General features: G+C 43.3%; 3 protein-coding genes across 7 annotated transcripts in view; 1 reads left to right on the forward strand and 2 right to left on the reverse strand.

The window, feature by feature from the left end:
* Positions 1 to 6,386, reverse strand: part of HEATR3 (HEAT repeat containing 3) — a 22,034-nt gene extending 15,648 nt beyond the window's left edge. Inside the window, exons 1-4 of the mRNA XM_066637684.1 lie at positions 6,200 to 6,386; positions 3,064 to 3,236; positions 2,190 to 2,277; positions 667 to 779 (exon numbers count right to left, since the gene is read on the reverse strand). Coding sequence (XP_066493781.1) covers positions 667 to 779; positions 2,190 to 2,277; positions 3,064 to 3,236; positions 6,200 to 6,319 — 494 coding nt within the window. The 5' untranslated portion in view covers positions 6,320 to 6,386. The remainder of the gene's footprint in view (positions 1 to 666; positions 780 to 2,189; positions 2,278 to 3,063; positions 3,237 to 6,199) is intronic.
* A 5,946-nt stretch (positions 6,387 to 12,332) lies between these two features.
* On the reverse strand, positions 12,333 to 21,162 carry CNEP1R1 (CTD nuclear envelope phosphatase 1 regulatory subunit 1). The gene is made up of 6 exons (XM_066637074.1): positions 20,803 to 21,162; positions 19,273 to 19,344; positions 18,163 to 18,236; positions 16,298 to 16,407; positions 15,625 to 15,679; positions 12,333 to 14,083 (listed from the first exon to the last, which is right to left on the reverse strand). Exons 1-6 carry the CDS (start codon positions 20,825 to 20,827, stop codon positions 14,042 to 14,044), a joined length of 378 nt encoding a protein of 125 aa, XP_066493171.1. The 5' UTR covers positions 20,828 to 21,162; the 3' UTR covers positions 12,333 to 14,041.
* Positions 21,050 to 40,520, forward strand: LOC136660072 (nuclear receptor coactivator 5-like). Of its 5 annotated transcripts, none has more exons than XM_066637071.1 (11): positions 21,050 to 21,204; positions 26,166 to 26,232; positions 29,529 to 29,561; positions 31,422 to 31,502; positions 31,890 to 31,972; positions 32,251 to 32,377; positions 36,378 to 36,577; positions 37,227 to 37,502; positions 38,471 to 38,686; positions 39,054 to 39,188; positions 40,225 to 40,520. In XM_066637071.1, exons 2-11 carry the CDS (start codon positions 26,174 to 26,176, stop codon positions 40,281 to 40,283), a joined length of 1,269 nt encoding a protein of 422 aa, XP_066493168.1. In that variant the 5' UTR covers positions 21,050 to 21,204; positions 26,166 to 26,173; the 3' UTR covers positions 40,284 to 40,520. The 5 variants fall into 5 exon arrangements, with proteins under 5 accessions (XP_066493168.1, XP_066493167.1, XP_066493169.1 ...); XM_066637070.1 differs by lacking the exon at positions 21,050 to 21,204 and adding an exon at positions 22,747 to 22,896; XM_066637072.1 differs by lacking the exon at positions 21,050 to 21,204 and adding an exon at positions 22,747 to 22,869.
* Positions 40,521 to 71,443: the final 30,923 nt, after the last annotated feature.

Here is a 71,443-nt window from a genome sequence, read left to right on the forward strand (position 1 = left end):
TGCGCTCTAAATCATGTTCTAATTATTGTGAAGAAGCAGTAGCAAGACTTGGGCTTGTGTGATCCCTTCTCTTCCTCCTTTGCACATGAAGGAGAAGTCCCACTTCTAGCTTTGAATAAACCACAGTTTCACATTGCATCAAAGTTCAGAACACGGTGGTTTATTCCAAATGTGGTGACAGTTAACAATCCAGGATATGAGCCAGAGTTTGATCCTGGTTTGTTTGAATAAACCACAGTTTCTCCAGTTCTAATGAAAGGAAAACAGTGGTTTACCCAAAACCAAATGTGGAAGCTTTCAATCTCCTTTCCTCACACACAGAGGACAAGTATATAAACCCAAGCTTCAGAACAGCTGATTCCTAAAGCTAAATCAGGGTTGATTTAGATCAGCTGATTCAATTATCTGAACTAACATCTGTCTTGAATTATTTCTCCTGAAATAAAAATTCTTTTTTCTCTCTCAGTGTAATGAAGAAATAAAAACCTGATAAGACAATATCAAATGCAAATACTCCTACTACAATTTTTTTGAACTGGATTTTAGAAGGTAAAAATTAGTTAAGGCTCTCCTTAAATGTAGGATGAGGATAACCCCTGTTTTGCCTTGACTGTATCTGGTGAAAGAGCAGGCCACTTCCTTTGTGATCAGACCGCTGGAACTTACCAGACATTCCACAGCAGGTTCACTGCCTCATTTGCAATGTCTTCAATGTAGTTCTTGTTTGTAACTTTCGTTTCCTTCAGGGAGCCATTGCTCTCATCAAGTCCTGCTCGACACTGTTTGAGCAAAACAGGCCAAAACACAAAAAAGCCCCAGAGTTAACAGCAGAAAACACTGAAGCTCTCCTAGCAAGTGCCCAGCTGTGATAAAGTTTACACACTGCCAAAAACAACAGTACTCAAGTTGTAAAGAATGCCCAAGGAACTGGGATCTCTTTCCTAGTCTCAGAAAGGATACCTGAATCAGGAACCAAAACATGTATCCATTTGGACTACAGAATCAGAAGCAATTTTATTTACAGGTGTTTGTTTGTTTTGCTTTCTAGCAATTTTTGAAAACAAAAACAAAAACATACAAGTTTTGCATTTGGCACTCACCAGCTCCCCTAGGGCGAGCAGTGATTGCTTCCCAGGTGAGCACCAAGAAACACTAAAATGTTCAGTCCTCCACATGCTGCTCTCTTCAGTGTGGAGGCTCCACAGCAGGTGCCATGGAGACAGAGCCTCCACATTGAAGACAGCTGCATGTGGAGGGCTGAACATTTTATAGTTTTCCCCTCTGCTTCTCCCTCAATATAATTAAAAGAGCCACTAGCCCCTTTGGATGCTAGCAAGAAAGGGAACTGGTGGCGGAGTCAGGAGGAAGAGAGATGGAGTAAAAGAAAACAGGAAGTACACATCTGCCTCTCCCCACAAGTAATTATTTGCACAGCTATGCTATGGCCCTTCTCCTTCATTTCCACTGATCTGCCTACAAAGCTTAGCAAACACCACATGCTTTGTAAGAAGAAGGTCCCAAGTTTAACTTCTAGGATCTCCAGGAAAGGACCTTAGATAGCAGAGAAGGGAAAGGCCTTTCTGCCTGAGGTCTGAAGAGCCATTACTAAATGGTCCATTAGTCTTGCTTAATATCAGATACCTGCATCTGGACTGAAGAGAGCAGTGAAGGTTATTAGGAACATTCTGTTCTCTATTAATTTTTTTTTTTTAATTTATGTTCCAAAAACAAATATAAACACGCATAACACATAACACAAAAAACATAACAGACTTCACTGCACAAAAAAAGGGGGTGCAGGAAATCATATATCATCATATATCACTAAAAATAAATCTTTACATATCTTAATCAGTTTCCTCTTCTAAATTTACCTCTTAATATCATTTTTCATTCATCATTCATCTATTATATCGTGTCATAGTATATACGTAATACAATCATCTAAATGCCCTATCATATATTTCTAAAACTTCATTTTCAGTCAAGCATAAAAAAATTTCCATTACTCAATTTGGTGTCGGTTTTCGTTGCTGATCCAAATTTTCTGAAAACCTGTCCATTTCTGCCACATGTTCTTTCTTAATTTCAATTAGAGGGAGTCAAACTCATCTTTAAAACTCAGAACCAGAAGCAAACAAGGACCATAGCAAGCAGAGCACAGAAGTCTACAAATACAGCATACATACCTCTTTCAAAAGAGCGACAAGGGGCGTCATGATGTCATTAGTGACCATGTCATCACAAACTTCAAATCCTCCACAAGCACTGAGATTTCTGCAGGAAAGTCAACAAATAAAAGTTAAATTAAATAACTTTTTTTTACTTTCTACAACAGCAGTGGCCAATACCCAGCAGGCCACATGCTACATTTTATGTACATGATATTGAGTGTGCCACTCCACATTATTTCGGCCCTCTCCGGACATGCTTGGATGGTTTTGCCAGCATACATGATCGGCCGAGCCTCCACTCTGCTATCTTTCCACTGCACCAGCCCTTGTCACTCCCTTTCTGGGCTTTAAGCTCACGGCCATGGAGCCCTACGTCAACTGGCATGGCAATAACAGGTGACTTTGTGCTACTCTGAAAGTGTCCATGTGCCACTAGTGGCAAATGTACTGTGGGTTGGCTAGCCCTGGTCTACAATAACATATAAAACAGCAGAACTGAAGAAAAATTGAATCTATAAATACCACAGGATTAGACAGAGTCAGGGAGCATGAGTGTATCAATGCCTCATGGCCATTTTGAAATAGATGGGTAGAAAAGAGAACTTCCATGCGCAGAGGCTCTATATCTCCAAATGCCAGATCTTGGGCCAAACAACAGAAGAAGACTGTGACCATCAAGCCTGCTGGTGCGCTTCCCAAATAAATCTGACTTACACCTTTTGAAAACATAACACTGAGCCATTTGGACCCTGGGTTTGCTCCAGCAAGACCACCCTAATGCATTCTAGGTCTAAAATCAGATATCTGTGATGCATGAATGCACCCCTGAAACCTCACAGCACCAATTACCTTTGTCTGACCTGCCCCTGCAACATTATTCATCACTCACCGGAGAGCGCCTGCTGCCGTCTCTCGAACCACGAGACTCTGATCAAGGAGCATGGGACCCAGACACCGAACAACATCTCTTTGCATCAAGGCTGGGATGGCTTGTTTCTGCTGCAAGAGCTTAGATAAGCTGGCGCATGCAAACTCTCTCACATCCGTGCTGGGGTGCTGCAGCTACAAAGAGGCACCAAGAGTTTTCAACCACTGAGCTCGAATCCTGAGACACTGTCATGTCAATACCTTCAAGATCAGCCAATTTCAACCACTGTGCTGTGACACACTGGTGTACCGTGAATGGTCTACCGTGCACCGTGGGAGTTTGGGGGAGGGTCATTTATTAGTAGGGCCATAGCGGGTTGTGAGCCCCCCACCAACTGATGGTAAGCATTGACAATTGTCAGCAGGGCCTGGGGGGGGGGGCAAAGGGAGTAATTTGTACCCAGGCCCAGGTTCAAAAAAGGGAGCCAAGGAGCCAAAGGAGGGGGCCCAGAAATTTCCTGGGATCTTACATATTCCTATCTTGTTGTCCACACAGAATGCTGGGGACACTACCGTGAGCATGCAGCTGCAGCTACTGGCAAGCCATATATGCTGAGCTGAGGAATGCATACATGACACTCCTTCACACAGTATCAAATCTGGGAGGAAACTGGCCTGCTATAGTAGCTCTGGCTTATGAATCTGTTTACCATGAAGGGGTGTACAGGAGCTCAGGGACAAAGCTGCAAGACTACAGCTGCTGCAGAAGCAACTTTTGGTACACACAGGGCACTTTCCATTCTAGTGTGAGCCTAAATATGATGTTGCTAATTTTCTGCATGATTTTCTGTATTTAAAAGATTTTAGAGAGACTTAGGAGTGTGTTTGCTTTTCCATATTACTGTATCTACCCATGCCACATGGGTGGGTAGACCTGAGGTCCAAAGGCTTTTCCAGTTGTCTCCACCCTTCCCCCACACTGTTTTGTCCTCTGCCCACATTCTGCTCACCCATCACCACCTTTCCCCATTCTGTTTCCCCCCTCCCCCTTTGCAAAAGGGCCCAAAAGAAACTTTGTACCCCCTGATGAAATGCCTCTCAGAGGCCCTGCTTGTCAGTATATAGTGAGATGAAAAAGATTGAAAATCACTTATCTGATTGCAGAGCCCTGAGGGCAGAGCCCTGTCTTCTCATCTTTTGTAAAATGTTGGATGATGCAATAACAACAACAACAGATAACAGAGGAACTCCCTCCTCAGATATAGTTGTCTGGCTCACCTTTAAACATTTGGGTTAAAACAGTTCTATCCTCCCAGGATTTCCCATAACAAACAGAATCAGTCTGGTTCTATCAAGAGCTTGCTTATCTCTGTTTGGGGTGCTCAGGTTTTTTTGTTTTTTTTAAGTGGCATTGTTTTTTGTTTGCTTGCTGGGATGTGTTCATCTTTATAAATGGAGCAGATAGCCACCACAAAGGCCCAAAGGTGATGGAAACCCCATGCAATCAATCTGTGCTCCTGAGCAGTGCAGAGTTCATTTTTCTTCCACTCTAAGTACACATCAGAACCAGGGAACAGGGATCTCCAAACTGCAGGCTGGGGGGTATATCCGGCCAACACAGGGTTTTATTCAGCCCTCAGTGACTTGTCTTTTTGGTCAGAGCATTTGCTCATGTTTGACATTCTTACTCATTATACATCATTTCTCAGTTTAAGCATGGCATTATTTCTTTGCAACTGTCACACTTCTCTATTGTTCTGAATCATATCACACTAATTACAAAAAAAGATCCAAGTAAAACTAATGCATTCATTTAAATTTCATATGTTGGCATCCTTCAGTCTCGGAAGACTATGGTATCACACTCTGAATGGTGGTTCTGGAACAGAGTGTCCTCTCCAGTGCGTGAAGTCTGGGTAATGTAGATATGGAGGATAGAAAGTCTGGGTAGATATGGAGGATAGACTGTTACCATGCAGCAAATGATCCCTCTCCATGTCGCTGAAATGGTCCAATGGAAAGGCAAAAGCCAATATGGTTGGTTCCAGCAGCGCTGCAGGAGTTGCCAGAGCATGACTGTATACAGCCACGAACTGCCTCAGGGACTCCAGCTCTGGATTTTGCCTCGAGGTTGACTCCTGAAGCCTTTTCCAGAACTGGATGTAGCCATAAGGCAGTGGAGGTTTGGGATCAGAGTTTTCCTTCTCTCAGATGAGCTGCCTTCCCAGACTAAGGAGTCCCATCTACCCGGTGGCTGTTTAGTCACAACAAGTATAGCCAAACGGAGGGCCTATTCTTGTCCCCAGCCCCCAGGGGAAATTTCATTCATTCATTTAGAAAACTAATTTTTTTTTGATCTGCAAAAATGTACAAAATATACAACATGGCAAAGATGGGATCCTCGTACTGAAAAGTTTAGAGACCCCTGTTCTAGAAATTAAGCCTGGGGGTGTGTGAGCCAAATTTCTCCTGCAAGAGGGTAGCTGAAGCTTTGCAAGCATGGAAAAAAAAGACAGGTCCAGACGGTAAACTAGGATTGCTGGCATTTTAACCAACCTGAGTAGCTGTGCTACCTTTTCGCAGATCCGCAGACAGACAAAGATCTACACCAGCCATTTTCAACCACTGTGCCATGGCACACTGGCATGCTGTGAATGGTCTCCAGGTGTGCCACGGGAATGTAGGACAGGGTTATTTATTAGTAGGGTCATTGGGGGATGTGAACCCCCCACCAGCGGCACAGTGTGCCTTGTCAACTATCCAAAAACAGATGCTGTGTCTTGAACATTTTAGTTCCTACCCAATGTGCCATGAGATGAAAAAGTTTTGAAATCACAGACCCTTCCAGAGCTATTTTTCTGCTACCTAACTTCTGTTAAAAGTACAGAGTACCCAACCAGGCTATTGCTCATTTTGGGTTCCTGGTCAGCTGGCCCCTCTGCCTGCACCCCCTGGTCAGCTGGCCTGCCTGCCTGCACCCCCTGATCAGTTGGCATCTCTGCCTGCACCCCCTCATCAGTTGGCATCTCTGCTTGCAACCTGACCAGTTGGCACCTCGGCCTGCACCCTCTCGCAAGCACGCGCTGGCCCTGCAGGGAAGCCCGGGCCGATCGCCGGGGAAGCTGCAGCCCGCAGGCTCCCTGGCCCTCTCGCCCTACCTTCTCCAGCAGCTCGGCGGCCGGGGAGCCTCCCTCGCCGGCGTCCGCGTCTTGCACGCTCGGGGTGCCTGCTGGAGAGAAGGGCGCGCGGCGGAACCGCCTGCTCTTGCTCTTGCCCATGTCCGGGCCGGCGCCTTCCAGCACGGGAGGAACCGGGCCCGCCCGCCTGCCTGCCTGCCTGGCCGACCTCCCCCCACGTGTGCGGCCGGAGCGCAAGCGCTGCAGCCCGGCTCAGAGCCCGCCCCGGATGGGGCGTTTGCGGAGAGGCTGGCCGAGCGCAGCGCCTGCAAGTGCCGAGGGGGAGCCTTACCGCTCCAGCGCTTGCTCGGGAGTAAAGCTACAATCCTACCTGTGCACACTTTCCTGGGAATAAGCCCCACTGAACCCAAGGACATGCCTGACTTCTGACCAGACCTGCAAAGGACTGTGCTGAAAGTCTCCCTGAGTTGTGAAGGACTTAGGCTGCCATCCTGTCCACGCTTACCTGAGAGTAAGCTCCATTGACTACAATGGGACTTACTTCTGACTAGACATCCCTAGGCTTGGGCTGTTAGGCTGCAATCCTATCCACACTCACCTGAAAGTAAGCCCCATTGAGAGTTCAGTCCCTGCAGGCTGGCTGGGAAAGCAGAGCCCAAGCCTATGCATGTCTACTCAGAAGTAAGTCCCATGATATTCAATGGGGCTTGCTCTCCGGTATATGTAGATAGGATTGCAGCCTCAACCCTACTGTGCTCAGTGGAGAAGCCTGGCAGCAGCCCAGTCTTAGGTGTTTACCTAAGACTTTACTCAAAAGTAAACCCCAACAGCTTCAGCAGGTCCCAAGAACACATGCACAGGTTTTCAAGCATATGTACACTCCTATATATGCTCCACTGAACTCAAGGTAGCTTAAAGTCACCAACAGATGGAGAAAACAAGACACACCCTGGTCTGCTCTTGCAACTCTTTTAACACAGTGGTTCTCAAACCTTTTAACACCAGGACCCACTTTTTAGAATGACTTTCAGGACCACAGGGATTGATATCATTAACCTGAAAGTGATGTCATGGCCAGAAGTGATATCATCAAGCCAGAAATTTTTTAACACCTCTCATATAACAAAATCAAATTAATTAGTACGTGAATTAAGTTTACAATAAGAACAAGTTAAAAAATTTACTTTAAAAAAGAACCGCCCTCCTAACTCTCCCAAGCAGTTGCTGATGTGTTTAAAAAAAAATTCCCAAACATCCCAAGGCTGCAGTCCTATCTGTTGTTGGCAACCTTCAGTCTCCAGAGACTCTGGTATCGCGCTCTGAAAGGTGGTTTTGAAACAGCGTCTAGTGTGGCTGAAAAGGCCAATTCGGGAGTGACAATCCCTTCCACAACGGGAGCAAGTGCAGTCAGTCCCTGGTCTGTCTCCTTTCCCAAATGCAGTTCCCAAATGCAGTCACATATATTAAAAATAAAATGCACATTGAAATGAATGGGGACCCACCTGCAATTGGATTGCAACCCACCTAGCGGTTCCCACCCATAGTTTGAGAAACACTGCTTTAACAGCCATGCAGAAAGCAGGCGGTGATGAGGAACTGCTGTGCAAGGCCAGCCCAAGCCCTCTTGGTGACTAAGGCAGTGTGCCAAATATTCCCATCTACTTCTAAAAGTGAGCTAAAATGTAGCATTCATCCATACTTCCTTTTTCTGTCCTGCAGTGGGAGGAGCAGGGGCTGGCAGAGGCCTGTCTCAGTTGGCCTCCTGGCTGGGCTGGTACTGGTCAGTTGAAAGGGCAGCTTTGAAAATGGGGTGGACCTACTCCTACAAGAGCATGCAAGGGATTTTGTAGCAGAAAGCAGCTCACTCCTATGCATGTCTGCTCAGAAGTAAGACTTGCTCAGCTCAGCTAGATTCTTCCACATAGGTGTGCCTAAGATTGCAGCTTGTATCAGTATGTATACCCAGGCTAATGCCAACATCACAATGGAGCTGTGGCATCTGGGCTACTCTTGCATGCTCTTTTGCCACCATGCGCCGATAAGCACCCCAATCATCTTTAGTCAGAAATAAACTCCACTGAGGTGGTTCCCAGACTTTTTTGACTGGTGGCTCCATTGACCTACTGGGCCATTGGCTGTGGCTTCCCGTTAGGGCATATTTAATGTAGAGGACAGCTGGTTTTTCACAAGGATTCTTTGGCTCCCCAGCTGGTTTCTGCAGCTCCCCAGGGAGCTCAGTTTGGAAACCACTGCCCATTGAAATCAAGCATGCATGAGATTTCAACCTCGATTTAAAAAGGAAGTGCCACAGAGTGTGCTGTTTCCTTGAGAACTTTTCACCCACTGTCTCAATATCTGTGGTCTTGTCATGAGTAAGTGCATGTTAGGCCTAGGTTGGCAGTAGAAGCCTGAATCAAACTAAGACAGTGTAACTGAAAAGTTGCTAGCAGTTCCTAGCTGCAAGAATGTGAGTAAATAAACAAAAGGATTGTTGTCTCTCCTTTGCTGGCCAGAAAGGACAGATAACAAGAATTACAACCCATTGGAATGTTTAGCACTTTAGTAGACAAAGATGCGCCTGATCAAGCGTGATCAAGTGCAGCTATGGATCTCCAGTTGGGAGGTGTAAGAACTAGGAGGGGTTAGCAACCAGGCCAACTTCAAGAAGGTTCTGTCCTCAAAAGTTTCTGTTTGGACAGTCTAAATAATTATGAAGTCACCTCAGTACTATTAGCATAAGAAGTTTAATAATGAGTGCCCAAGGGATGTGGTTTGTTCCTTCTTGGACAGAGTTTAGGTGCAACATCCTGCACGCGTGTGAGCTCCGTTGTCCATCATGGGCACCTGGCCTCATAGGTAGCCCTGGAGCTAAGAGATCTACAAGAGTAACTGACCCAGGTGAGAGATAGGGACCAACAGAGATAGCCAGCTAGCTTTATTATTTTATTGCTGATATGTGTCCTAGATGTTTATGCCTCTAGCATTTGCTGCCTTATTGTAGAGTGTGTAACCTTATGTACTTAATAAACTAAAATATCTTTTAGTAAGTTCTTTTCATTGTCTGTTGGTGACAAAGGTTCAGAGTCCTGCCTAGCCGTTCAGCAAGCTACCAAGTGCTCACTGAGGTCTAGTAACTTGAGGACTGAAGCTTTAATTGGAGAAAGAGCTCAGTGCCTGCAAGGGATAGAATTAAGCCTAGAGGGTCTCATTGTCCCTGGACTGAGGCACTGGCACATACAGGATGGTGGCAGTACTACTGAGCAGACGGGCCTTGAGGGCTTTAGGGTTCGAGAACCAAGAACTCTGAGCACCCCAAACCCCCCTAGGTTTATGACAGGTCTTTTGTTGGCATTAAGGGAAAAGCACACTGCACATACAAATGTGTCACCCATATTTCCCATATACCAGGAATACACCTTCTCTTACAGCCCCAGGTAGATATGTGAGGGAGATTGGCCTTCCTCATCATCTTATTTAAGAATGCAGGTCAGCCCAGGACTCACTCAACAGCTTGTTCTAAATACACAAGGAAGCCTGCATCTCCCAACTCAAATCCTGAATACATTGGGACTTGCTTCCCTATCAGCACATCTGGGATTGCTAAACCCAGCTCCCAGGCAAGATGGAGGAACTACATTAAGTCCAATGCACTTGACTAGCCAACTGCTGCCTAACCTCCATTGCAATATGGCTGAAATGCTAATTGCCCCATGCAAAGGCTAGTGAACTAAGCTCCTCCTGACACAATAATTACTATTTAACATTCAAGTCCAAAACCATCCAGTTTTAACTATCAAACAACCCAGACTTCTGTAGCCTTTAAGCACCTCTGTTTGTAAGCCTATTCAAAGATAATTATTTTCCATAAGTACTGGAGTTAGATTTTAATATTATGTCATTACCATTCAAAGGGTGCAATCCTAACCAACTTTCTAGCACTGACTTAGCTGCAATGCAGCCCCCAAGGTAAGGCAACAAACATGCCCTTAGCTTGAGGAAGCCCCCTTGACTACCTCCCCACTGAAGGATGCAGTGCACACCACATTGGCAAAGCTGTGTAGGTGCTGGAAAGTTGGTTAGGATTGCACCCAAAGTCTGTCAAATTTGTTCTTACGAAGAGGAATCAATAAACACTTTCAGTCCCCCAACTGTTGTCTTGAAATGTCCATATTGCAGTGGTAGTTTTAAGTTTTTCATGCTATAGAATTAAGAAGACTATGCTACATGTTCTCAAGAGTCTTAAGCTACAGTTCTCTGCATGTTTACTCAGAAGTAACTCTACTACCTTTCATGAGCTTGCTCCCAGAACCACATGCACATAACTGCAGGCATTTTCTCTACAGTATTTCTGTGATACATCAAAGACTGCTACCTCAAACACAAGCTATTCCCCCACACTAAAGAAGGACCAAAAGGAAAAATCTTTTATACCAGATCATCCAAGAGATTGGCTGCCGTCCATCTGAAAAAGGTTGGAATTGTCAAAAAAATAGCTTCATAATGAAGAAAACTTCTTTCAGCTTATCTTCCAGTTCAGATATATTGTCTGAAGTATTTTTCAATATACATATAGCTCTCTTGTTGTGGTCTGATGCTTCTAACTCTGTTGATCCTCTTACTTCAAAATGCAAGACGCTCGTCTTCAGAGACTAAAGGAAAATGTGGTCCCCCAAATTACGGAAGGGGATGGGTTTTCTTAGTGCTACGTAGAGTTGGGCATGTCGAGACTAGCCTCTAGTTGCGCATGGGCCAGTCTGTCGTCACTGAAGATCAGAATGAGGGCAGACAAAAGGACCAAATAATTTGTAAGACCATTAATGTAGTACTAATACATTACATGTTCACATTCAAGTTCTTAAGACGTCCCAAGTAATCAGCGATTTGTATATCCTATTGAAAGAATGAACAACTAGGACTCTTTAGTTCACAGTGATTGACCCAAGATTCAAAGTTAAACAAGAGGTTTCTGAAGGGCAGCTGTGATTTATACATGACATCATGCAAGTTCTTACCATTCAGGAAAGCTGGATGTCAGAGACTCCTAGAATAAAATATCTGTGGCATGAGTGTAAAAATGTAAAGCAGTGCAAATATAATGTAAACATTGACAAGGTATAGGACATATTTTGATCAGAAAAAGGAATACTACTTTGCAATTCTATAACATTTTCTGAGTGTGCAAGGTACTTCGTATGTATTATTGTGATGTAATCCTTACAGCAACTGGCAAAATAAGTATTAACTCCATATTGCAGATGGGAGACAGTGGTGTGTCTAAGGCCACCAAGTGACTCATTGGCTGAGGAGAAATCCAAAACCTGGAAATCTCAATTTGCTGCTTAGTCTCTTAGATGCTACACTACACCTGCTCCTAACAACACATGCTTTGAGGCATCAAGTAGTTTCCAACTAAATCTTACTCAGGATGCAAGTTTGATTTCAAAAGCAAGCTGGGGGGTTTTCCCAGCATATACATACTGTACTGTGCATTTAGTGCCCTTTAAACTGCTTTGAGAACAAGGTTACAATCTGATGCATACTTTCCTGATAAGTCCCACTGAATATAGTAGGACTTACTTCTAGGTAGACATGTATGGGATTGCACTGCACAGCACCCAATAATTGCAATTAAGGGTGCAATCCTAACCAACTTTCCAGCACTGGCATAGCTGTGTCAAGTGGGGCATGTGCTGCGTCCTGCAGTTGGAGGGGCTGTCACAGAGGCCTCCTGAAGGTAAGGCAATGTTTGTTCCCCTACCTTGGAGCTGCATTGCCCTTATGTCAGTCCTAGAAAATGGGTTAGGATTGCGCCCCAATTCATTTATTTACATGTCATGAGAAAATCTATTTGTCTTTACAATGTATTTAATTTAGATTCTATCCTGTTAAGGGGTCTGTTTGAAAGGTGCTCCTGAACACTGAATATCTGCTTCTTCGGACTGTTATAGCCACTGTTCTGGGTTTATCTAAAATTCTCCTGGAACCCACATTCTGCATGTGATTCCATTCATACACTGTGTGCACTGAATTTCAGGAGCCATACAGCACTGTGTATATGATTTTTTTTTTTAAGTTGATAACTGGAAAAGCTTTAGAGGTTCAGGAAGCTTATACTTATGTACTTAAAGTTTAAAAAAATACCAGCAAACAACTGTTATAAATAAGAGTATTTATTTTTATACACTTTCTCCTTTTCTATTTACAGCAGTTTAAAACCCAAGGTGGAACAGGAGATGCGTGGACAACTTGGAGTGCACAGGTGTTGATTGCTGTGACCAAGTAAACTAAACATTAACACATGTCTTGTTTTGGTTTCTCATACATTTGATAGGTAACCTTGCTTGTAGTGCAATCTTCCTATACCTTCAGTCGCTTTGTGTTCTTAACATTTTATATACTAAAAAAGCTTGAAACAGGTTCTTCTTTTTAAAACAAGGCACAAGGATTTAAAATTAAATTGCTCTTTGTTAAATGTTTCAAAAATCATACTGTGTATGTGTTAACAGCCATGTCTTCTGTTTTTAACACTTTTGTACATAATAAGGGTGGATTCAGATGGTTGCTTTGGCCTCTGAACAAAGGGATTGTTTTCCACAATGATTTCCATGGGGAACCACATCACTGAAGGATCTTGAATTTGACTAAATGGCCACTCTGTGTGTGGCAAGCCTGATCTTTAAGCCATGCCAAATATGGTCCCAGTGACCGAGTCCCTAAGAGTGTGGGAGAAAAGACACAGAGAGCCTTCTAATCCCAGTGCAGATTAATGTTATCTGATCACCTCACCATGGTTAGGAAACTAGGTGCACTCTATAGGGTTATATGCGCGCACTCTCTCTTTCTCTCTATGTGTGTGTTTTGGAGTTTACTACGATTAGTGCTATAGCCAGTCTGGTGATTCAGCTAATCACAGTTAGCACCAAACCATGGTTTGCAACCACAAGCCGCAGGTAAATTTGCAGCTAACTATGCCATAGGAAATTCCACATTGCTAACCGTGATCAGACAAATCAGGTAAAAGTAACATCACTTCTGCCTTGTGCCCTAGTAGGACTTATAATTGTGTGAATCCACTCTAAGCTTTAATAAATTTGTGGCACTCTCTTTTTATCAAGTAATTTGAATCTGAAATTAAGCAATACTTACTCTCATGGCAAAACTATCACAGTGTAAATTTCAGATTCAACACATTAGTCTTATATGCTAGAAGATTAAGCATAACTTTACAAGTTGGGAAAAAATATTTTAAAACACCCTAATCACACTCAATTTACTGAATACCAAGCTACAGATAATGCAGGAAGCTGAAGAACTGCATCTTATGGGATAAAAGTTAAACTAACACATGCAAAAAAAAATAATACAAAGAACAATTTGCCACAGAGATAGGGTGCAAATTTGGGAAAAAGAAAAAAGACAGTTACAATGAATAAATAATTGTATTGGTAAAAAGTTGTGTGAATGGCAAACTGAAGTGATTCTTCAAATACTGGTTCCTAATAACAAATCCACGCCACACATATCCCTTTTCTCCTCTCAACATTGGCACTGGTTTTCTATTTACGTTGGTTTACGTGATAACAACAAGTGAGTCTCATTTTCTGCATGGAAGAATCGCCTGGGCAGTGGTGGCTGCTGAAGATTAAATCCCCAAGTGGGAAATTAATACTGTTTAAGAAGAAACTGAAAGCACGAGGAAAAAAATCAAGGAGATCCTGAAGTATACCAGATGCTGCACACGGTCCATTGTCAACTGTTATGACATTTTGTACATGACTGGACACCACACTGGCCTCACTGCCTTGGAGAAAAGTCTTTTTTTCATTTTCAAGACAGCGGGTAGAGTTGAAGGAAAGGAAGAGGTTATTGGACGTGGAGCCGGGGTTTCAATATTAGCTTGCCAGTCTGGGGAGGAAAGAAAAGAATATTATTTTGCATCAGCTTCTGTAATTCTATCTGTATTGTTTCAGATTGCTCCACTACCTGGCAAGCAGGACCCTGACACTAGGCTTATCCACAGTGGGTTTGTTCAGTGGTTCCCAAGCTCCTGTCCCTTTAAGGGCAGGCTGGGACCCAACAGATAACCGATAGGCAATGGCACCCATCACTTTTGGGTTCTCCCTGTCACCACCACATAGTTGGATGAACCAGGTAAATAAGAAGCCCTGTTAAAACCCGTTTCCTTCCTCCCTGTAGTCATCAGTGGTGGGGGGAACCTGGAAGTGACTCTGCCAGTTCTCCACCTCCCTTAAGGGGAAAGTATTTTTCAAACACGGTACTGAAGGGTCATGACTCCTAGGTTTGGAACCTCTGGGTTAGATCAAGTTCTGTGCATGCAAGGGTTGCTTTTGACTGAGTAGAAGAGGGCTGTGTGAAAAAGTGACCCCAAACACAGAGGTCATCCATTCTATGCACATGGTTGCACAAGGGTTAAAAAAAACAAAACCCTTTTCTCCTGCTCATTGTGGATCCAAGCCATTGCTTATAAGACTGATTGGTCACCAATCCTACTCACTCTTATATAGGAACTACAACCCTAGTTTCATAGTCCCAGGGTGACAAACCTAGAATTAAATGTAAGATAAGAATTTAGCCAAAATTGGGGCCCACCAGTTTAGGCTTTACTCTCAGACTGCAACTGACACCAGATCTGCTCTTTAGTGCTGTTCCATTCCTTTTTCATTTTATAAGACCTTTTATTTCATGTGATGGCAACAAGGCCATTCAGGAACTTCTGCTTCTGACATTGCACTAATGAAGCTACATCTTCTAGAGAGATGGTACAGGGCACAATTGGTATAGGGCACAAATATGGTACAGGGCACAAATATATTTACATCTTCTTTCAATTGACACTTTCATTTCCTGTCCAGAATGAATAATCCCAAATCCTGCCCATACTGATGGAAGGAATAAGCCAGGAGCATTCAGCCAGGAGAACAACGGAAAATAATGGGAGCCTTTTACACATGGCTTGGTACATATTCCATAGTTTGTTGGATCAGGAAAACACAGTAATATTGAAAGCTCCTAATACAAAACTTCCTGGTTAATCAAATCAGTTTGTCATGATGTTCAAAACCAGCAGACTATGATTATGTTCTCCCTACAACTAAGATCGTAACTAAGATCAATTCATGGTTTGGAATCCTGGTTTGTAGGGAATACGCAAACTACAGTTCACAACAAGCTGGTTCAATGAACCAGGAAGTATGAAGCCAGAAGAACAGAAAGGGGAATACATAGGTACATTCCTGATCTAACACGTCATGATTTTGTTCGAGTGGGACTGCGATCTTTAAACATTGTCATTGGAACTTGGAAGGTCAAAAAAAAGGAAGTATACAATAAGAGTTAAAATCAAAGTAGCTCTTCTGTCACATGGTATAGTTCTGTTCTTTCTCCTAGACCTCACACATGCGGTCAGTGAAATCAGAATCACTTACATCATCACAAGACATGTTGTATTCTGCCAAGACCGTTCGACATCGAGCCGCTATACTGTGAGAAATACGTCAAGGAAACATAACAGGCTCTAAGCCTAGGCTAAGTAAGTCTTAATCTATAAACACAATGAAAACTGCACTAGGCACTTACATAGATCTTATTCAGATTTCCCACACCCTCATATATATTCCCACCCAACTACCAGATGTTCTAGGCTCATAGCAAACAACCACTTTTACAGGAGGAGTGTCACAAGGAAGGAGGGGCTGAATGGTGGTGGTTTAGGAGGCACCATCATTCTTAAAGTGCACCATCAGTACGGCCTACTACCATATCCCTTTCTGACTAATTCCACCCTTCCAGTTATATGCTGGAAACAATTACAAGAGAGAGCTGCTTTCTAGAGAGGATGCAGTCATCAGCTCTGTGGTAGGGAGCATCACCTTGGAGAGAGATGGAGACAATATTACTTCGATAATATCATGCACAAGTATACAGAAGCTTGGAGCCATGCTCCCTTTTCATGTTCCTTCTGTGTTTTGATTCACTTTTCTCAAAGACAGCAATAATTAAAAGCTCTTGTACACAAAGAATGACCAGTTACATAACTGACAGTTACTATTTGGTGTCCATGCTGCATTTTTAATAAGGAAACACTGTGAAAAAGGATACATTGAAGGTGCCACCACTCTTTTATGGATTCCAGCAAAAAATAAACCTATCAGGGTAACACAGCTAATTGTGAAGAATGGATGATTCCACAGAGATGTGAAGAAAGATACCTAAGAGAAAAACAAACACCTTTTTAAAGACACAAACACACCACAGTTCATAGCAACAACCTTGACATTAAAATACTTCTACCTTTTTTTTAAAGGACCACAAAGCTCAGCTGCAATGGACAATGAAAAATCAGCACTACCAGCCCTCAATGTTCAGAAGTCTGCTTCATCCAAGTTGAAATTATTTGGATAAAAATTATCATAGCATAGAGTGGAGATGAGAAAGATGCAGCTTGATACATTCGGAACTTTTGACTGTTAAATTATGAAGAGTCAACCTAGTGACAACTCTGGTCAGACCATTCATTCCAGTAGTTACCCTGACTGGCAGAAGCTCCCCAGGGCTTCAGACTGAAGTACTTTCCAACCTTGGCGATGCCAGAGATTGAACCTGGTACCTTCTGTATGCAAAACATGTACATGACTGAGTTCCAATATTTCTTCTTTCCCAGGCTATGAAAAATGTGAGAAGTTCTAAATTTTATTCCAGATTTTGCTTTATTTATCACACTTGCAAACCAAACAGCATATCCAAATTTATTTCTATAGATACTTGTAAAACAGTTGGAATTCTGCATCCATAAATCTTGAATTCTGCCTAATTTGCAGTGTTTGGTTTTGTCAACAATTCTGAATTTTTTTCCCCATTGCAAATGAAAAGCTATTAGAGAGGCTAGAAGACAAAGAAAGACACAGAGCTGTGGGATAAAACTGTATACTATGGGGCGGACTAAGGGGAAGAGAAAGCATGCTGGTTTGGTGCACATTTTAAATTGTATTCATGATCCAAGAAACCACAGTTTTCATTTAAACTGGGCCATTATCTAGAGTCAGTTAGAGGAAACACAATAATTTCCTAGAAGCTTACATTACCCAACTGAATTCTGTGTGTAAATCTATACCAGGGGTCTCCAAATCCCGGCCCAGGGGCCAGATGTGGCCCGTGGAGGGCCTCTATCCGGCCCGCGGCCAGCCTCTGATCCCCTGAGAGCCTCTGGCCCAGTTGACCAAACACAACCAGAGTTGTGCTTGTGGGGTGGGGGAATGGGGGTCCATTTAAGTGTGTGCGCTTTATTTCTTGGGCTGTGTTGGTGCTTGGAGAAATCCTGGACATTTGAGCCCATTTATTAATTCATTTCAGTCATTCATCTAAGTTCCATCTCTAATGTGGGCAGGAGGTCTGGTCTAGAGGGTAGAGTCTCCGTTTGCCCAAAGATAAAATCAGAAGGTCGCCAGTTCAATGACACCGGCAGCTCCCTGGACAGCTGAGAATCGCAAGACCTTGAAGCAGCTGACAAAAGCCAAGCTGAATGATTCCACCTGCTCTTGGTATGAGCAAGAAGCGTCTTGGCTGCCCTCCATGTGAGAGATGGCTTGTCAGCCTGCGTGGGAGAACTGGAGGCCAGAACTGAGACCAAACCAGGAAGATCCATTCTGAAATGTTGTTGGTTCTTGAAAGAGAGAACCTCTATGATTGTAAAAATCCCCTTGAAGGATTTAGAAATGCCTGCCTATGTAAACCGCGTTGAATAAAGTCAGAGGACTAATCCGATGACCAGAAAGGAGGTATATACATCATCATCATAATATGTATTTATTCAAATTTTATATTTAATTTTTTTTCCGGCCTGCAACATCATGCCTGATATTTGATGTGGCCCTTCGGCAGAAATATTTGGAGACCCCTGATCTATACTATAAAGTCAATAGGAATATAACACAGTATATAAAACATTTCAATACATTATTACCCACCTTCTGTGTTTCTGGATCTATTAGCCAGTTCCAAGCACCAGTTGCTGTGCAGACTGACACCACTATAAGAATTACTGATGGAAAACAAAAATGTTAGAAGGAACATATCTATGCAACGCAACAATGCAAAATGAGAAGATCTGAGTTACTCACACAATGTAATAACGTACAAAATTAGGTACATTAAATCCTACTGAACCAAATAAGGTAGCAATATATCAAGTCATGCATCACATACAATACCCACTGGTGCCAGAGAGAACTGGAGAATCCTCAGTAGACTGTTTTATCCCATTTTCTGTAGCTACAGGACAGACAGTTGCCTTGCTTTGTTTTACTGAATTTACTAATTATTTAAAAGGTGTTGCAAATTTCCAAGCCCGAGTACTACTTTTTCATAGTATGGGGATTCAGAATGGAAATCACTTATCTTTTGTATCCAGATATAACTATGTTTCTCAAGAATCAACACAGCTATACAAATTAATGGATAGGCAGATTGAACAGTTATACTCATCTATATACTGTGCCTACTTGAGAAGATAACCAAACAATTCTATGCACCTAGCTGAAAAAGTGGCTGTTGTTTTCAAGACAATATAGATTCAAAACCCTACAGCAATCAGGGTGGTCTTGAAGAAAGCACAGCCTCTCAGCCTAACCTATTTTATCAGATTGTTAGAACACTAAAATAAAAAAATGCTACAATCACATTATTAAAAGATATACCCATTTCAGAACCCATAGAACAATACAGTCTTCTAGTCCTCTTTGGCAAGGATGGCAATGAGACTCGGTTTTATCCCCATATTTGACTTTCCTATTCAACCATATACTAGTATGCTGTGTAGTATGCATACAACAAAAGCCTTGCATAAATTAACCCATTTTTGCTCAGTCCACAGGTGTACACATTTTGTCCCTGTTGCATATATGCGATGTTGGCAGAAATAGTTTAAAGCAACAATATTATTTCATTGTTTTGCTATAATTATTCATAATATGGTATACCTCCCAAATACCTGAATACACACACAAACAAAACCAGAATCCTATATAGTCATAATTAATAGGCAAATCTCTGTTTTTCTTAGACAGCCTCTAACTTACTTCTCCAACGTCCTGTAGCTGGTTGCAAGCAGGCTATATATTCAGTAAGCCTTCTTTCAAAAGCTTTGAGATCTGAAACAGAGAGGCAGTAAAATAATTAAGTTTCACCCATTTTAGATACACTGAACTTCATTTGCAAGAAAACAAGTGCAAATGCCCAACAAAAAATTTCAAGATTACTGCCCTGTGGCTTGTCTCACGTCCCCCGCCATCACATACCGGAAACTTCAAAACTATGAAATGTTAAAAGTGTACTAGGGTGGCAGGAGGACGGGAGGAAAGATCTGACTAGAAATAACAGAGCCTTTCAATTAGGAATACAGTAGCTCATCTCTGTTCCTGCAATCAATCCTTGAAGATGATGATGACAAAAAAAAAGCAGTGGCACAGGCAGAGGTGTCATTAGGGTTTGCTTCACCTCATGATGAACCCCCTCCCGTACTAGACCATACAGAATAAATTACAATATCATATGCACAGCCTAAATGCAGTGGCATCACTAGGGTTGGTGTCCACTTTTTATTACATAAGGCAGTTGTGTTTTCTTTTTCTGGTTAATTAGCCATAGCGTTTGATAGAATACAGATAAATCAACACGGTTTCTTTCATTACATTCTGCATGGAATTACTTTCCCAATGATATATAGCATGATGGTACTATTCATAAATACAAGTTTTCCAATATGTTTTCCCTTAAGGGAGAACTTTCCAGGGCTCTCAGGCTGGGGCATTGCCACCACTGAGTTAATCAACTGATTGTGAGTAGATGCAGGACAGACACCAGGAATGTGATGCAACAAACAGTGGTAGGAGGGTCAGCTCAGTGGGCAGAGCTCCAAAGCATGCTTTTCCATGTTCGAAAAAGCCCTCCTGTCCTCTCTGCGCATCTTACTGGTTTTTGTCACATTGCATCTGGCCTTCCAACCCAGAAGTAACTGGTGATGTCATTGTCAGTTATTTCCAGTGGTACTTTGAATAGGTGGACCATGTGAAGTGATTTGGCGGAGGACAAATGTCCATTTGAGTGGCTGCCCCCTGGTTCTGATGTTGTGTGGGAGGGAAAAGAAACCCCCCTCTCCACTCTATCTATCACCATATCCTGTGGCAAGGAGTTCCGCAGACACTCAATGTTAGTGGATGTCCCCTGGTTCTGGTGCTGGGTGAGAGTGAAAAGAATACCTCCCTCTCCACTCTCATCTATCACCATATCCTGTGGCAACGAGTTCCACAAACAATGTTAAGGGATTTCCCCTGGTTCTGGTGCTGGGTGGGAGGGAAAAGAATACCTCCCTCTCCGCTCTCATCTATCACCATATCCTGTGGCAAGAAGTTCCACAGACACTCCAGCAGAGTGGCTGGTTCTGGTGTTTTGGGGGAGGGAAGAAAACAGCCTCCCCTCCACCCCCTGCCTGCTGCAGATGCTGGCCCAGAACTGGCCCTGGGCAACCGCAGCTGCTGTCACCACCTCTGCTATGGGGAAGAAATCCCTATGAGGGAAGAAATGGGGCGCCACCAGCCCCTTCGCCCTACCTTCCGCCTGCTCCAGCGAGTTCATTGCGAGGAGGGAGGGGGGAGCGAAGACTCAACAGCCGCCCACCTCTCCCGCGCCGTGGACCCAGAGCCGCATAGCCCAGCCGACGGCTTTCCTCTTCCTCTTTGCTCGCGGCGCAGCTCCTGAGCGCCTTCACGGCCCCCGAACCATCGTCTTTTCCCATTGGGCCGGTGCCTCCGCTACTGAACAAGGCCCGCCTCCATTGGCCGGATCCTGAAAAGCGCAAGAAGCCCAGCAGAGAGGTGGAGAGAGACGGGCAAGGGGACGTGCGCATGCGTGAGGGCAGGAGCACCTTGGCTATAATCTATTGCACGGGTTGCCGGGAGAGGGTCTGTGCTCCTGGACCCCCCTCCACCTGGTTTTGCTCCTGGTAGTTCTTTGTAAGAAAAGCTGGCAGCATTCTATAGAAATTATTATATAATTTAGAAATTAGTATTAATTCAGACATAATAATTAAAATATTAATTGATTAAAATAATTAAAATATTGATTAATAATTAATTTAGAAATAATAATAATTACTATTAACAGTATTTATATACCGCTTTTCAATGAAGTTCACAAAGAGTTTTACAGAGGGAATATATATATACACACATACACACATATATATTGCATATATATGTATGTGTGTGTGTATATATAGCAAGCATGTGTATATGTGTATAAGCATGTGTAAGCATGTAAGTATAAGCATATGTGTAAATACAGCAAGCATGTTTAAATACTGTATAGGTAGATCAATGTTTGAGGGTCTTCTTTCTGGTTATTATTTATTATTATTATATATAGTGCAAGTATGTGTAAATATAGGGAGATAAATGTCTGAAGGCCCAATCCTATCCAACTTTCCAGCACTGGTGCAGCCGCAATGCGGCCCTGAGGTAAGGGAACAAAGGTAAGGCCTCTGTGACTGCCTCCCCACCAAAGGATGCAGTTCACACCCCAGTGGAACAGCTACACCAGCCCTGGAAAATTGGATAGGATTGAGCCCTTACGGTCTTTTTCTGATTATTATAATTTATTATTTATTATTATTTATGAAGAAAGAAAATATTACTTCTTTCTAGATCTTTTTTAAAACTCTGGTAAACCTAGGAGGGTCCCAATAGAGCAGCAATTTTCAATATTTTTCGTGTCACGACACACTGACAAGATGCTAAAATTGCCAAGGCACACCATCAGTCTTTTGACAATAGAAAAGGCACCCCATGCTGCTTGTGGGGGGATCACATCCCCTAACAGCCCTTCTAATACAGGACCCTCCTCCAAATCCCTGAGACACACCTGTGGACCCTCTGTGGCTCACCATCATTTTTTTGGCAATTACCAAGGCACACTGTGCTGTTGATGGGGGTCTCAAATCCCCCAATGGCCCTACTAAGATATGACTCTCCTCCAAATTCCCAGGGCACACCTGCGGACCACCCGTGGCACACCAGTGTGATGGAGTGTCGTTTAAGAAAGTGGGTCCCGGTGCTGAGGAGTTTGGGAACCAGCGCTTTAGCTGAAGTTGGAATCGGTGGATGCTGCCATGCGCAGGGAAGTGTGTACCCTTTTGAGGGATGCTCTGGAGTGATGCAAGGCAGCTTTGGAGTGATGCAGCCAGGCCAGGCCAGTAAGGGGGAGGGCGATGCTCCCAGGCCCTCAGTGGGCGCTTCCTACCCTGGGCGATGTGCCAGGCCTCAGTTTCCCTTGTGCTTTGGTTGCCACTGTGTCTGTGGGGGGAGCCGGTTGCTAGGGAGGAGGAGAGGACCAATGTTGGCAGGCGGTAACCATGGCAACCAGGTGGGCCCAGGGAGGCCTGGGCTCAGTGGAGGGAGGAGGGGCGCTGTGAGGGGAGGCCGCCCGCTCGCCCCGGCGGCGAGCGGGAGGGAGGCAGGCAGGCAGGGCGGCAGACGGAAGGGGAGGAGTCGGGGATGGGCGAGAGCGTGTTGTCTCCATTTCGAGCGGCTGCCTCCGCCGTCAGCCTCGCAGGAGGAACGTCCCTCTCGCTCGGGCACCGCTGCGGGCGCAGGAAGGAGGCCGAGGCGGTAGCTGGCACTGTGTGAGAGCGGGACCAAGGGGGTGGGGTGAGTGCTATGGGGTGTCCCTAGGAGCATTTGAGGAGGGGGGCTGAGAAATGGGGTCGGGGGGTGAAGGGTGTGTGTGTGTGTGTGGGGAATGTTATAGGGTGTCTAGGAGCAGTGTTGGGAGGTGGCTGAGAAATGGGGTGGGGATGAGGGGTCAGGGGGACCAAGGGTGGGTTTGTGTGGGGGATTGTTATAGGGTGTCTCTGGAAGCATTTGGGGAGGGGGCAGAGAAATGGGGTTGGGGGATGGTGTGTGGGAAGTGCTATAGGGGGTCTCTGGGGTCAGTTGGGGAGGGGACTGAGAAAGGGGGTAAGGATGAGGGGTTGGCGACCAAGAGAGTTTCTGCAGGGGAGTGTTACAGGGTGTCTAGGAGCATTTGGAGAGGGGGGCTGAGAAATGAGGTTGGGGGACAAAGGGTGTGTGTGGGGGGGGAAGAGTGTTATAGGATGTCTAGGAAGCAGTGGGGTTGGGGTAAGGGGTCAGGGGGGATGAAGGGAGTGTGGGGGGGAGTGTTAGAGGGTGTCTTGGGGAACACTTGGGGAGGGGGCTGAGAAATGGGGTTGTGATGAGGGGCCAGGAAAACAGCCATTGTCTTTCTCCCCCCCCCCCCATTTATTTAGTATCCTCTTCAGGAGCATCCCTGATCCAGTCTAAATGTTATGCGAAGCAAGTGGCTAAATTGCAGGGGCAAAAGCTCTTCCAAAGGTGCAGAAGAGCTACCAAAATAAGTAGTTTGGGGCACCTCCCTTGTGAGAAAAGGCTACAGTGTTTGGGGCTTCTCAGTCTAGAAAAGAGGTGCCTGAGTGGGGACATGATTGAGACAAATGATGCAGGGGGTGGATAGAGGGATCCCCTTTTCTTTGACATACAACACCAGGGGACATCCACTAAAATTGAGTGTTGTGAGAGTTAGAGCAGACAGAATAAAATATTTATTTACCCAGCATGTAATTAGTCTGTGGAACTACTTGCCACAGGATGTGGTGATGGGATAAGAACAGCCCCACTGGATCAGGCCATAGGCTCATCTAGTCCAGCTTCCTGTAGCTCACAGCAGCCCACCAAATGCCCCCAGGGAGCACACCAGATAACAAGAGATCTGCATCCTGGTGTCCTCCCTTGCATCTGGCATTGTGACACAGCCCATTTCTAAAATTAGGAGGTTGCACATACACATCATGGCTTGTAACCCATAATGCATTTTTCCTCCAGAAACTTGTCCAATCCCCTTTTAAAGGCATCCAGGCCAGATGCGTCACCATATCCTGCAGCAAGGAGTTCCACAGACCGACCACACGCTGAGTAAAGAAATATTTTATTTTGTCTGTCCTAACCCTCCCAACACTCAATTTGAGTGGATGTCCCTTGGTTCTGGTATTACGTGAGAGTGTAAAGAGCATCTCTCTATCCACTTTATCCTTCCTGTGCATAATTTTGTATGTCTCAATCATGTCCTCCCTCAGTTGCCTCTTTTCTAGGCTGAAGAGGCCCAAACGCTGTAGCCTTTCCTCATAAGGAGGGTTCCCCAGCCCGGTAATCATCTTAGTTGCTCTCTTTTGCACCTTTTCCATTTCCACTATGTCCTTTTTGAGATGTGGCGACCAGAACTGGACACAATACTCCAGGTGTGGCCTTACCATCGATTTGTACAACGGCATTATAATATTAGCCGTTTTGTTCTCAATACCTTTTCTGATGATCCCAAGCTTAGAATTGGCCTTCTTCACTGCCACCGCACATTGGGTCGACACTTTCATCGACCTGACCACCACCACCCCAAGATCTTTCTCCTGATCTGTCACAGACAGCTCAGAACCCATTAGCCTATATGTGAAGTTTTGATTTTTTTGCCCCAATGTGCATGACTTAACACTTACTTACATTGAAACGCATCTGCCATTTTGCTGCCCATTCTACCAGTTTGGAGAGATCCTTCTGGAGCTCCTCACAATCACTTCTGGTCTTCACCACTCGGAAAAGTTTGGTGTCATCTGCAAACTTAGCCACCTCACTGCTCACACCTGTCTCCAGGTCATTTATGAAGAGGTTGAAAAGCACCGGTTCCAGGACAGATCCTTGGGGCACACAGCTTTTCACCTCTCTCCAGAGAGAGACTAGATACCTTAAAAACGGGATTGGACAAATTTCTGAAGGAAAACTCCACATGTTACAAGCCATGATGGGTATGTGTAACCTCCTGATTTTAAGCTACCTTAGAATGCCCCATGTATGGAGGGACCAGGATGGAGGTCTCTTGTTGTCTTGTGTGCTCCCAATGAACTATCTCTTCACATTTGTCTTGTATGTGTTTTTTTACGCAACATTTATAATGATGATCTTTCAGCAGTCTGTAATTATATATTGTACTTCCTAGGTAGAAAGCCCCATGAGAGTAATATGTGTGTGTTTTACCTCTGTTGTGATGGAAATTCTGAGGTGTCAAACTCTATTCAGCTGTTTTCAGCTAGTGTGCTGTGAATGATCTTCAGGTGTGCTATGGGAGTTTGGGAGAGGGTCTTTTATTAGTAGGGCCACTGGGGGATGTAATCTGCCCTCCAGAAGTGTGATGTGCCTTGTCAGTAGTAAAAAAAAAAAATGATGTGCCTTGACAATTTTAACATGCTTTCCATGTGCCATGAGATGAGAAAAGTTTAAAATTGCTTTTCTGTTGGGTGTATATTTTGTAAAACCTTAGGGATGGATGGGACCCCAGAATTGAACGTTCTCCCTATTGCTAATTACTTAAGGTAGGATCTGGCCCGTATCTCTGGAATATCCTGCATAATCTGTTTCTTGATGGGCTTTGGGGAGAGAGGAAGCTAGTTGGCTCCAGAAATCAAGGAAAACTTCATACTATTGGGGAATATAGCAATAAATTGGCCTTCAACCAATCTGATCTGTGAGAAAATGCCATCTTCATATTGGGAATTAAGAACATCAGGAGGAGTGTTCTTCAAAGCAAATTGTAATCGAGAGCAAGTGATGTACTGGTTCATAATGGGAAAAGGAATAAGGGAGGTAAAAAGTAGTGATCTACTTGATTTTTGGTAAGAAAAGTCACATTGCAGAGATTAAATTGCCTTTGTTTCAATAACATGATGATTGTCTGAAGAAAAATCAAGTATTATAATGGGCGGTTAACTATCTCAATATTGTGAGGATAGTCATGTGAAGGTCTATGAAGTCTGTGAAATAACTTTATGGAGGTCCCTTTTTTTGACATTTATTTTCTTTGGCATATAATTAATACCTTTTATTTTTCCATTTAGAAATTAAAATGTCTTCGTGGGTCAAAGTAAGCGCAGTTCAAGCACAAACACCTGTTGCAGAAAAGAGGTAAAAATGAAACTGTATTATTCATGTTTGTGTAATTTAGAGGACAAGGTCTAGTTGGAATTTTCATAATCCTTGAAGCTGATAGTACATTGTTTTCCAAATACTTCCATTTTAAAGAGTTAATGAAATGCTATTTAATTTTTTATTCCCAGCATAAAGGGTCATTTCATTTTACAAATAATGGATAGTAGGATTAATGGTTGAAGTTCACATTTAGTAATATGGGGGATAATTCCATTGACGTCATTGAGAATTGTAAATGTCAATGCAAGTATAAACATTTTAGAAGTTGCAGACTATATTTAATGTGCATACCATACTGCTTTTTGCCTCTTGTCTGTGTCTTTAATATCTCATTTGTTTATACAAAAAGTGGTATCCATTAAATCAAGAAATGTCAGAAGCATATTAGTAGCAAAAAACCCTCATTTTCATAAATGTACGTATGCAAGAGCAGTGGGCGCACATTTGAACTGGGAAGTGCTTGTATTAAACATTTAAACACTGCGTTACTCAGTTGAACCAAGGACCTCTCAAATGTTGTTTTCTGTTATCAACTGCGTGCAGGCAGATACCTATTCAGATTTTAAGATCAGGGTGTACGTATTGGGCACTTTGTTTAATATGCAGACAGTTCACTGCTACTATGGGTGACTTGATGTTTGAAATCATGGAAGCTTCTGAAATGTTTGGTAACCCAGTGAAAATGGTTGAAAAGTTTACGACCTGGTTTCACTAGCTGTTGCTGACTCTTTTTCCTATATACATTAATAACACAGGCCTGCAAAACCGAGGGTCAGAAAGACTTTTTTTAAAAATTTCTGGTGGGTTTTATATGAATTCCAAAAGTGGCATCTGTTCTTCCCTATCGCATCTAGTTTCGGAGACACAGCATAGCCTTGTTAATGAATGGTTCAAGCAGCTTCTTCACGGCAAAGCCATGCTGTAAGTTTCCTCATGAGAAAATTCCTTGGACCATTCACTAATGAGGCTATGCCATACCTTCAAAACTAGATGTGTTAGGGAAAACCTATGCCGTTTTTGAATCAGCACCCCAAATATTCCCAGGAGTAGGTCTAACTTAAGACAGCAAAACATTTATTGGCCTATGTATCAAACATTGCCTTGCAAGCTGCCTCCTGGGACCAAACTGAATGTTTGGAATGTGTGTTTTAAGCATATGGTTGGATGCTTTCCTATAAAGTGAAGCTAGGTCTAATTTTCATACTAAAAGAAGCTTTTGCTAGAAAGGAGCAAAACCTGTTGTCGTACTCACCTTACCTTTCCCTGCTTGGCTACTTTAAGCAGGTGTCCTCCTTCCTGGTTCATTTCCAGGATCAATATCGGGCTGAAAAAGGACTTTTTAAAAGAAGTGGAGCATGGGCCAAGGTTTCATTCCTCTTCCTTGTGAACTCCTTTTGGTATAAACATTCCTTCCACTTCTATTTTATGGGTAAACAAAGCAAACACATGTTTTATGAATCATATGGTTGCCCTGAATGTGTAGTTTGTCCTTTCAGTGCAGGATGTCTGTCTTAATTAGCGAAGTCCTGTTTTCAGTAGCACGGCAGCATAGATGTTCTATGAAAGTGCAGTTTTTGCTATATGATCAACTGTCATGGATGGACCGTTTTGCCATTTAGATGGTGTACAGCAGGACAATAAATGATCAGAGTGTTTGGTTCTCCATCCATTCTGCCTCCTTGCACTGAGCAGCAGAATGAACTAGTGGGCTTGCAATACCAGCAAGGAAAGCTTTTAAAAATGATGCCTCCTCTCTGTTGAGATAGATGAAACTAGTTCTTGGAGATCAAGAATAGCATTTAAAATATTGGATTTACTGAAGAAAAGTAATAGTAACAACCTTTTGTCCTTCTCTAAAAGTTAATAGCTTTCTCAGCTAGCAACTGTTAAGTTACAGTCCAGTCCTGAGCTTCCTGGTGCCTGCTGAGCAACGGCACCAGAGTGGCTACCACTGAATCCAACAGGCGCCAGAAAGCCACTGGGAAAGCCAGCAAAAGCTCCAAGCCCTGCAATGCTTCTCAAGTCTGTGCCGGCTGTTTTGCAGAGCTTCACCGGTCCCACCCTGGTTCCGTACTGTGTCTGCTGTTCAAAGTTAAAATATCTTTCTACTTCTTTATCAGTAGAACTGAATGAGCTTTTTATTTGTTCTTGAGAATAACTACAGCAAGTGATGCAAGACCAAATAGCTGTCATCCTTATGTTGTCTCTAGAACGTGGCAGATTTTTCCAGGCTGTACATCTGTGAAATGGTTTTTCAGTGGGCTTATCTGCCCATACCTGTATCAGCTTCAGATGCAGCAGCTTAAGCAAACATGTGGAGAGTTATTGGATTGACTAGTAATGAAACTCATCTCGAATGGGATAAAATAATGAGGTAGCATTATTTAGTCTTTTCCTCTGCCTATGATTTGTCTCCTATGCCTTGAAACTGCTGCATTGTACTTTGAGGGTATCTAGTAGTAATTCACTGATTTGATTGTATGCTGCTAATGTCATAATCATCTTTCTTTCCAGTCTCTTCTTTTCTTTATGCAGCATAACCTGCTAATGAAAGTTCCTTGTTTAAGCAGTTGAAAGCAGTCTGAGTTTCTGCAACAGTTTCTCATTTTATGTTCAGTTCATCTGCTACTTCCAGAAGAATAGGATTGATAGGCATTATCCTTTCTATTCCATATCACAAGAAACATTTTTGAAGTTGTTTGCTTCTAAATGGGATTCTGAAGTGTCATGTTCTTAAAGAATGTCAGTTTTTCCTACTAAATGCTCCAATTGTAAAGAAAATGTTGCTGAACATTTCTTTAATAAAGAGATAATCACTGAGCATCTCTTAGCTGTTAAAGTAGAACTTTTTTGCAAAATTTTTCTATACCAGCATTATCTAATATAGCAAGAAATACATTGTTTTCAGGCTACCAGAGTGTTTATGTGTATTTGAGTGAAATATACTTGATGTACCAGTACGTTTGTCTACAGTAATGTCATCACTCAAAAATTTAAAAATAGCCTAGTAGGTGAATCTGTACACACTTGTATGTGTATAGGACTCTGAAAGGCAAAGCCAGGTTTCTGTTTCATGGTCATTTTCCTGTGTGTATAATACAGTTTTCTGTGGTTAGACTGAAATAATATCATGTTGCCTTATACCATTGTGCTTCTATAGTCTATATATTGGGAAAAATCTGTGCCTTTCACTATGAAGTTGATGTAATGATTGCTTCTTGCAGTATATCATCTGCATAAATAACGCACACTCTTTTCATTTTTGGGTCCAGGCATAGACCCGGATGGATTCCACGACTTTTGGAGTAAGTAATTGATAATGGCCATGTTCGTTAAATAACTTTTAAGACTTCAGTCTCATAAGTGAGAGTGTCTCACTTTAGTCATTAAACAAAAGACAAAAACCACTTTATTTCATCTGTTTTTCTGGATTGTTACTGAGAAAAGTGCAAAAGAGAGCGACTAAGATGATTTCGGGGCTGGGGCACCTTCCTTATGAGGAAAGGCTACGGCGTTTGGGCCTCTTCAGCCTAGAAAAGAGGCGACTGAGGGGGGACATGATTGAGACATACAAAATTATGCAGGGGATGGACAGAGTGGATAGGGAGATGCTCTTTACACTCTCACATAATACCAGAACCAGGGGACATCCACTAAAATTGAGTGTTGGGTGGGTTAGGACAGACAAAAGAAAATATTTCTTTACTCAGCGTGTGGTCGGTCTGTGGAACTCCTTGCCACAGGATGTGGTGCTGGCGTCTAGCCTGGACACCTTTAAAAGGGGATTGGACAAGTTTCTGGAGGAAAAATGCATTATGGGGTACAAGCCATGATGTGTATGCGCAACCTCCTGTTTTTAGAAATGGGTTAAGTCAGAATGCCAGATGCAAGGGAGGGCACCAGGATGTGGTCTCTTGTTATCTGGTGTGCTCCCTGGGGCATTTGGTGGGCTGCTGTGAGCTACAGGAAGCTGGACTAGATGAGCCTATGGCCTGATCCAGTGGGGCTGTTCTTATGTAAAAAGCTACTTTGAGCATCAGTGTAAGTTATGCTAATAAGCCCTCTTTTTGAAAACAACTCTTTTCTAATTCTGTACACTTTTCACTCAGATGGGTTTAATGAATTATCTTGATGAATCCACTTGGTGTGTCCATGTTCTAGAACTGTCATCTGTCCCATCGCCAAAAACCATGCCAAGCAAAATAATTCTATGGGAACAGATATAAACTTATGTTAAAAGTGCTTTTTGCCCCAAGGTAGATAGAGAACGTCAATTAACCTCTTCTCTGATTCTCAAGTTTTGTGTTATCTTAAAGTCAGGTGTTTAGTCTAGTAATTCTCTTGTAAGCCATCGTTTCTCTCAAGGAGTACCATATTTCTTACTGGAATGTACATATTTAAATAGACCACTTAGCCCAAAGTAAGAATACATCAATTCCAAAGCTTTGTGTGAGATAATAGTTTGCCCAAGTTCTTCAGCCTTAGTTCAGTGTCATACAGCATCTAGTACAGTGTGACTCAGGTTTTCACTGCAGACATTTGACATAACTGGAACTAAGAAACACCTAATTATATAAGGTCCTGGTAGATAAACACTTGGTTTATAATATATCACCTTGTACAATAGTCTTATGGCCAGTTAAATTTTTTTAATGATGACTCTAGTAAGACTTCTTAAATTATTTTCCAAATACGTTAAAAGTTTTAAAAACCATTCAAAAAGCTCATAGTACTTAATGCAGTGCTATGCACAAATCACTTTTGATCTATACTGAATGCTGTGTGTGAAAGAATGTCAACAGCAGGCACCTCTTGAAAGACTTTCAGTCTGGGAGAAAGTTGACCTTTGAAGTTTTCTGTCTCAGATGCTGCTGCTGCTGCTGGGTACCTTCCATTGTGTGCGGTGCACGTTCTCTTTTTAAGAACTTGATGGAACTGGGTGAGGGAGGAAGAGAAAGGAGGTGTCCTCGGTGCTTGTGTGTGTTGGTATCCTCCATCAGTATTTCTGTGATGAAAGTTTCTCTCTTGAGTCCTGTTCTGCACTACCTGAAATGGCATTCAGAACTCTCTGGGAAGAATTTGGTGGCGCCATGATGTGTTTAAAGAGTTTTGCTGCAATGAAACAGGATGTCCTAATAATCACACTCTTATTTGTCTCCATTTAGCATACATCCATACAGATCCTATCCGAAGAACACATACTCTCCTCCAGATGGTTATGCAACAGAATATGAAGATGTTAACAGGTTAGAATGTAATAACTACTGAAAAAGAAATTGAATAAAACAGGAAATGGTAGCAGTCCAAGCATTACAAATCACCTGCCCCATATAACATGAAACTTAACAATATACCATACAATATGATTTATGCCTTTATTATATAGCTTCACGGTAATAGACAGGGGGCGGAGAGGGGGGAGAGAGCGAGCGCGCGCGAGTGAGCACAAGAGCAGTGCTGGACCCGCCCAGTGCACTGGCACATTATTCACGGATAATGAGAACAGAGTTGCAGATAACAAGAGGTATATGGAAATTTTGCCCCTTGCAGATAAGCATGTATTAATAGCGATTCATCTTAATGTCATTAAAGGCAGGAGAATCTGCCATTGCTTTTGTATTTTATATGTTCAGCTTTGAAGAACTCTTTGGACAGCAGTATCGCCCATCAACAGGGAATGAAGATAATTATGAGAGATATCACTATTCTCAAAAAGGTAAGAGATTGTTTCTGTTATGATAAAAAAGCAGTTCCATGAAGCAGGTAATGGTTCTAGCCTTGTATGGTTTCAGTAACTGAATCTTACCACCTGGCCTGTAAGTTGGTTTTCAAGCAAGATAACATGTACTGCCCTCGTGGGCCTTGGACAACTTATTTGTATTCCTTTGCTTACAGTAAATCTAACTTTTATTTGTAAAGAGAGGCAGGACTGCATTTAAGTTGCACCAATGCTTTGGCAGATGCACAAACTTTTTTGTTTGGGTATCTCTTTAGATGATGACTACACCAAGGATGTTCATCGGGATAAGATGTACTTGCAATTTTACCAGCAGATAGAGAAGGCATATGATAGAGACAGACCTTCAGACTGTGTCATTGTGTCCATCAGCAAAGATCAAGCGTAAGTCTATTTCTAAAAATTCTTGCTGAGCTTTGAAACTAACATTTTAATAATCTCATAATTATTTACCTAATCAATATGTAAATGTATCAAATACTCTTGAGTTTCTTGTGATTTTTATGTGATGCAGACCTATGGCGGCTGTGTGTCTAAGGCATAAAATTGGGTCCTTAACTATGGTTCTGCCTCAAGTAGTGGGGAAGGTGGCTTGAAAGGCCAAGGTGACGGATTCCAAGTACTTTTCTCCCAGCTGAGCCCTTGAGGAAGGGGCTCAGCATTGGAGGGTCAGCACCTGCAATTCCACTTTAAATCTCTTTCCCATCCCCTGATCTTCATGTGAATGAGACAGGCCTGCATTTAAAGTCATGATTCTAGTGCTGCCACTATAGTTTTTACCTTAACTCCTACCATCATCAACAGGATTAAATCATTTACTTCTTGTAGGTCATTCTTTATAATGTCCTCTTTTTTTTTTTAAAGGAGTCCTGAAAAATCTAGTCATGTTGACTTAGATTCTTAGATTGGTTAATTTACCAGTTAGGCAATTATATATTAAAAAAAAAAATGTCACCCTCACATGCACCTCCTTTCCTCCTTCCCCTAAGTGAATCTCCCCACACACAGGAATCTGTGAAATATACACAGTTCTCTCTCTCCTTTTTGCTTATCATAAATGCCTAATTTCAGAGGTTAAAATTCTAAGTATACTTACAATTTCCTTATGGAGACGGAGGCATTCCTGACAGATGGAAATGTCTCTCATTGCTTTCTATAGGCAGGTCAAACTGAAAGGAGGGTAGAGCTCCCTGTGCGCGGAACCAGGACCCAGATCATTCCTACTTCGCGCACAGGCTGGTCACCCTGCTGGAGCTGTCCTGCACAGCGCTTCTTTCCCTCTTGTGCCTTTTCTCCCCCCCCCCTCCTGGGGCTTGTCAGCAGGGGTGGTGGGAAGCTCCCTGGAGCAGGCAGGCACATTCCTCCTGTGCCGCGTTTGCAGCCTGCCTCTGTGCCTTGCCGCTCCAAGGTCCCTGGAGTGTAGCAGCCATGCACCCACTCCCAGGGAAGCAGCAGCAGCTTGGATTTTGGTGCACCTGGTCCACGCCTCTAAGAGGGGGGTGACAGGGAGGGGGGAGCAGCTGCCCTCTCCCCCAGTTCTGCCCAGCGCTGTGTCTGGGTTCAGACCAGGCAGACCCACTCTTGCAAACTTTGGCGCCCAGGTCTGCACTATGCACCCCAGCTTCAGGCGCCTCCACGGAGGCGCAGGCTCCATTTTCAGCTGCTTGCTGGTGCCTGCTCTCGCCTTTCCCGCCTAAACAGTTCTAAACATTTCCTTCATAAGGTCATTCTTCTCCTTTAATTACACAAGCTCCACTGCTTGGGTGTCTAATGCAGTGTTTATGATTTTTTAAAACATCTGCTGACATGGTAATACCATTTTAAAGTGCAAGGTTTGAATGATGGGACAAGTTGCATGTAACTGCCAAATGAAATGAGTTAAGGGAGTGGCATCTAGCTTTACTGGACCATGAGGATTGATAAACTTGGTGACCTGGGAGCTTAACAAGATTACTTCCACCGTTTTGCCCTCATTGAATCGTCGGTTTGTATTTTGTTTCAAGATGATCTTGAGTGCCAGGAACTCCAGTGAAAGTATCGTCATTGTTTGATATTTTGGCATATAGTGCCACTACTTAAATAGTCTTTATTTCTTCATGCTCTTAAAACAAAATATTTGCAGTCTCTCCTACACAAAGCACATGCCCTCTCATGCACAGTTTTACATAAGCAATCCTTTTCCAACCTCTCCTAGTACAAAGATGCTCATCAATTTAAGGCAGACGTGATGCTCTCATCTTTGTTAATGAAAGTTTGGGAGTTCTTTCAATTCAGCCTTCTTCCCTTGCCATTCCCCTCTGACTCTTCCATCTGTTGTGGTCTTACCTTAACCACAGCTTCTTAATTTGCATTCCCAGATCATCCCCCTGAAGTCTATCAATTCTCAACATACAGTTTAATACCTTATGAAGCACGTGCAGTCCTGATTAAAGTGCCATAATTTGCTGTAGTTTTCACTAAATGAGTTATCAACGTCGCTTGGTAGTTGATTCACCGAAGACTGTGCTTAAACCGCATCAAACTTAGCTTGTGTTCCTTTTTACTTAAGATTCCTTGGTTGTTACAACACTAAAATAATAATGGGTCTGTATTAGATATCTTAGTACACTATTTCTACATTGATAACTTCTTCCAGCTTCCCATCCAGTAGCATGTGGAAGTGCTGGATCCATTTCTACCTTTCATCTATGTGCTTTTGTCACTTAGCAACCCATCTCAGAAAGCCATTGAGAGCTGGATAAGCTGAAGGTATCAATCATTTGGGCTCTTTCTAGGGGGGTTCCCAGTGTCTTAAGAGATGTGGCTACTTGGCCGCCTTTCATTGTATGACTACCTGGAGATTTAAAACCTGGGATAGTCATTCTTAAAAAGTTTCTTTTCTATCATTACAGTTGAATCAGCATTTTACTAATGTCAGTCTCACAGAGTGATTTGATAATGCATGTCTGTAAAGCATCCTTATATGTATACCTATATTTCCAAGTAGATGTTTCAAGTTGCACTTAATGAATACAGGGTTTTAACATTTCAATGTAAAGTGGGTGGTTATATACATAGAGGCAATTAATACACATTTTTTTAATCATAGAAGGCCCAATCAGTCTTTACTCAAGCTTGTTGTGAAGGGCAGAGTATTTATAGCAAATCACAATATAGCCCCTGTTTGAGTGGCTTAACTTGTTCACTTTCTCCCACAAAACCATAGCCTTTAGAATTTATTTCATGTCCACAGTTAACGTGGAATTATCTGGAATTACATTGACATGGGTACATAACATAAGTCTGGTTTTGATTTGTCAAGTGCCCCTCAAAGGTGAAGATTATATGCAATACCATAATCTAGTAACCATTTTTTAAATTACCTGGAAATGTAATTCATTCTTCCTTACTTCCTTTGTTCTTGCTATTCTTTGCTTTAAAAATGTGTTTAAAATCCTAGAACAAAAAGCAAATTTGTGTTGGTTACTCTTCTCAGCCATGGTACTAAACAAATTTCCAAGCATGCTTCCAAAAAGCCCCACTATTTCTTGTTATGAGCATGCAAAGATTCACTCTAAACTATTATTTGAGAAATTCCGTAATTAGAGAAGCTTGGCAGTTGCTCACCAGTAGCAACAAAGACATCTTAGGCACAGTCTGTCAGAGAAGTTCTTTACCAGTTGCCCTTTTGAGATAAGAGCAGCTCAAGAACTGGTCTGTGCTCTTGTGCAACATAACCACATTCCAACATTGGGGCTTGTGCAGAATTTCCTGTTCAGTCATACTCATTTATCCTAACTTGAAATTCCAAAGAGCTTCACTTTGTGGAACTTTCAGGCACGCAAGGGTTTGGTTTTCAGTTTAGTATGGTGGACAGATCTGTGCTTCCAATCAGGGAAGCACAAGCAAAAGGGGATAATATTCCCTAACTAAGAATTGATAAGCACATATGTACAAGTGAAGATTAAAAATTGCAATTAAAACTATTTTCATATAATTCTCAATTGTAGCTTTTCATTAACTCTTACATGTTGCCCTGTTGAGGAAATCTTTGCTCTGATGGAAGCTTGTGTATGCACAAGTGACTGATCAGTGCTTAGTAGGGCAATTCTTATGCATGTCTACCTGGAAGTAAATCCACTGAGTTCAGTGAGGCTTTCTCTAAAATAAGTGTGTGTGTGGGATTACAGTCTGTCTGCAGTTCTCCAAACTGGAACCAGTCATTCTTGTCAATTCACTTGAAATGACTGTATACCAAAGACACATTAACATACTTCTGTTACTTCCATGTAACATAACTGACCTTGCACTCAAGTCTCCTCAACACACAAGGGCAGGAACTAGAACACTGGCACCTATTTTCTTTATTTGTAAAATAACCTGCTTCTTTTTTTCTTCCTTCAAGGGAATATTCAACAGCCATAGGCCATCGGTTGCAAGATCATGGCCTTGTGGTGGAAATGATTTACCTTACATCTGAATCAGGTCTCACGCGTGCCCTCCAAGAAGTTAAAAATGATGGTTCCCCATTTTGCATTCTTGTTGAACCATCCAATGTAGCACTTTCCTCTTGCACCGTAATCATGCTTCATCAGTCTATCAAAAGTAAGTTTAGTTTCATTCAGAAACTGTCCCCACTTAAAAATGCTACCTCCAGTCTTTTCTCTGAACACACAAACATTAAAACATCATAAGTTGGGGGTAATACTCCTGACTGGAAACTAAAATGTCTTGAAAATACATTAATAAATGTGCTGAAGAACTGATTAAAAAACCCACAAACTATGTATTTATTAAAACAGTCATACAATTATACTCCTCTTCTGCACTAAGCAACATATGTCATCTTTTTTTTTTTTTGTACTTGAGACTGTTTTCCTCTTATCTGGGGAAAAATGTGTCTTAAGCAAACGATTAAGTGTCTCGATAGATTAAAACAAAATTGCATCTTTCACCACCAACTTAATACTGTTCCCCCACTCTTCAGGAATGGTTTATAAAATCGTTCCAAGCACAGAATGAATCTGTTTTACATTAGCGCACTCTTTTCAAGAGCTTAAAAGTGAACACTGCATTTAACACTCATCACGTTTGTAATGAATCACAAACATATAACATTGAGTTTAAAAGCTGAAACATATGAATGTTGAAACTGAAGTTGGCTTTTAACTCCAGAATTGAAGAGTGTCAAAGCACCCCTTTTTTGTCTTGTCTTGATGTGTTTTGAAAAGCAAGGTGTCTCTCTTCTCCGTAGTACACCGTAATATGCCCATGGAAGATGCATTGGCTCTGATAGCTAAAGCGTTTCAGAACATTTTTGGTGAGCGCGGACAACAGGAACGCACAGAGATTGCACACAAAGCAGCTGATCTGGCGGATGACTACCTAGAACGGGAGCTCTATGAGAGTTACCATGTGCCTCTAGGCATTAAACACCTCCTCTTTCTGTTAAGTGAGGGAAAACATTTGTATCTGGAAGAATTGAACTCAATAAGTGACTACCTGAAGACCAGGAGAAATAAGCTTGAAGGTATTCCTGACTTTCCCCTCCTGTTATCCCTATAAATTCCATTTTTCCAAAACTAGCCCTTGGTTGCATTCTACATAAAAATTGCATTAATAAAAAAAGAACATGAAGTTTAAACCCCTTTCCATAAAAACCTCACTTCATATGACTGCAGACGTTTCCTAAAAACTTACACTTTGCCTTTGTAAGCAAAGGATTCTGATATATATCATTCTATAATATAGCTCCCATAGGTGATATCAGGCAGCTTTCAGTTGGGGGTATGGCAAGGTTTAAAATGGACTCACCGACCAGTTGCGCGCACACACTTGTATATACCCTGCATTTTGTTCTTACACCCTGTTTATCAACTAGTCCTTCACAGCATGTTCTTATGGATATATAAGAGGAATTTAAGTCCCATTTGCACGGCATCAGGGGAAAATACAGCCTGCCCTTGTGTTGGATAGATTTCACATGTTGCTGAGTTGCTACTGGTGGGTGGACAGAAGGGAGGAAACAGTAAAGCTTCCCAGGCAGTAGTGGTTCCAGGAAGAAGGCAGCCCTTACACGCAGACCACTGGTTGAACCTGCTTCCAGTGGTCCTGAAGGGCAGCCGTGCCCCTTGTTCACTGCCCAAGTCCTGATAACAATTGCATTTCACATGGCAAAACCCATTCCATGCATGTTTAAAGTCAGAATACATGAAACCTTAACATTCGGGAAAACAATGTCAGATCAACAATGCCACTTGATCCTCTGATTCTATGAACAACAAAAAAATGAAATTTAGACAATACTTTAAAACATCAATAAATCCTACAACATCCAGAAATCTAACTCTAATCCTCTTTGAAAGATAAGTATTTGCCTAATTTAAAGAATAGGTGGTTAGTCCCATAGTGAGTGGCAAATGGCAGCCTTTGCTGTTGATATTGGGTGCTCTATGAAGAATCTGCCTTGCTTGCTAACTCTTCATTCTCCTGAACCAGGCTTTGTTGCAGAGACAGAAGATTTAGCTGCTGAGGTTGAAAACTCCATGTATCCAGCAATGGTCAGGCCAAGTACTAGCGCTCTCCCCCAGACTCTCAGCAAACCCCCACCTCTTCTTCCAACCCCTGGCCGAAATCCTGGGTTGGGCCAGTCAACTTCTGCTAAAACTGCTTTGTTGGGTGAGAGGCCATTGGGAGGTCTCCTTCCAACTCCAGGTTGGTAAACCTTATTAATTTTCTTAACTTTCTCATTGAATTGTTTAAGACTTGGGACGAAGCAGAGGAAGAAACGCAAAATGTGGAGGTGGACAATGGTTAACACTGAGGCAAAGAGCTGGCTGGAGACAAGAGCCCCAGGGTAATTAGTGAATACCTGAATCATCCTGAATGGATTCATGCAAATGAATCCACTTGGTCTGTTAGAGCCGTTAAATAGCCAATGCATGTATGTCCATTTTATATGTAGCATTAATCACTGTTACCTAACAGCTGTTTTGCTGTTCCTGAATAGCTCCAGATGCTTGTCAGTGGGGAGCTTGAGTTAATGCAAATAGTTGTGTCCTTTTCCCCCCCACTATAACAGGAATACCTGGTCCAAAAGGGAAACCCCCACCTCTTCTAACCAAGTCTCCTAAAAGACCGATTCACCTAGTTCCTCCTCCACACCTGACTGCCAAGAGACCACTGCTTGGTAGACCTGGCCTGCTGCCAACACCAGGTAAGGGTTGGGTTAATTTGGTGCTGGGCAGAAATGGAGATGACTCTTGGCCTAGGAGTCATGAGATAATCCAGCTCGGAAAGCCTGGATTGCTGTGGTCACTTCAATGTTCTTATAGTTGTGTGCAGTTTCCTGGTCTGGCATGAGATTGTTTAGACTTCCATGGCTCTCGCTTCCATGGACATTCTGGACCTTGGTGATGAGCTAAGCTGGGAGCCAGTGTCATTTGCATACTGGGATTGCTGTCCTGCACTAATAGCAGTTCATGCTTCATATAGAGTACTTTAGGAGATAATTGAACTTTACAGTGCTGTGGATGTGGGCCAGGGCTGTGTGTAACCTGTATCTGCCTGTAGCCCTTATGACTGCTAGGAGCTCAGAAAGTTATCTGAGCAGTATCTGCTACAGTTCCAAAGTGGTAGGGTGGGAGAATGGTAGCCTGGAAATCCTCCCCCCCCCCCACCTTATTTCCTGTAGTCTCATCACAAACTTTCCAAAATCCTTTCAAAGAATGATTTTTGGAATAAATCATGCAAATTAAAACCACATTGGCAAGTATCCTTACTGTAATTGGAGCCATGGCATTTGCATCTCTTCTTGGGCATGGAATGAAGTGCACAGCTCTGCTTGTGGCACAGCTCCCTCAAACTCATGATCTAAAGCCTTCCTAGTGTGGGCTGTACATGTGCAAGGAGGTCTAACAGTTCCTTCTATTTCAGTCTTCAAATACAAGCTGGTAAAAATGCGAGACTGTCTGACCGCACAAGGCGTTGTGGGGAAAGGTGGGGGTTGGGGAGAGTGGAAGCTATATGGGGAAAGGCAGATGCATGTACCAAGTGGCAGCTATAGGTTTCTGGCTTCTGCTGTTCTGAAGTAAAGGAGTGGTTTTTGTCATTTAGCATCTTGGTCCAGTCAAGACGCTGTCTCTTTCCTGCATTGCCTCCTAAGCACTGCTGCTTCCCACTCTTGGGATCCTCTTTTTTTCAAATGGGAAATGCCACCATTCATACATCACCTCTTGTTTTTCTGTTCACAGCTGCTCAAGGAAGATCAGTCCAGCATCACTGGGTACCCAAGCCAAAGTTCCTGGCTTGACTTGGACACCTGGCTTACTAATGAAACAGTGATCCTAATGGTGGCAGCCCTCTTCCAAGATAGCACAGCTGGACACATTTGTGTTAGTGCATTGGACAAACTTATTAAACATGTATTTTATGTTGTACACATTCCTGAGAACTTTTTTCTTTTTTTTACTTAAGTGGAAGAGTGAAAATAAATGTTTGTGGAAAGGTCAGTATTGTCAGTTCCCAATACTGTTTTAAATCAGTACCAACCCCAATAAATGATTTATTTACACAGGTTGTCATTGGTTTCTTTCCAGTTTCAGTTCTACTCAAATATGGTAGTTGTCTGTCTGAGATGGTTTGTTCTTGATGGAGACTGCATCCCAGCTAGATGCAAACTCTTCTTGGGATTATCTTGCTATCCTTTTCTCTGCCAAAGTGCAGCACCCAGTAGTCACTACTGTCTGTAGGTCATGAGGTTGGCAGAAATTAATGTCACAGTAGCATCCAAGTTATGGAACCAGTTGCCATATGCACTTGAGATTTAGACACAAGTTCGTTACTTGTTCGTCTGAGTGGTACAAGCAGGTTCATACATTGAGAACTTCTCTAGTGTTTTGGGAATGTAATTTAATTTATCTTGCTATGTTTGCTAACATGTCAATCATTTCCAAGTTTTCATTTTGAAGCAGTGGTTAAAACTTTGCTAGGCACGGAGAGACTACTTCTGTAGGCTGGTATCTCTTACCCTCAGCCCTTGTATCCATCTTCAGTTCCCTTCTCTCCGATTCTCAAACATTCCTACCCAGAATATAATTGTACACTTTATATAAAGCCACTTTGGGCACGTGTCCTGGCTGGAAAACAGGCTATAAATCATTGTTAAAATCATCAAGGTCTAATGGTCAAAAGCATGACAAAGATGCAACACTGCTTCCTGCTTTATTATGGGGACATCATAACAACTCAACAACTTGCCTAATAAAATAGAAACAATATTAATAAAGCAGCAGTTTAAAAATAAAAGAAGCAACAGTGGCTTGGTGACTAAAATCTGCGGAACAATGACACAGGCCTACCAAAAAACCTTTTTAGTTGCCAAGGATGTTTGAACAAACTTATTACTAAATTAAAAAATGATGTCAGTTTTGCCTAATTGGCTCTAATTTTGAGGGTATGGTATAGCCACCGTATATGTCATTTCAAGCAGCTTCCTTGTACAAAAGCAGACACCATGGCTTCTTGAGGAAACTCCCTGAATATAAGGAAGCTCCTTATATGCTTGAATCTCAGCATAGAAGGTGGCTATCTCGGTCTAGTAATTGAAGTGTAGCTGATGTGGTCAGGGGCAGTCTTTCAGGTACCTCATCCAAAGCCATTAGTGTTTAAAAAGCACAGCTGTCAGTATGACCCATCAATACATTTAGTAACATGATTTATCAGCACCCTAAATTTGTTAATCTGGCCAACAAGGTTGAGTGTGACTCTATCCTGAACAGGTCAAATACCAGATCCCAGACCTGCTGAAAGAAACCATTTGGTAAGAGCACCTCATTCTGAACCTGTGGCAAACTTCAGACTGAATTGAAGCGGCCTTCACCATCCCAGCAGCAGAACTCATTGTCTTTCTCCGCACATGAAGAATGTTCAATTTAACAATCTCAATTTAAGGAAACGTAATTATCTTTTTCATAGCTGCCTCTGTATATTTAGTACAGCTTTGTCAAACTGCACAAACATTCATTAGCTAGCTTTGTTACTTCACCAAGGAGCGTAGGTCATGCAAATAAATTGCCCTAACAATCTGAATGAAGGCACTCTTGTATTGTGTACTCTCTATTTAAGGGAAACTTGTCCGTCACCAGAAGGGGGCATTGCTTGACTGAAAAAGATCTCTTCATTTTGTTGGATTTGTCAAAGTAGTAGGAGTTGAGTGGGGAAATAACACAAGACATAATACAAGTGGGAAAGATAGCACAAGGGCGACCATCACATGAATAAATATGTGATATCACGCTTAAGGCAACAAGGCAGACAGGATGTATTGATTACAATGCCTGTCTTGAGATGATAAATCATATTTGTTTCTTCAGTTTACAATGGTTATAGACTGCCTGTCAACAGCAAACTGTTATCAAAGTGTTTTGCAACTATTTTTACAATGCAATTAAAAACCATACTACACAGAAAAACCATACAATTCAGCACTGGAAAATTTTAAAACTATATGACACAAAATCTCCGCCAATCTCCAAACACCTAATCAAAAGGCTTATGGGGGAGGGGGAAGAGGAGTAGAGGCCTGGCTTTTCTCCATGTGAACATATAGTAGCAATGGTACTTTATGTAAAACGTATACTTAAAAATAACAATTGTTGGAAATGCTGCCAGCCTAAAGCAGGTATATGATGGGTATGCCCCATGGTTACATTTTTTCAAACCATAAAATGCCTCTAAACAATGAGACTTATGCTAGGTTAAAAGAGGACGGGGAGTTTATTGATTTTAAAAATTTATATCCCCCCTTTCTTATGGTGAAGCAAATGCCCACTCCTTTTAGCCACTCCTTTCTACCACTGTCACTGCTGAAAAGCAGCCTACATGAAAATTGGGCACCCCCATATCTTGAAATATGATCAAGATTTGCATATTTTCTCTTCTGTCATTTGCAGTTAATGAGTTTTTTTGTGAGAACAAAGTGCTGATTTCTGGCCATCAGCTGCTTAATGATGTCACTTTCTGCTTAATGACATCACATCCAGCCCTCAGCAGGTGCCCTGAATTAGTAGAATTCAAATAACAGTTTTATTATTTGGTTGCAATAATTCAGGTGCCCTGAATGCTAACTTTGGCCCTCTGTATTAAACAAGTTTGACACCCCTGCTCTAGAGAACTGATGCTAATTGGATGCCCTTCAGGGAGAAAGGCGGATTACAAATCAAATAAATAAATCTGATATTTGAATTCTGCAAAAAATTATAATTTGATATTTGCTAATCATTTGATTATCAAATTTTATAATTTGATATAATTATAGTATATACAATTTTATTATGATTTGATATTTGAATTATGCAAAAAAAAACCTTTCTGTAGTTTAAACACAATCTTCATCATCATTTTTTTTTAAATTTTCACTATTTTTATTTTAAAGGGAGCAGGAAGTAACATATATGAGTTTCCCCACAGAAAACATTTCACAACAGTGGGGCCACCACGAAAAGGGCCCATGCCAGAAGCTCAAGACAAAGCTATATTCCTCTCCCACAAGTACTCACTTCAACTGGTTATTCAAGCACACACTATTGCTGAACCCATAGATAAGAAAGCTGTTATTTCTGTCTGCGTTTTCTGGGGAAAAGTGAGTTGGGGGGAGCCTTGGACTGCTGACTTTCAGTATTCATGCCCGTGCTACTCATCTGTAGCCACCTGTAGGCTTTTCATGACATAGTATTGCTCTGATGGGAGCTTCTAAAGGGGAAAAAATGCAGCCACCAGGGAAAGCATTGAAACTGGGGATTTTTGTCCAAACACCATAGGTAAGCCAGGCAGACCACCCCCATGTATGTATTTGTATGTACATGCTTAGAATAGTTGAGATTTTTAAACCCATTTTGGGATAGCTTTAAAGAAATGTAGTGGAGGTGTCATGGGAGAGACGCATATTTTGATTCCGTTCAGATGGCTGCCAGTAAAATAAAACCCTCATTACGCTGGATATCAGCCTCCAGTTGTTCCCAGCCTTTCAGGAGCTGCACACCAGACTGCTTTGGGCAGGGCCTTTTTGCAGTTTCGCAGCACATCTGCGTCTTGAAACCTTTCGCAAGTTTGCCCCCTATCATATTGCTTTATTTCCCCAAGGTCTTGGATTGGCTGCACAAATCCATCCCCCTGTGCAAAGGAAGAGGGCGGCTTGGGGATGCTTTGGTGTGCATCGTGAGGCCATAAAAGGGATAAAACAGGCTATTCATAATAACACAGCTTTGAAGGAACAAAATTAAGCCTTAATAAAAAAAAAAAAAACACCTCTATGTCCAATCTTAAGAGGTGAGAGAATGAAAAGTGGATTATAGAATAAAAATGCATGGACTTTCTTTCTTTCTTTCTTGGTTTGCTTTTTTTCCTTTTTTTAATGAAGGGCTGTATCAAAAAATAAACTGGGGAATTTCATTTTGTTTTTTGTGTTTGATTATTCAGATATGAAAGCTGCAATAGTGCTTTATAAGGAACCCATTTAATAAACAGCAATAGAAGTAAACTGGGAAGAAAATAAATTCATAAAATTGCAACCAGTTTGTCATTCAAAAAAATTGCATAACAAAAAAATTGTTTCAGATTTAAAATAAACTGTCAGGATTTAAATATATATTTAATATAGAGGGGAGCTCTACATATTTGTTGGGAAACTGGATGCCTTATGCATGTTGAGCTGGTGCTCTATATACTCTGCATCATACTAGTTCATAGTAAGGATGCTTATGTACACCAGAAATATATACCCAAAAGTTTGATTGATTGATTGATTGATTGATTGATTGATTGATTGATTGACCAGATCAACTAAAATGTATTTCTGTCACATTTCATATCAAGTCTTTCCCAAGGACAGATAGCAATGATGATGATGATGATGATGATTCAGTACTTCTATTCTGCCTTTCTCACCAGCTCTCACAATGAGTGAGAGGCTTGATCTTGGGTAAGATCTTCCCAAGAATCATCTGTCCCTGAGTCACAACTGGAGATTCCAGGAACTGAGCATGGGTCTTTGGACATGCAAAACATGCTCCATCCTTGTGCAATGGCTCCCTCTCTTCAAGGAATCCTAAATATTGTTGCCTTGGAATGTTATCAACATGCTGCTTGCCTCTCTCCAATTCCTTGCAAACTATAATATGTTTAAAAACCAGACCCTTAAGATCAGGGAAACTTGTAATGGTTTGGCAGTGATAGCAGGCTTATTTATTTTTATATAGTAAGAAAATAAATTTTATTTATTTAATGAATTAAAATATATCTATCCTGCCTTTCCCCTCTCCATGGGGAAGTGCACAAGTCAGCTTATAGTATTTTCTCTCTCTCTTTCTCTCTCTTTACATATTCATAGCAGTTTAGTGCAACATGGACATTAGTATATACTGCTCTGAGTACAAAGGGAAGTTTCAATTTGCATACCTTCAGTAATTTCAAAGGGCTTTTGAATTTTCTGAAGAAACTAATTAAAGTTTAGGGCTCCCCTACAATAATGCTTTCTAATGCCTGAAAGTATTTGAAGGATGATATTGCCAGGTTTGCTAATAGTGGAATGAGGCTTCAAACTGAGAGCCAGGATGGTGTAGTGGTTTGGGAGGTGGACTTAGACCTGGATGATCCAGGTTCAAATCTCCCCTCAGCCACAAAGCTTCCTGGGTGACCTTGGGCCAGTCACTTTCTCTCAGCCTCACCTACCTCACAGGGTTGTTGTGAGGACAAGAAGGAGGGGAGGAGCAGCTGTGTAAACCGCTCTGAGCTCTTTGGAGGAAGGGCGGTATAAAAATGTGAATAAATAAATAAACTTATCTACATTTACCTGGGAGTAAGCTTTATTGACTATAATGGTACTTACTTCTGAGTAGACATGCCTAGGATTGGGTTGACAATATCATAACCATACTAGCATGTGCTGCTACCTGGGCAGATGTACCTTTTAAAGTGGTACCCTCTTATATTTAGCAAGGGGAGAGCAACTGGCCCTCGTCATCCCAGTATGTCATCTTTTCCCGTGGTTGCTGCTTGTTTTGTCATCTATATATATATATTTTTAGCTTGGTGTCACCTAGTGCGGGAGGCCAGTGCATCCCCCCATGATGGATCTCCTCTCATGCAGTGGGCAGGGTAATGCACCATTGCCCCACCCCTGCTGGGTTTTTGGCTATAACTTTTGATAGAATTGAGTTATTCCAACGCAGTTTGTTTCATTGCATTCTGCATGAAATTACACACTGAATGATATATGACATGATGGTATTACTCAAACATACCAAGATTTTAAAAATTTTGGCCAGTAGTGGTGTCACACACCGCTGTGCGTGTCACCTGGTGCAACCCAAACCCCCTCGCAATGCCATTGGTTCCCTGTTCCCAGAAGGATGGAAATCCCAGAACGATGAGAAACTTAAAAAAGATAGAAAAAGGTCACCGGAATAGACGCCATGCTGGGGTGAAGAGGGACAGTTACCCTCTTCTGCTACATATAAGAGAAGCACCACTTTAAAAGGTGCCTCCTTGCCCAGTTAGCAGAGCAATAAATATTGTTAATAATATTAAGGGTATATAACCATTATATTATCAAACAGATACAAAGATGAACACCCAACAATTGAAAGGAGCTGTGCTTGACAGGGCAGCATGGAGAGCTCTCACCTATAAAGTCACCAAGAGTCGGGCATGACTGAATGGATAAAGAAGAAGATATAAACATTCTTAATAACAATAATGTTTTCAGAAATACAAAATAAGGCACAAACTCCTTGAAGGCTAACATCATTGGATTTGTAGATGCTTCTTGTGGCTACTTGTTGACTAGTGATATTTTGTTCTTTGCAGAGGGAAAAAAATGGCAAAGCTCACCCTCCTGTCTGCTCTTTTCTATTTTTAATGAAAATGCAAGTGGGAGGGGGTGAGAGGAGGGGAAAGGAAATATCACTTTTTGAGTTCTGAAAAGTTTAACCTTTCTTGTGGGGCATCTTGCAGCTGCTGTAGCAAGAGACTTGTTCCAAATGGGGTTGGCCATGGGCGACACCTTCCTTCGAGTTGACCCTGTGGGCACGGAAGAGACTGCCATTAGCTCGCTCCTTCAGCACTCACAGCTGTTTGAAAGTTCTTACGTATTCACTTGGGACTCCTTCTCCCAGAATACTCTTTCTCTCAAGAGCAGTAGCTCCTTCATTATAGCCTACCCAGGCTCCTCTCAGACTGCCCTTGAAAACCTCTCTCTCCTAGACCAAAGCCGGCTAAGATCTTACTAGAATCACCTTCTGTTCTGCTTCAAAGCATCTGCCTGGCGGAGACGCCATCACTTAGACAATTTGAGGCATTGCGGAGATGCGGGCAATGAGGGTGTCTCAGTGCAAGAGACACTCATGTCCACCCCGAGCAGAACTTCCTCATCCATTTTGTTGCTGCAAATTGAGCAGACATCAGAACAGCGCTGAGCTATGGAGATGAGTGATAAAATTGTGGTTCCTAGCATGCATAAAACATGACGAGGAGGCATTGATTGGTGCAACCATTGTTCAGGCGGTTGAACTGCTGTGGAGTCATTTTAATCCAATGGCTGGTGGCGCAAGCAGCTTATTTGTTTAAAGCTTTCTAGATTGTTTTTTCTGTTAAAGTATTGAAAGGATATTTTAAAAAATCCAAATGAAATACTCATCATGGGACAATAATGAGTGTTAAGCCCCCCAGTGTTCCCCCCAGTGTTAAGCCTAGTCGTGTTCAACTCTAGGGGTGGTGCTCATCTCCATTTCTAAGCCAAAGAGCCGGTGTTTGACCGTAGACAGTTTCCATGGTCATGTGGCCTGCATCACTAGACGTCTAAGCGCACGGAACGCAGTTACCTTCCCACCAAGGTGGTACCTATTTATCTGCTTGCATTTTTACATGCTTTCGAACTGCCAGGTTGGCAGAAGCTGGGACAAGCAACAGGAGCTCACCCCATCACACAGATTTGAACTGCCAATCTTGCAGTTGGCTCAGCAGTTTAACCTGCTGCAACACCGTGTCCCTTGGCGGGATAATAAAACATCACAATAAAAGAAGCAGTTCTCAGTATATGCCTCACGATGCCCTGGGGTATCATGAGGCACTTGTTGGGGTGTCATGGGCTGCCTGCTGCCTGGCAGCAAGACCATGGCTATCCCTGGTGTTGCTGCCAGATGCAGCTGTGCCAAAACGGCAACTGCTGTATCCAGCAGCCCCACCAGGGCCACCAGAGGTTTTGTCCCCTTCCCCTGAGGAAAGTCCCAGACGCCGCAAATGGGGCTTCTCAAGACTGCACCAGCTATTTTACCAGCACAGATTAGAGAACCTCCATGTCGGGCCTTTCAACCCGAAATGGAAGATAGGATCTGGTGGAGCAGGGCTCCACTGGTCCCACCCCCCAACCCACCCAGTGCAACACCCAGCGCTGGCACTGGAACTCAGTGCCAGCACCGGAGCTCCATAGAATTGGGCTCTCAGTGCACTGGGCAGAGCTGCAGCACGCAAAAACTGTGCTCTGAGAAAAGCCCTCCTGCCTGCCCTGACCCTCTTACCACTGTTTGGAGGCTCGTGTTGGGCTTCCAAACCAGGAAGTGAATGGCAAAGACATCACTGAGAGATGCCTTTCGGATCACCATCATTCACTTCTGATTTTTCAGGGTGTTGCAGTAGTAGTAAGTTTGTGGGCCTATTAGGCCCACTATAGGGAATGAGTTTGACACCCCTGGTTTAGAATGTGGTATTCACCAGCTGAGGGGAGGGACAGATATGTGTGGGTGCATGTGGGAAAAGACCAATTTGCCTTTTGGAAGAAGTGAAAACAGAAAAATGCTTTGCGGGTGTTGTGCTTTCCTTGGGGGATCTAGTCCATCTTTGCCTTGCAGAAGTGCCAAGTTAATATTTTTTTTAGTGCCAATAAATATTTATTGTAAATCAAGCAAATGCCATATTAACTGGCAGTCCAATGCATGTATTATGACCTTGGAGATCTTCCCCCCCCCCAAACTCAGAGAACCCTGAGTTACACAACTATGTCGCCCATTATGCAGTTACAACAGTTGTCAAGAGAGGTTTGCTACCTCGTGTCCACTCATCAGGCAGCTCCAGACATCAGTATTTACAAACCAGGAAAAAGTCACTTGTTTAATTTCCAAAGGCTCAGGTGCCCCTGCAAACAGATAAATTAGCAACCTTGTTCCAGAGTGACCTGCTTTTCTGTATTAACTCGGCAAAATGAGTTTCAGCCTCTTTAAGAGCTGCATTCATGCAATACCATTATGTACTCACAGGAAATGATCTGAAAATACTTTGTGTTTTAATCCTCCTGGAAATCAGACACATTACACTCCAAAATTATCCTGCTTTCCACTAGCCAACAGACTGGGAATTTTAAGGTCATCCCCTGAACTCGGGTCTCAGAGCATAACTGTTCAATAAACTCTTATGGCTTAGCTGTGCAAGCTAATTTTGCCTAATTGATTTTCTTGTTCCACTGAGTTTGTGTGTAAAAGTAAACAAAAAACAAATTGCAATGGTTATTAAAGGCATTTTTAAAAACACACACACAAAAAAAACCTCAAGAAACTCCTTTTCTATATGGTACCAGAAATAGGTGAGCATCTGTGGGTGCATGTATGAGACCAAAAAAAGAGAGCTTAATTTCCTAAGTTTATTGCGTAGATGAAATCTAATGTTGCTTTTCTTTTGTGCATAGATGAACTCTAATGCTTCTTCTTCTTCTTCTTCTTCTTCTCCTCCTCCTCCTCCTCCTCCTCCTCCTCCTCTTTAAATTCTGGGCTTGAAATTTCTTGGGGATAAGAATGAGAAAATTGTTCCCTGCTCCAGAAGTAGGGTTGTCAACCTTTCAGAACTGGCCAGGAATCTGAGGGAATCTGCATCAATCCCTAGGCAACTACTGAAAGCAAACCTGGAGATTTTAACAAAGATTCCAGGAATTTCCAACATGCCCTGATGCTGAAAAAAAATCTCTCCAAGAGTAACTTCAACTGGGGCTCACAAGCACAAAAGAACCAGACACCAGCAACAGCCATCGGGAGGGATGGTATAACAGGACAAAGAAGGAAGGAGAGTTGTATTTCTCCCGGAGGTGAGTGAGCCTTCTCTAGAGCTCAGTCAAGATGAATTTTGAACTGGAGCTGCACAACTGGGTTGTCAGTTGGGAACTGGATCTGTTCATTTTACTATCTGCTAGTCCCCCATGCTGTACTGCAATAAAGCCTAAATTCATGTACATGGAACAATCTCATATCTTCAGTTTAATCCTGTTTCCACTTTCCTATTCTTCTGTTGTCCCCCTCAAATTGATTCTGGATTGGGGAAGGGAGCCAGTTTGTGCAAAGCAGCTTGCACATGCATGGAAGGATATAGAGAAATTAATAATACAGTATTCCCCTGCATCAGTGGGTGATATGTTCCAAGAACTACCGTGGACACCTGAACATAAGAACAGCCCCACTGGATCAGGCAATAGGCCAGCAGTTTTTAAACTCTCAGGGAGAGTTTGAGCTACTCTAAGTTCTGGTGGGGGAAGGCAGCAGGGGCGGGGGGAATGTAGTGGAGCGATCCCCAGGGGGGTTGCAGGGGCTTGGCTGCACGTACCTGAGCCTCCTGCAGCCTCCTGGGGATGCGGAGAGCCCTGCACGACTTCTGCAGGGCTCCCTGCAGCTTCAGAAGTGAAAGTGGAGCGATCACACTCCACTTCCGCTTTAGCAGAGGCAGGGCGCGATCGCTCCACTTTCACTTTCAAAGCTGTGGAGAGTCCTGCAGGGCTCCCCGCACCCCCAGGAGGCTGCAGGAGGCTCAGGTACGTGCAGCCAAGCCCCTGCAGCCCCCCTAAGCGGAACAATCCTGGGGATAGCACCGCTGCCTCCTCCCTGTCTCCAGGCTGCCCCTGCCCCTTAAGGTGAAAGTGGCCAGGACCACAGGCTGGGGTGTCATGACGCCCCAGTTTGAAAAGCCCTGCCATAGGCCCATCTAGTCCAGTTTCCTGTATCTCATAGTGGCCCACCAAATGCCCCAGGGAGCACACAAGACAACAAGAGACCTGTGTCCTGGTGCCATCCCTTGCATCTGGCATTCTGACATAACCCATTTCTAAAATCAGGAGGTTGCGCATACACATCATGGCTTGTAATCCATGATGGACTTTTCCTCCAAAAATTTGTCTAACCCCCTTTTAAAGGCATCTAGACCTGAAACCATGGCTAGTAGCAAACCTTATAAACAAGTCATTTTTTGTTTACTTACCTACCTATGATAAAGTTATTTCCACCACAACACTGAGATAACACAGCAATGAACTCGGACAGCGAGAATGCTAGTGGCTAATTGGGCACTAGTAAAGCGGGCCAGCAAGGATACAGAGGACAAAGGGAGGTGAGTCATGAGCGTGACAGGGTAGGAAGGTTTCACTATGTTACTCAAAATGATGTACAATTTGGAACATATGGACCATTTATTTCTAGAACTTTCCATTTAATATTTTTCTGGATAAACCACAGATAACTGAGACAGTGAAACCTAATCCATGTATACAGGGTTCTGCTGTATTTATATTTATAATATATCAGGCTTTTCAATGGTTTCAGGTAGATATGGGGAGATGCTTGGCATTGTAAATGGGGGCAAATTCACTTTTGGGGCAAAAGCTCTGAAAGGGGCCCATAAGACTATATTTCCCTGTGCTTTGGAAAGTGCATTTTCATACCAGCTACCACCCTCTCTCCACCATGCCTAGGAACCAGACAGAAGACAGAGTCCGTTTTTAAGCTGCTACCTCAGTGGCAAAGGCAGTGCCCTTCCTGGCTACCACCATTGATAATGCCTGGCTGAGAAGACTAAACAGGCAAAGAATGGGTGACGATCCTTCTTCACCACTACCTCTAGGGTTGAGGAGGAGGACTGTCATCCACTGTTGTTGCCTGCTCCCTGCCACCTCCTGGTAGGTCCTGCATTGGGGTGGGCCCTGACTGGTTTACAGAGTGATGGTGAGGAGCAGAGCCCATGATGGGGGTGCAGGGGGTACATTGTCCCTGGGCCTAGAGTCATAAAGTCTATGATTAATAATAATAATAACAGTATTTATATACCGCTTTTCAACTAAAAGTTCACAAAGCGGTTTACAGAGAAAAATCAAATAACTAAATGGCTCCCTGTCCCAAAAGGGCTCACAATCTAAAAAAATGCAAATGAATACCAGCAGACAGCCACTAGAACAGACAGTGCTGGGGTGAGGTGGGCCAGTTACTCTCCCCCTGCTAAAAAAAGGAGCACCCACTTGAAAAAGTGCCTCTTACCCAATTAGCAGGGGTTAATTGATCTGAATTTTCTGGGATCTGCATGTATTGTGTGAAGACTAGCATTCACATTTTGTGTAAGCTTACATAATTTTATATATCTTAATTCGTAGACATTATGATCCAGTGGAGAATGGAAGGGGCCCAAAAGAAACTTTGTGCCCCCAAATGGGGCTGAAAAGAAACTTTGTACCTCCAGATAGCATTCTTCTCAGAAGCCCTGAGGAGGAGCAGCAGACACCCACTGCCTAAGGGGTTTGTGATGTATGGTTGTCGGTCCTTCCATGTTCCACCAGGCCTCAACTGTGGAGGTTCCCCTAATTCTGAAATCCAGGAAGAGGACATCATCATTAGAAATGAAAAGATGCAAATGGAAACAGTCAAAAATCCCAAAAACTCTGTCCAAATGGAATCATTTCCCCCGTGGCTAGCCTGTGATCTTATCATTCCATTTGTTTTTCATCAAAGGAATAACTGTACAATAATTATTTATTGTTTGCTGGAAGGTTCCATGCTCATCAGTTTGGGTAGCCTGGTACGATGTGGTTCATTGGGTGAGAGGCACAATAGATTTTGCTTTTGCTTTTTTTCCCAAGGAGGTCCTGACAGAATATGTGACAAATAATGGTTTTGCTTTGCACATCTGTCAAATAATGCTTAACTAATACTGAATTACTGTCAGAGCTCCCAGGGTGTTCACTTAAAATCTCACCTGAATATCCAATGAGTGTATGACAGTGAATTCTTAATAAATGCATGATGGCTGGATGCTTAGACTGCTCGGAAAGTTAAGAAGGGCTGTCTTTGATTTGTTTAACAGCATTCTCACCAAACTAAGCTGATGTGTGTTTGACCGCCTGTACAAAATGGAACCGGTGGCTGTCAGTCATCGTTATTACTAGGCTACTAGTGTCCAAGTAGTTGTATTTGCTAAGGAGCTCACCGGGCAAACATAATTAAAATCACTGACAGATATGATCAGTGAACTATAGGGGTGGAAAAACATATCAAAGATCATCACGGCCTGTTATGCACCCAACTTCGCCAGGTCAAATTATTAGAGAGAGCCAGCAAGTCCATGACAACCATGGCTTGTGTACAGATCCCCTTTCAGTCCCCTTGAGCCTGTCTCACCCTACGTCCTATATCCCTCCTCTTCCAGTGCTGCGGCACCGAAGCAGAGGAAGCTGAGAAGATTGGTGGCTCGACGGCAAGGAGGTGGTGGTGAGGAGGAGGAGGACTTCGTGGTATGGCAATGCAGGTCATTGTTTGTGCTACCATGTGTGCCAAAAAAAAGTACCATCAGTTTTGGTAGTCACAGTAATCCTGGAAACCCCAACAGGTATCACTGATACTATGGGATCAATAGGATTAGGGGAAGGGTAGCTTACCTGCCAGCAGTGGAGACCCTCAGCAAGGCAGCAAAGACTTTCAAAATGGCACCCGCAACTAGAACAGAGTCCTTTAAAATGGCCATGGGACGCTTCAGTGGATAGCTGTGCCTTGCTGAGGGTCTCTACTAGTTTCCAGATGCCTCAGATCACTTCAGGATAGCTGTGAATGGCTATGGATAGCTGAGAACTCCCCATGAATGCTGAGAGGTACATGGTAATCGTGCTCCCCCAGATAAGTAAATCAGTGGATATCAAATCCACCTGTAGAGAGAACTTACTGTAAAAGGGTGTTGCAGGGGAGTTAGAAGCCTTGGTACCATTTCAGGTTGGACCAGGCCTGAATAAATCCTTCACAGATCCGATCCGGCCATTTCCAAATGCCCCAGGTATATTCCTTTACGTTTCTTGGCTTTACTTTCAATGGCTGCTGACCTGGGAGTTGGAGGGGGCAAGAAGAATGGGAACAATGTTTTACTTTTTCCTTCCATTAATGTCAGTTTATCTTTCTTTTCTCATCATCTCCTTTACTTTTTGAATTGCTTGCTGCTCAGTGACTTTGTTCAGGCACAATCGGCAAAGGGCTGAAAAGTCAACCTTCCATCCCTACCTGGTCACAAAACCGTCTATAAAGGAAATCAGAGGACAATCGCCAAGTAAGAAAGGGCAGCGACAACAAGAGTGGAAGAAAGCAGTGTAGCAGGGAGGGGGGGATGAGGAGATGAAGAGAGTCTTGCATTTGATGTGTTCGTTTCCTCTTATTAGTAGTATCCACGTAGTTGGTGCTCAGCCAGCTGAGATGGCTGACCTGTCCAGAAGTTAGTGATTCACACACAATCCACTCCCAATAGTGTAAGAAAGTACAGACATCACAGCATCAGAAAAGAGCAAAAGTCAAGATGAAGGAAGGAACCAAGAGTTGTAAGATGTGAACGGGAAGTAACCTAAATCCACCCAAGTGGCAAGTGGTCTGTCGCAATGGGGGAGGATGTTTCTGAACAATCTCAATTCCCTTACCTGTAGGGACATTGCTTATTCCATTTTCTACGCTGTGTCTGATAAAGCCTGGCCTGGCATGAAAGAACCTAGAAGGGTACAAGGTCACCCTGACACAATTTCCTTTAATTGTGTGGGTCTTCCTCACCTTCTCATTCTGGAAGACGAACTCAGACAAAAGATGAGGAATAGGGGGACAGGAAAACCAACAGCGAACTTTTTCTTAATACCAGGATAAAATATGACATTAATCTGGGTCACCTTATAATATGCACTCGTAAGTATAATAAGAAAACAGATATGGAATCCGTCAGTGACTCAAACAAGGTGGCCAATGACTTTATCTTTTCAGATGCAGAAGACCATGGAGTTGAAGTTGGAAAAAAAAGCTCTTCTTGTGAAGTAAAGGCTCAGAACTTCACTTTCTGTATTTGCTTCGGGAAAATGATTATTTTCAAAATGGAAGGATGCAGGAAGTTGTGTTATACCAGATCAGACCATAGGTCCAGATATTGATATAGCTGGTAGCAGTTCATCAGGATTTTCAAGACCTGGAGTCTTTCCCGGTCCAACCAGGAGATGCCAGGGATTGTATGGGACATTCTGCCTGTTTTCTACCACTGAACTAAGGCCCCAGTCATTCAGAATGACCATGCAGCAGAACCAGGAAAGCATCCCATTAGAGCAATATGTATAACAACAGAGTCTTGTGGCACTTTAAAATTAGCTGAATAGATGTGGCTTTTGAAGACTGGAGCCCATTTCATCCGATGCAATAAATCAGGATTTCTCAAACTGTGGGTTGTGGTAGGTCATGACCCAACATCCGATGGCTCCAGGGTTGGGCACTCATATCCACCCTTGCATCTGACTGACTCCAAATTAGAGCTGTCTAGACACAACCTGAGGCTGCACTGGGCCGCCACAGGCCACAGAAGCCCTCAGCAGGCAGGGTGACCAGATGTCATAACCACAAAAGAGGACAAAGCACCCCAAACTGTAGGACATCCAAGAAACAAGACAAAATAAAAACTCATGAGGAAGCTGCTTGAACCATTCACTAATGAGGCTATACTATATCTCCAAAAATATACGTGATAGGGCAAAACGGATGCCATTTTTGGAATTGGCACCCCAAATTCATATCAAATCACCATGAAGTTTGGGAAGAACTTTTCTGACCCTCAGTTTTGTAGGCCTGTGTAATATGTGCATTGAGGAAAAAGGAAACAACTCACAGCACATAAAAGGACAATCTCCAAACCACAAGAGACAACAACTTAAAAAATAAGCCAATGACACCTTGGCAGAAAAATGCCAAAGTTTCCAAGACTTGGATATTTCACTTCCTCCAGACATGCCCTGAGATATTTTTAAATAAAAGTGTCCCAGCATCAGCACATGGCATCCAGGAAAGAAGTCCACTAAGTTAGAAGTTTTCCCACCTTCTAAGGTCAGGTGGGTGGAGACCATCGAACAAACAAACTCAGCAATGGTGCCCCACCTATGAAACTTCCATCTCAGGTCCACTCACCCACACTTGTTCTTTTGATTCAAGGCAGGGACCATTTTACTCATCCGGGTATCTTAATTTTAATTGTGGTTGTCTTATTTTATCTTAGAATTGTGAGTGCAGAGAGAGAGAGAGAGAGAGAGAGAGAGAGAGAGAGAGAGAGAGAGAGATGGTCTTTTACTCAAGGATACAGATCTCTTGCTTCCTTTTTAACATGGCAGCTCTGCAGTCTGTGTGTGTAAAAAAAAACTTAATTTTTTCTAAGAACGTCCACAGTTTAAAGCAAAATGTAACTTTCCTAGCAGCTGAAGGCTGCTCAGTTCTGTTATTTTGGTGAAAGAGAATATGTCCGGGACAACGGGGTCTGCTCTTCTCAATGCAAAAAGTCATCTCTGTACGAGGCCCTTTGATGCCCCAGATACATCAAACTGCATAATGTTCCCTCCTAATAGGAGCATTGGGATTACACTGGAGGAAATTTGCAATATTTGGTCTGTCACACCCCTCCAGAAGGATTGAATACAGGGAAAGGATCAGAAAATATGTCACTGACTGCTCCACCTCCTCATATCCCAGCATGTACGCTGGGGACTCCAGCAGCTTGGCTCCTCCGACGCGGCTTCAGGGTGAAATATCATTTCAGAGAAAGTTTAAATTAGATGGCCTGAAAGCCTGCGCACAAGGGATCCCCAAAGTATTGAATGCCTTCCCTAAGGATCCCTGGTAGCTTTAATATATATTGTGCGATCTCCGCAACGTATTCGCTCAAGAGGACGGTTTGTAATGGAGTTGGAAGGGTGCTGCAATCCATTAAAAAGAAAAGGACAATAGGCAAGGCATGATGTTATGTTTTGCTGCCTATTGTTCTGATGCAATGCATGAAGCATCACCCCATTGCATGTAATTAGATTCTCCCTAACCATCGCCCTTCCAAAGTATGGCACCAAATCCAGTGCAATGCTATTCTCAAAAATGGCACACCTTTTTTCGCAAAGTTAGAGGTCATACCTTAATTCCTCGTGCATGAAGATAGCTAATCGAAAGAAGATGGGAGCAGAATGAGGAGAGAGACTGAAATACCTTGTATTCTCTCTGATGGAATGTAATTAGAACTGAAGTATTAATAGCATTTATTTCTGCAACTTGATTTTTTTTTTATTTGAATTGCTTTGCCATTAGCCACATTTTTCAGAAACTCATTTAAATCCTTTATTTTTTCCTTTTTAAAGAAAAGCATGCTTCTCACTGAGCGATATAATGAGGAAGGGGGGGGGGAATCAGCAATAATGGAACCTAATAGCAATGAATTCCAGCAGGGTTTGCCGTCATATCCTATTTCCTTGGAGTTTCTCGTTTAGGTCAAGAGACAGTGTCAATCGATGAGGCAGGATTGCAAAAGTTCAGGCCCTAACTGGTCTGCTAATGAACCGCTCTCCTAGGTTCCTGAATGTGGAATGGACAGCGACAACTTGGAAGCTGGAAAAACCATTTATTTATGCTAATGGTTTGGCTGGTTGTTTTCAATGAATACGGGACACTTGGCATTCCTTGGCTCTCTGCACCAAACAGCACATGGCCCATCTTGTCCTTGTAGGAGTTTGTTCCTCTCCTGTCTTCTTGGCCCAGCAGCCAAGAACTTCAGCTTCTTGTCCTTCAACATCCTCTTCCTTCACTTCCTCAAAACCTCTGCAGTTCTATTAATGATTATTATTAGTACTGGGGCTCCCAACTGATGTAAATCCATCAATCACATGAAGAAACTAGCCCAGATCCTGTCATAACAGCCACTTCTTTTAGCACTGTTTCACTGTATGCTCTTTGTCCTAGATGTGATTGACAACTATTTTGGTTGATGAGAGTAATGTATTCTGGATAGTGCAGGAGCAATCAATGTCCATTTCCTTCCTTAATATCATCAGTGCTGTCTCCTTCAGGATTATTTCACATGGTGCTTAACTTTCAGAGAAGGTATCCCCTACAGTATTGGAGGTACCTGCCAATTGGGATTGATGCGTAATGTAGGAAAGGAATAGGGCCTTCTTGGTGGTGGCACCTCGATTGGAAAGAGTGCTGGAATGCAAGAGATAACTTTTCTGAAAATCAAACACCATGTGAAACAATGCCATAAGAGACATCATGATGAGAAGGCAAGAAATGGTCCCAATTTCCAACAATAGAATGAATAGATGACTGAAACAACAAGGTGTTTATGTGGCAAGGAAAGAAAGTCAGCCAAGGTTAGGCCAGCAACAAAAACTTTATGGGACTGAGAACTGTGTCCAGAAAGAGGCAAGAAGGCATTCCTTCAAAAACAATATCATGTCCTCTCTCCCCCGCCCCCCCCCTGTTCACTAAGGAAGGCTGCAATCCTAAGCACACTTTCCTGAGAGTAAGCCCCACTGAACAAAATAGGACTTACTTCTGAGAAGACCTGGTTAGGATTATGCCCTAAGTTCATATCTTTGCTTACTCTTCTTAACCATTCCCTTTAATCACATTACACAAGGTAGCTCATACCCATACTGCAAGGGAGGTGGTGGAAATATAGGAACCAGTGTGCTCATGCGTGAGGTGACAGTTACACCAAGGGACTTTCTGTTTTACAGCACACAACAGAAGCTGCAACATTACACCAGCTCCCCCCCCCCCCAAAAAAAAAGTAGCAAAAAACACTCCAGTCATAACTGAGCTCTCTTGTCTTAGGTTCTCCAAAGTCTTCAAATCCTGCTTGCTATCACCCACCATTTGTGCAATCAAAGATGACTGATGCTCAGGCTCCCTAGCTAAGCATCACCTTGGCAGGCAAACGCACACCATGTTCTAGTGCATATTCTTTTCTTTTTTTTCCATTTTAGTTTTGTGTTGCTGAAGAAAACCAGGTCCACCATCCAAACAACACTGAATTCCTGAGCCTTTCCAGAGTCTCTGGCTTTCATGTGTAGGGGCCTTCCCCTGGGAGGCCTCAGATTGGCTGGAGAGAGAGGGGGGTTCCAGCACCCTTGTCCTCCTCCCTAGCTGAGCTGCCCGACCTGGCCTAGGAGCAGGAGCTGTTGACCTCCCAGCTCCCTGCTTCAAACTGATTGCTCCTCATCCCTGGCCTCCCTGTTTTATGGAGCAAGCCTGCCCCCTTTGGCCCCTCCCCTTCCTCCAGGTGGGGCAGAAAAGGCCTTTCCTGTTCCTGGCTTGTTTCCTTCTGTGTTCCTTGTTTGCCCTGCCAGCCCCCTCTGGCTGGTTGGGGTGAGCCAACCTGCTTTGCTCCCTTTGAGGGCAGTGAAGCCTCCCCACCCTGGGCATGGGGTGCCTGCTCCTGGGTAAGGCGGGGGTCAGGGCATCATGAAAAGAAAAATAAAACAGAAAAGAAAACTCAGTACAAGAGCCCCACCGATTGGGCATTCCCAGAAATAGGAACATGGTGCTTTTTTTTTTTTTTTAAGCACTTGGAGCTTTGCCGTCATGAGGTTGGGCCAATTTGCCAACTTGCAGTCAAAGAACTGCTTCTCATCTCCCTCCCTCTTCACTTACTGGGAGGTGCAATGTGGGCCATGAAATCACCACTCCTTCTAGGATACTTTTGCAGAGCAATCCTTGCATGGTACTGCAAAGTAGTAATAGCAAGTAACATCCGCTACCTAAAACCCTGGATTATTTTGATGCCACACAAGTCTGAGCTCCATGGGGCAATGATTTGTTTTAGTATGAGGGAAAGAAAATAGGCTTTGACAGTACATGCACCAAGGTTACTTGCAGGAGTATGTTCTGGGAGAGAAGTGGCAGGTGGTCCAGCTTAGCATTGCCAACCCTCCAGGACTGCCTTGGAACTTTGAGGAATCAGCATCAATCTCCAGGTAGCTACCAAAAGCAATCTGGGAGTTGTTGAGGGCCTCAGGAATTTCTAACATTACATTTCCAACATTACATGTTGGAAAGAACCTTCTCCTGCAAATACCTTGCCAACCCTAAGCTAGGGTTGCAACCCTATGCAACCCAAGGCCAACATCAGGGATTTTGTTGTCTCCCTCTGAAGCATCCAGATATATATTACACAGAATAATCCAGTGTTTCTCGAACTGTGGGTCAGGACTGTTGGAGTTGGTACAACTCCGTCTGCTTCCACAGGTGGCAGGATACTGTCCTAAAAAGGGTTAAGCTATAGCCCAGTGTCCTTTGCAATTTACCTGTCCCCTTTGGATGACCTATGTGGAGGCGTGGCCCCAGACCCTATATAACTCCCTTCTTCTCCAAGCTCTTTCTCTCTTCCTCACCAAACACTGACCAGACAAGATGGGTCATAACAGAGCTCTGCTGGCACCGCCATCTTCACCACATGGCACACAGGACAAGGCAGCTTCAGGGCCTTGTTATCTTTTAAGTTAGAGTACCTCTGATTCTCAAATCAGATGCTGTAACCTTACTTCCAATGAATTGTGAGTAAATGAATCTCCTTTGCAACTTCAACCAGCCAATGTTGTTTGTGTTTCTTGATTAGCAGTTAGCCGGGTGTGGGAGGCTCCCTGGGGTTGATTCCCAGTAAGGGGGGGGGGTCTGCTGCTGAAGCTACTCTGCTTCCCCGCTAAGGAGGAAACCAGTTTTAAGAGATTCCTCCAACAAGGACCCACTAAGTGGGTTGCGAGCCAATTTCAGGTGGGTCCCCATCCACTTCAATATTTTATTGTTAATATATTAGACTTGATGCTACCTTGGTATGTGACTGTATTTGGGGAAATGTTACAGACCTGCTCTTTGTACAAGCTACTATGTATATTCTTTTAACAATGATAGTAAATGGAACTTACTCCTGGGTAGGACTGCAGCCTCTGATTGTTAAAAATTTTCCTGCTTGATGATGTTACTTCCAGTTGTGATATCACTTCTGGTGGGTCCTGACAGATTCTCATTCCAAAAAGTGGGTCCCGGTTCTAAATGTGTGTTATTATTATCTAAATCTAAAGTTAAATCTAAAGTTAAAATAATAGATTATTCCAGTGGTTCCCAAACTTTTAAGCACTACGACCCACTTTTTAAAACAACACTCTACCTGGACCCACCTAGTGTTACCAGACTTTTAAAAAAGGAGATCAAGAAAGAAATATAATTATAAGTAATAATAATCAGAAAAAAGACCCTCAAACTTCCTCTCTCTATATTTACCCATGCTTGCAAACTGCAGGAGCTGAGCACCTTGCTGGGTAATTAGCAGCTACAGCATCTGATTTTTCAGTAGCCACAGGGCTTGAGGCAATTAGTTATTTTATCTTTCCGTCAACTTTTGGCAACCCACCAAAAATCAGGTTGTGACCCATCAGTGGGTCCCAACCCACAGTTTGGCAACCACTGGGCTATTCTATTGTACAGATCTCAGGGTTCTCCTGACTTACCTTGCAGCGGAGCCATCGGGGAGCCAGTCCCCAGGTCAGGTGGCAGCGGCAGCGGAGGGAGCCTGCCTTAGCCCCTGCAGCTTGCAGGGGAAGTGGAGCCATAGGGCTGCCACAGGCAGACACTCACATCCACCATCAGGGCAGTAGCGAGGCCAGAGGGGACTGGCCTGTGGACCTCCTAGGGTGAGTCATGGCTGGGCACTCAGCAGCAAACCTGGCCTGTTCCCGAGCCTGGCGCTGGGGGGGCCAAAGCAGTCCCAGACCAACTGTTGCAAGGTCTGCAGCAAAGTTCAAAAAGCAAACTCAGTAAGCAAGAGTGGTGATTGTCTGCAAGCTTTATTTTGTTGCCAGCAGGGACTCAGGGACTCCTTGTCCAAAGTGGGGAGCAATGAGAGCTATGTGAGAACTCTCATTGCCTCCAGAGAATAGCAATGTTCCAATGTGAACCCTTTGCTTATATAGGATTCTGGCTTCTTTGTTTGAAAAATCTCACTGTCATTGGCTGGGGGATCATGACATCAGAAATGGGGACTTTCTTAGGATTGGTTACAATCTTACAAGCATCTGATTGGTCAGTCTCAAATTTCAGTTTCCTAATAAGGCTAGGTGCACATAGAAAACATGGTTTCCAACAACCACTAGATGGCACTGTTTACCCATTTATTGCAGAGCTAGTTTGAATTCCTCTCTATCAAACAACGTAGACTTTTTATAAACTAAACTTTTGGTTTTCTATAATTCTCAGTATGTATATAAACTTAATCTAAGACTAAACAGACTGAATTCTTCCTGAAAACAAGGGTTTTCAAGAGATTTCTCTTTGTTAAATCCCGCTTTCTTTGTTAACTTAGAGCTTCTAATGATGTTTTCCAGATCAGGAGACCCTCTTAGGAATGCTCTTTGCTTATCTGTTCTTATCTTAGCTGATTTGTAGGTGTTTGTATCTACCAAACACCTAGCTCTGTCTCTATCTGTCAAACAAGATAGACTGTCCTTTCATTAAACTGCTTCTGACCTCAACTATCTGCTCTTGGTACCAAGAGAAAGATATAAGTTTTCTGGTCACTCCCTAGCTCTCTGTATGTTGTTTCTTATCTAGTTGACAGGCATGATATAGAGTTGGAATGCCTTTGCCTAGATAAAGGTCTTATCTGTAAACTGTAACTTCTCTAGAGTCTTCTTGTCAAACTCCTAATTAACTCTAGGCAGGCATCTGCATTTTCAAGGCTACAGGGATACATCTGAGACTTAAGTCTTTTCAATTTAGCTTCCACTATTCTGTGTGTCCCATACTTTGATCAAACTAATTTTAACAGCTATAATTCACTCTTTCATTTATATTGTTAATTGTATTCTTTAACCATTAAGGCAGTAAACAGTAATTCATTTGGCATTTCTATGAACCTTGGGTGTGTGGCTTTGGCAGTTTCCAGATACCTTAATTTACAACCTTAGAGGCACTACTCATTAGGCATTAAGAGTACACAGTAGCCTGTCATTAGTACAGATCTGTAACATTTTCCCAAATGCAGTCACACATCATGATGTTGCTTTGGTATATACAAGACTCTTTTGACATGAAACTTTCTAATAGCTAGTGCACATTTTGGTTCTAAAGAAAGCTTGTTTAAAACCTAAATTGCTCTTTATTCAGAAACAGGCATTCAAGTTTGAGAGTGTAATTTTAAAGACACTCCTCTGTTCAGCCTAGCTTCATCCATCTTCCTACCAATTAGCTTGACAACTGGTAAATTCCAGTCTCCTCCTTATCTGATGCTTTTGACAACTTAGCAATAAAACATCCCCTGATTTATGATTTGCCTTCAGCTTTGCTATTTTAAACTTCTTCAGACTCAGAGATGGATTTAGCTGGCTTGTGGGCATGCTAAACACATATAGGCTTTTTAAACATTTGAACATTTCTCTATTAAGCTGCTATAATGTGTGAGCATGGCATTACATTTGCTTTCATTGAACATTTGGTCTGTTAGCATAACATTTGTTTGGGTTATGGCTTTTCTTTAGCTTGCATCACAGTCAGGTGGGCCTACGACAGACTGCCTGGAGCTCCAGGGCTTGCTGTTGTCCCCTGGCCTGCCAGTCTCAGGGGGCAACACCACCCACAAGCCCAGTCCTCTCCAAGGGCAAATAGTCCCTATAACCTAGCTGGCAGGCAGAGCAGAAGGGAGAGGCACAGGTGAAAAGAGGGAGAGATGGTGCAGGTGGCCAGCATGGCCCTCCCTCACTGGGAGGTAGGGGCAGAGGCTAAGGGGCTGGTCTCCAGCATAAAGTCCAGCTCGGCCAGATATGAAGGTAGAATTGGCTAGGCTGCTGGCTGCTGACTAGTCCATGAGCCAAGGCAGCTTGCGGTTGCAAGAGTCCCAGACAGTGGAGACAAGGACCTGGGTGATGCAACCCCTTTCCTCTACAACCCTACTGAGACCAATTGAGTTAGGCTGCCCTTGCTGAGGCCAGACCCTGAGGTGCCCCACTGCTGCCTCTGGTGACCCTGTGAGTCCCCCATGACCCAGGCCCCATATGTTTGTGATTACTCATGAGGCAACAGCACTGGGTGCTGTCCCCCACCAATTTGCTGTCAGTTGGTCCCACAGATGGACTGGTTCTGCAGGGATGCAGAAAGCTACTCCTTGTTCCAGGTATTTCCAATGGGAGCTTTGTTTTGTTTTCTTTGAATAGCAGCTGGGAGGGGGGGCTCAGAAGGGGAGTAAAAAGGGTACACTTTAGCAGGGCCTAGAGATTCAGGTGGCCCAGGCAGCAACACCGTTTCCAAGAGGGTAAAAATTGAGGTGAAACAGTAGCTCATGCTTGAGAAACATTAGGAAAGCTTATTGCCTGTTTGTACTGTCCATGTTTGTTTGTTTTTTTTTAAGATTTGCTGCAGCCAATGAGAAGCAATGTTGGAATAGAACAAACCACATTTTGAACCCTGAGTTAATGGCCCAGGTCTTTTCCTAGTACAGGAGATGCATGCTTGAGCATCAGTTAAGCTGGCAGTGGCCCAATCCTATCTAACTTCCTGAGCAGCAGTCCAGTGGTACCAGCGTGGCCTTCACTTCATCCTGCAGGACAATTTTACCTGCTGGAGGTCTTCTCAGGATAACGGGGCCTTTCTCTCTGGGATAAGCCCCAGCAGCTGCTATGGGTCAGTTGGGACCTGCACCAGCTCCACTGTGTTGTTCATGTTGACTTGGGAAGGTGGATCAATCCTGGGAAGAAGGTCAGGATTTGGCATGCACTGCTGCTGATCCCACACCTGGGCCTGATCTGCCTTCTTCCCTGTCACTGCCCGTTCCACGCACCTCTCCCCTGTTTGTAAAACTTTGTATTGTGCCCCCCCCCCCAAATAGGTGCCTCCAAAATAGCCAAGTCCTCTCCCTGATAAGATAGAGACCTGGAAATAGGTAGAATGAATGCCCAGCTTTTCAGGTTGTTTCTTCTACTTCTGAAAATATGTCAGGGATGGAAACTTGAAGAATGTCTGAATTTGTATTTAATATTATAGCAAAGGGGTTGTGTGTGGCCCTTGAATGCTGGAACATGGTGGTATTCCAGCTGGTTCTTGGTTCTTAGCCTTCCATGGACACTTGGGCACCAATTATAGTCGTATCTTGCTCTCAGACAAATTAAAATTTTATAATCTTTCCACCAGCCTTGGTGGGCAGAGTACTACGCTAGGTCACATAACATCTTGGAGCTACACCAGTTCTCTCGGAAGCTTTGTTGCCTGTGAGGGATTTGTACCTCTTGGAAAGCCATGAAGAACTTTAGAAGAAAAAAAAAGACAGATCAGAACTTAATGCACATTTTACAAGCTGTTCTATTTGTTGTTTCAGGGCAGGAAATTTTGGGCTTTGAAATGTGGGTTGCAGATAAAGCTACAAGGAACTGTAGGTTTTCGCCTTGAGTTAAATTAGAGAGGGGAATGCATAATACTCTTTTTAAAGAACATCAGTGCAGAGGACTTTGGAAGAACTTCAAGGAAATTTGCTGTAGATGGTTCAGTTGGTGGTGGCAAGATGGGCTTTTGATGGCAGGGGCATGGTTACATGATTATTTTCAATAATCATTAATAATAAATAATTATAAGCAAATAATCATAATCATTTGCTGCCATTTTATGTTAGTCAGCACTTCAGTATTTTTTTCATTAGAAATCTTACTGATGATGATCAATTGATCCCAAATGTTGCTGATAGGATCTTGTCTGGAATGAGCTGAATGAGGCAACTTTGAGGCCCCCCTGGATGGCAGAACTGAAGCTAAAGGCAACTGCTCCGGCTATTACCTGAGGAGATTTCCCTCTCAGAATTAAACCATTGCATCATCATCATCATCCCATAAAAAGTTCACAAACTACCTTACATAGGAAGGGGAATGAGAACATGGGGCTGCAGCATTTATCTCAGTATCCCTGACCCTTAATGTATGGCGAGAGCCAGGATGGTGTAGTGATTTGCGAGTGGGACTTGAACCTGGAAGATCCAGGTTCAGATTCCTGCTTGGCCATGAAAGCTTCCTGAGTGACTTTGGGCCTATCTCTCAGATTCACCTACTTCACAGGGTTATTGTGAGGACTAAAGGAAGGGAGGAACTATATTCACTACCCTGAGCTCCTTGGAAGAAGGGCAATATAGAAATGTGAAAAATAAATAAAAGCAGCAATGTTAATGGCAGTTTTTTTTTCCAGATTAGTAGCTGAACTAGCTACTAAACCATGTGTTAAAGCTAGTATTTAAATGGCAATCTGAGAGTCTAAAATACTGATTTTAAACTGAGCTGGAACATAATCCAAATGTTTAAGGATTTTTTTTTTTCCTGCTTTGAACCCTGTTTGGCCAGAGATGGTGGTGGGGTGAGAATACACAGCAGCATTGTTATGGGCCCTAGAAACTGGGGTGGTGACATTATGATGTCACAGGATATTGTGACATCATGCAACATCATGATGTCATTTCCTGGTCCTCCCAGAAGAGGAAGGGCTCGACAAGAGCCTCCAAAAGAAAAGGAAGGGGGCAATGGGCAGATCACGTTGCTGCCTCTTAGTGTTTTGGCTGCCCAAACACTAAGAGGCAGTGGTGGGGTAGGAAGGGGGAGGTGAGAAAGGAGGAGCAAGGGGCAACCAGGCAATCTGGCTGCCCCCCTTCCTTCCCCACCTCCCCCTTCCTTGCGTTGCCTCTTAGTGTTTCTAAGTGATCCCCAATTGGGATCGAAATACTTGGAGGCAGAGGCTGCTATCTTGGATGTGCCACACATGGCACCCCCTCATGTGCCACTCCAGAGTGATATATGGGGTGTTCCCCCTGCTTCCTCCGCTTTCTATACACACTCCCAACAACAATGTCTGTATCACATTGCCTCTGAAAAAGGTGTTTGGCTTGGATTCAAACGAGCCGCGGCAGAACTCTGCTTTTGCAACAGGTGTGTCTCACTGCAGCCTGCAGGGCACCCCAAAAGGGCACTCCTGAGAGTTGGAGAACCCTCTGGAAATGCACGGGATGTGGCCCAGAGTGAAGCTGCTACAGCAGTGGGGAAGTGGCAGAATTTGGGGTGCACCTTGTATGACACTTTTGGATCCAGGCCTTTGTCTCCAGCTTTTGTTTGGATTCCACAAATTCAGTTTCTGCAACCATTTGTAATTTGTATATGCATTTTGTCAGGAAGACTAGTTGCTTCTTGATTTTGTTTGCAGCAAAACTGTCTCTCTTGGTTCTGATGCTCTGCAGTAATAAAACATAAAAAAATTAATAAGCATATAAATTACACAAGAGTCTTCCGTGATTAGAGTGCACTGTCCCATTGATTTTTTCTCTCCAAGGAATTATGGATGGACATAACAGACCCATGTAAAACACTGTGCAGAGCCAGTCTCTCTAAGAACCGGAAGACAATTAATGATAATTGCACTGTGAGTTCTGCTTGCTCCAATCCGTTTCATGATGTCAACTGTTTTTCCCCATGTATCAGCTGCTTAGTGGAATAACACTGATACCCAAAAAAAGGCAGCACCTACTGTACTGTTTTCGCCTGGTGTGTCCAACTGATACACAGCAGGTTGGAAAGGCTAACAAACTTTCCTCCATGGATGAGAAACCATATACATGGCAAAGCCCTAAAATGCAACTACTCTGCTTTCTCAGGCAGAGGTCTGATACATTTATGCATTCTGAAAATTGTCCCTGTTACAGAACAGAAGTAGACAACATAAGGGCATCACTGGATATCACCAGCGGTATTAGTCTTCATTTGGTTCAATATCTCAACTGGGGCTGTGTCTGCTCATACTTTTTGCTTTCAACCAACCTGATCTAGTTCTACAGTCACCCAGAGGAATACTTATGCCTGCAAGCCTTTGTTCAAATGATCCAAGATGGAGGCACTTTAGTTCTCCTGACAGCAATAGTGGTGTAGATTGAGGCCTGCCTCCAAACTGGTTATTTACAAGGGCAAACTAGACATTAGGCATATGTGATCAGTGTCATTGCGTTGGAATGCAGGCTGAGCTGAATTCCTATGATGGTGTCACATGGTGGGCAGTTGTAATGTCATAAGACTGCCATTTACAAAAGTGCTGGGGGGGGGAAGAATCTGATCGAGGGGTAAGACTCAAGGTCTTGCCAGATTAAGAGCCACAATACAACAGGGCACGATCAAAAACAGGAGGGGTAAAAACAGAGGTTCCCAAACATACCAGTGATGTGATGCCCTCCCTCTGCTGGTGTTGTTTATGTAACCCAGAAGTAAGTGCTAATTATGTCATCACATTGCACATCATCTGCACTTACTTCTGGGTTCCATGACCTCAGACGATTCAAAAATCAGCATTAAACAGGTCAAAGCAGGCGGAAGGGCCCCCTCCACCAAAAAAGCCAGAGAAATGATATATAGGCCACGGAGAAGAGCCTCTGCTCTGCAGTCTGTTGCATTGTGATCACACTGCCACATGGCTCAGCCAGCGTGCGTCCCATGAGACTCGGGAACTTGCTACAACAACCTAGGCCAGGGGTCTCCAAACTTTTTGGCCAGAGGGCTGCATCAAATACCTGGCACGGTGTTGAGGGCTGGAAAAAGAATTTAAATATAAAATTTATATAAATAAATTAGAGAAATAACTTAGATGAGTGAATAAATGAATGAATGGGCTCATTCATTCAACCTCTCTGGCCCTTAGAACACCCTCCAGACGCAACAAGCGCATAGTTCCTGTCACATTTGGCCAAGTGGGCCAGAAGCTTTCAGGGGACAAGAGGCTTGTCAAGGGCCAGATAGAGGCTTGCTGTGGGCCGCATCTGGCCCCCGGGCCGGGGTTTGGAGACCCCTGCCCTAGGCCATTGTGATGCACAGTTTGGGAACCTCTGGGTAAACGACAGAAGGTCACTTTTCATTGTACCAAAACCACACCTTATCTCCTGCAGTGTGGAAGGAATGTTGCAACAATTTCATATGTGATTGTAAGAGGGAAAGCAATGACTGGCTGATGCTGCAGGGAACAAGACTGGAAGTGTGTCAGAAAGACTCTGTCACTCTAGTGCCTGCTTACTGCCCTTCAGACACTGAGCAGAAATAAAGATCTCTGGGGTGCGTGGCAGTTCTTGGGGGGGGGGGTTTGTTTGGGAGGAGGCAGTCCTGGAGATGGTGCATGCTTGTTTCAGTCTGGAACAAGGGAGGGCAAACTGCAGCCCGAGGGCCGGATCTGGTGACCACACGAATTCATCTGCCCAATGAGCAAAACTTTTGGTTCTGTGCCACTGCCATGCGATGTCCTCCCTGTCTGGACATCCTGTTGTGCAGCATTGTGGAATGCTGGGCAGGTGATGTGACTGCCTAGGTGTTCCTGTCCTCTGAACGAGGAGGACATCTCATGGATGGCTGTGTGGAACACTCAGATGTGGTCCAGATGGGGACCGCATTCCAAGTGCACTGTTCTTGTTAGTTTGAGCAGTGCTGGTCTAGAAAAAATGCACCTGAGCGGAAACATGATTGAGACGTACAAAATTATGCAGGGGATGGACAGAGTGGGTAGAGGGGATGTTCTTTTTTCTCTCACACAACACCAGAACCAGAGGGCATCCACTAATATGGCATGTCAGGAGAGTTAGAACAGACAAAAGGAAGTATTTCCTTACGCAACATGTAATTATCTGTGGAACTCCTTGCCATGGGATGTGGTGATGCCATCTGGCTAAGATGCCTTTAAAATGGGATTGGACAGATTTCTGGAGGGAAAGTTCACCACAGATTACAAGCCATGATGGGAATGTGCAACCTCCTGGTTTTAGAATTAGGCTGTCTCTAAATGTCAGATAGAAGGGAGTGGCACCAGGATGCAGGTGTCTTGTTGTCTTGTGAGGCATCTCATGGGTCGGATACAGGAAGGTGGACTAGATGGGCCTTTCTTATGTCCAGCAGGGCTCTTCTTATGTTCTTATGTTCGTGTGCAGACATACAGGCACACACCCTTTTAATTTGGATCAAAACAATAAGTGGAAACAATTTGTGGCAAGGAGGACTTGTCTGCTCATGGTTTGTTGTATTTTTCCTACAGTCTTTTTCACAAATTGCAGTGCTCTTGTTTCCCTCCCTTTTAATGCCTTCAATGTGTTGTTTTTCTGTTTGGCTGATGCTGTCTGTGCAGTCTGTGGAGGATTACCCTATGCTCTTTTGCTTGGTGGCCTTAAGCAAAGAACTAATGTAGATCATAGATTCCTGTACATCTCCTGTATTCCTACAGTATATTATCTATCACCCAGGTTTAGGGGGCTTCTGCATAGCCTGCCTCTCATGTTTTATCCATGTGGATTTGACTTTTTAGACAGAGAAAGTTTCCACTAAAACCAGGAGAAGCTTCAAAAAAGAGTTGAAGTAACAGAGATTCAAACTGGGCCTCTTCAAATTTAATTTTAATGGCCATGTCTTGAAGCAGGAGTGCAGACTTTGAGGAGGTCTGCAGAAATCTCTTTGCTGGCTTGAGGGGTAAATGGGGCTTGGACCAGCTGCTCAGGTGTGCTGATGCAAACTGTGGGAGGGGAGTCATGTGACTTTCCTGGTGTTCCAGAAGAGGAAATTTCAGCAGAGTTCTGTGGCAAGGTGCTCCTGCTCCTGAGCGGTGTATCTGTGTGTGAGCGTATTGTGACTCAGGGGTTAGTCCTATCCCACTTTCCAGCACCAATGCAGCTGCAATGGAACCCCAAGGTAAGGGAACAAATGTTCTCTTACCTTGTGGAGGCCTCCATTATTGCCCCCAGCCACTGGAGGATGCAGTGCACTCTTCGTTTGCACAGCTGCAGCAGCGCTAGAATGTTGGATAGAATTTGGCCCTCAATATATGAAGCCAGAGGTGTTCTGGAACCAGGGCCTTCAATAGCTGACCCAAAAACATATTTAAAAGCTACTGCAACTCAATAGGTGATATCCAGGATGGAACACAGCCAGATGGAACCGATTCATTCTTCCGCCATGTAAAAATCATTTGGCGGCATGATTCATGCAGAGGGTTCCCCAGGCAGGATGAGTGAGCAATTTCATGAAGGTGGCTTGAAATGACTTGGAATGACTTGTTCCTCTACTCCATGCATGGTTCTTTGAGGTTTTCTGCATCTTTCCAGACTGCTTCTTTGTGCGTCCTTTGTCCCAGTGTAGGTTTCGTGGCTGCACATGACTGCTCTTTCTGCAGATACAACCTTTCAGTTCCTCTTAAGTTCAACATCCCTGTTTCCCACTCTGCTTTGCCTCTTTCTCCTGTTGCTCTACCTTGACCTTCTCTTACCCCCTGCTTCTCTGAACTTCCATCTCCCATCTTGCTGTCCTCCATCTCCTCCTCACCTCCTTTTCCCTCTGATCTT

Source organism: Tiliqua scincoides, chromosome 9, assembly GCF_035046505.1.
Source record: "Tiliqua scincoides isolate rTilSci1 chromosome 9, rTilSci1.hap2, whole genome shotgun sequence".
NCBI lineage: Eukaryota > Metazoa > Chordata > Lepidosauria > Squamata > Scincidae > Tiliqua > Tiliqua scincoides.

Bases quoted from the DNA above. Each gene is read 5' to 3' on its own strand.
- CNEP1R1 (XM_066637074.1), bottom strand. From the start codon at position 20,827: ATGAACTCGCTGGAGCAGGCGGAAG. The intron at 18,237-19,272 runs GTAAGTTAGAGG...GTTTTCCATCAG, and splicing joins AGCTACAGGACGTTGGAGAA to TAATTCTTATAGTGGTGTCA. The intron at 15,680-16,297 runs GTATCCTTTTTC...TATTTCTCACAG, and splicing joins AGAGTGGTGGCACCTTCAAT to TATAGCGGCTCGATGTCGAA.
- LOC136660072 (XM_066637069.1), top strand. From the start codon at position 24,147: ATGCGTCACCATATCCTGCAGCAAGGAGTTCCACAGACCGACCACACG. The intron at 24,199-26,165 runs GTAAAGAAATAT...TTTTCCATTTAG, and splicing joins ACAGACCGACCACACGCTGA to AAATTAAAATGTCTTCGTGG. The intron at 26,233-29,528 runs GTAAAAATGAAA...TTTTGGGTCCAG, and splicing joins ACACCTGTTGCAGAAAAGAG to GCATAGACCCGGATGGATTC.